The sequence below is a fragment of the Mesoplodon densirostris genome, chromosome 2 (genome assembly GCF_025265405.1).
Source record: "Mesoplodon densirostris isolate mMesDen1 chromosome 2, mMesDen1 primary haplotype, whole genome shotgun sequence".
NCBI lineage: Eukaryota > Metazoa > Chordata > Mammalia > Artiodactyla > Ziphiidae > Mesoplodon > Mesoplodon densirostris.
Genome location: NC_082662.1, coordinates 139,569,774 through 139,641,862, shown reverse-complemented (window position 1 = coordinate 139,641,862; position 72,089 = coordinate 139,569,774).

Below are 72,089 nucleotides of genomic sequence, written 5' to 3'. Positions count from 1 at the left end.
CCATTAGCAACAGAGGGAAGGTGCTTCATGCCGCCTGCTTAAAGCCAGAATTTGTGTCAGATTAAACCTATTTTTACAAGGTTGAACCTGCAGGGGAGGATAAGTAAGTCACAGTTATCAGGGTTAGAGAGAGAAGCTTTGGGAAATCCAGCAGGCCAGCACAGTACTCCTTAGTTTACCAGGCAGACTCAGTGAAAAGAACACTGATTTTAGTATTGTAGGCTTAGTGTGAATATCAGCTCTATCTCAGACCAGTATGTATACAAGTTAGGAGTGTAGGATCTGAAACCCCATTGTGTGGACTTGAAGCCTGTTCTGTTGCACTGGATAAGTTCCTTAACCATTCTTTGCTTCAGTTTTCTCATCTATAAAATGGACAGTAATTATAATGTTTTTCTCAACAGTTGCTGGGAGGATTAAATGAGTGCATACATGTAGACACTTAGATCTGTGTCTGAACCTACTAAGTACACAATCAACATTAATCATTATTATTACAAGGCATTGAGCAAGGTATTCAATACTTAAGCTCTTTTTATTTCTCATCTGAAAATAGGCACAATAGCACTCATTTCATAGAGTAATTATAAATATTTAAATAAGATAAAGTATAGACACGACATCATATTTGGCACAGAATAGGTGTGTTAATTTTGAATGCTTTTGTGTCTCAGCAACAGAAAACCCTATTAACAATGACTTAAATCTAAAGAGAGTTTATTTTTTCACAAAGAAAATAGTCCAGAGTTTGGATGTTTTACACATTTAGTCAGAGACTTCAGGATGTCTGAGCTCTGAGTCAGCATCTCTGCAATTACTTTGACTGGTTTAGTCCTTGTTTAAGACAAGAAGAAAGGAGCGGGGACACTGTGAACCCCGCACAAAGTGAAAATATATGCCTGGATAACGTTGCCAGGTAAAATACAGGATCCCCAGTTAAAGTTGAGTTTCAGATAAACAATGAATACATTTTTAGGATAAATATTTCCTAAACAATATTTGAGACATACTTATACTAAATATCGGTGGTTTGTCTGAAATTCAAATTTAACTGGGCATCCTGTATTTATCTGCTAAATCTGACATTCCTATGCCAGGAACTCAGCAGATTGTCACTGCAGCCTCATTGGCCAGTCTCTGTGACTCTGTAATCAGTACTGCAAAGGAGGCCGGGAAAGTATTTGATGCTTTCATTCTTCATAGTTGGCAAAGGACAAAGGGAGTAGGACATAATACTAGGTTGGTCAAATAATGTCACTTATCTCAGTAGGTGTTCAATAAATGTTCATTTCCTCCTGTTACCCTCTTCTCAAGGGCCTGATTGTCCCTTTACACAGAAGAAAGTACATAATCAACTTTACTGCCTTAAAGTCATCATGAATATCAACATATGAAATCAGCAATCCATAGTTAAAAAGACAGATCTGAAACTTAATTGGCAAGTCCAGGGGTTGACTACATGAAACATATACAAGCTGAGTTTTAGCCATTCAATTATATCTGTGCTAGCAGGCCTCCCTGACCCATAGGGAAGTTCTTTTCCATATTTGAAAGCAGGGTTGGGACGAAGGTGAAGTAAATGAAGCACTTGAGACCATATTTTTGGGAAACACTCACTCACTTTTGTACAATCTCCTTAAATTATGCACCCTCAGTGCCCCACTTTCCCTAGCCTAGTCCCAGGCCTGTGTGAAGTAGAGCTAGTTTGTGTGTGCTTGTGTGTGTGTGTTGTTTTGTTTTGTTTTGTTTGTTTGTTGTTTTTTGCTTAAGCCAAAGGATAAACCACTAATGATAGACATTGGTCCTTGATTCCCAATTGTAGTCACAGATTAGAAGTCATCAACTATGTTATTTATTTCTGTAAAGAATGCTTTGGGTGACTTACATTACCAAGTTTAGCTTAGTGAAGCTAGCTTCTCCATGCATGCCAAGGTTATTCTTTACCTCTTCTCTCTTCCCAGTGCACAGAAATATACATGGCTTTAACTCCTCAGAAGAAACTCTATGTCAGGATATATGAGGACCCATCAGCACTCTGACTTGGTTGCAGTATCTCTTCAGTTATAGACAGATTCCTGTTTTCTACCAGACAAGAGCACAGGCTCAAGGTTTTGATGTGATTTGACTCTATTTTCTTAATCTTCCTTAAAGATTAAGAAAAATTATTACTGTAAAATTATTACTTCTTTTTAAAAATTTCTGTTTTCTTTCTTTCTTCCCATCTTCCACTTCCCTCTTTTATAATCATTACCAACAAGAAGGTGACATGATTAACTGAGAACATATCCTCCACTCTTACCCTAAATCAAGGGAGAAATTTGGAGATCAGAGAACAATTATTTGGAATGGTATATCCATCACAGGTGGCTTTGATAATAGAGGTATTCTTAGCTAACCGAGGGACCATATGAAATGGAAATAAGTGTAATAAGGAGGCAGTACAGTACTTTAGCAAAATACTGATGGGGTTTATAATTTTACAGAAAGCAAAAACATTTCAATAGAAGAAACATGTACATCTTATGCGAGATTAGCCCTAGAGGAAATTTTAGAAGAATATTTACACTCCTAGTGCTAAGAGGGTCTGCAACTAAGTTATTCTGGAGACATGTAACCATAGCTACTTCTGCTGGTGGACCAAACTTGGGTTGAAAGGGACACTATCTCCTTCACATATCCCATCAGAGCAAAGCCCACTCAATTCTTTTTTTGACATCAGGGAGAGACCTGGAAGAAAGCTATCCCAACTCCTACCATTAATATCCAGATGAAGCCTTCAGCCATCGAATATTAGTAAAGCCTTCCAGAAGGGTCTATTAGAAGAAGTCAAGTAGGACTGGGTGACGTTGGCAGTTACAAAAGAAAGCCTTATGCAACTGGGACAGCTCCCAAAGACCTGCACTAGGATGTGGCCAAGTGGCTCCTTGCCTGGCAGGAGGAAATTGGTTAGCTGAATCAAGCTGCGAATGACATTCCTCTAACTTAACTTCCTTAAACCTTTCATGAATAGGTCAACTTAAATCCTAATTGGAGTCCAGCATGTTTTTAATTTTTGAACGATGTATCAGGTGATCTCATAAAGGAGCAGGTTCTGCTCCCAGGTCATCATACCCACCCTTCTGAAACAATGACAGACAGATGACTTCCCAATGTGATAGATTATGGTTGGTTTCCCTGGCCTTCCAACCTAGCTTACACCTTTCCCAAAGAAAAACAAAATTCATTCTTGGGTAAGAAAGAAAGGAGGAGCTTGACTACATGCATTATTCTGCTGAGACACAGAGAGAAGGAGGGGGACTTTACAGTAGTAGTGGCATGGGGAAAATACCCTGAAGGCCATCAAGCAGAAAACAGAATCTAATGGTAGTTATGAGGTCAACTTTGATTAAGAGGCAGCAAACCAAGGAATGAGAAAAAGCAAACGTACATTGTCATTTCAGATCAAATATTTTTGCCTTTCCTCTTTCAATATCTTCTCTTTCTGTCTCCTCAGCAAATAAAATATTGTTTGGAGTAGAAACAGATTTACAAATAAACCATCTTTCTATTTGGATACATTGTCACACAAAGGAAAGGTTTTGTTCTTACACACACACAAAAAAAAATCCTGCACAGAAGATGCATACAAATGATTGGAGCTGTCACTATCACAACTTAGAGAAAATGAAGATGGTATAAAATAATATTCACAAAGAGCTAATAGAATTTGGATAGCTTCAAGAAAGAAGAGAAAATGAAAGCATTGAATCTACTTGGGATGTGAAGAGAATGAGATGGTCCCAGGAAGAGTCTAGGGCAAAGAAACCCTTGATTTCCCCCCTGTTTAGAAGTGGCACTCCCTGGTGCATTGATTTATGTGAGGATTAGGCAGCAATCATACTCTCTAGACTAGCCTGGAAGGCATGTGCATAAAGTATGATATTTGCAATATGCAAATGTCATGTATGATGAATGGAATGCTCAGTATGTCTCGAGGATACCCAGATGCTAACCAGCCACTGCTTCTATGCTGCAAATTGGAAAGAAACTTGGAAAGAAGGTATCTTTCTATAGCTAATTGATTTTTTTAATAACATGGTCTTTGACTCTAAATACCTGTCACTAAAACATAAGTCATTTTACCTATGTTAGCTTTGGGGGAATATAGATATTTCTTTTTTTTTTCTTTATAACAAATTTAATCAGTTATACATATACATATGTTCCCATATCCCCTCCCTTTTGCGTCTCCCTCCCACCCTCCCTATCCCACCCCTCCAGGCGGTCACAAAGCACCGAGCTGATCTCCCTGTGCTATGCGGCTGCTTCCCACTAGTTATCTACCTTACGTTTGGTAGTGTATATATGTCCATGCCGCTCTTTCACTTTGTCACAGCTTACCCTTCCCCCTCCCCATATCCTCAAGTCCATTCTCTAGTAGGTCTGTGTCTTTATTCCTGTCTTACCCCTATGTTCTTCATGACATTTTTTTTTCTTAAATTCCATATATATGTGTCAGCATACAGTATTTGTCTTTCTCTTTCTGACTTACTTCACTCTGTATGACAGACTCTAGGTCCATCCACCTCATTACAAATAACTCAGTTTCGTTTCTTTTTATGGCTGAGTAATATTCCATTGTACATATGTGCCACATCTTCTTTACCCATTCATCCGATGATGGACACTTAGGTTGTTTCCATCTCCGGGCTATTGTAAATAGGGTTGCTATGAACATTTTGGTACATGTCTCTTTTTGAATTATGGTTTTCTCAGGGTATATGCCCAGTAGTGGGATTGCTGGGTCATATGGTAGTTCTATTTGTAGTTTTTTTTTTTTTTTTTTTTTTGCGGTACGCGGGCCTCTCACTGTTGTGGCCTCTCCCGTTGGGGAGTACAGGCTCCGGATGCGCAGGCTCAGCAGCTATGGCTCACAGGCTCAGCCTCTCCGCAGCATGCAGGATCTTCCCGGACCGGGTCACGAACCCGTGTCCCCTGCATCGGCAGGCGGACTCTCAACCACTGCGCCACCAGGGAAGCCCCTATTTGTAGTTTTTTAAGGAACCTCCATACTGTTCTCCATAGTGGCTGTACCAATTCACATTCCCACCAGCAGTGCAAGAGTGTTCCCTTTTTTCCACACCCTCTCCAGCATTTATTGTTTCTAGATTTTTTGATGATGGCCACTCTGACTGGTGTGAGATGATATCTCATTGTAGTTTTGATTTGCATTTCTCTAATGAGTAAAGATGTTGAGCATCCTTTCATGTGTTTGTTGGCAGTCTGTATATCTTCTGTGGAAAAATGTCTATTTAGGTCTTCTGCCCATTTTTGGATTGGGTTGTTTGTTTTTTTGCTATTGAGCTGCATGAGCTGCTTATAAATTTTGGAGATTAATCCTTTGTCAGTTGCTTCATTTGCAAATATTTTCTCCCATTCTGAGGGTTGTCTTTTGGTCTTGTTTATGGTTTCCTTTGCTGTGCAAAAGCTTTGAAGTTTCATTAGGTCCCATGTGTTTATTTTTGTCTTTATTTCCATTTCTCTAGGAGGTGGGTCAAAAAGGATCTTGCTGTGATTTATGTCATAGAGTGTTCTGTCTATGTTTTCCTCTAAGAGTTTGATAGTGTCTGGCCTTACATTTAGGTCTTTAATCCATTTTGAGCTTATTTTTGTGTATGGTGTTAGGGAGTGATCTAATCTCATACTTTTACATGTCCCTATCCAGTTTTCCCAGCACCACTTATTGAAGAGACTGTCCTTTCTCCACTGTACATTCCTGCCTCCTTTATCAAAGATAAGGTGACCATATGTGCGTGGGTTTATCTCTGGCCTTTCTATCCTGTTCCATTGATCTATCTTTCTGTTTTTGTGCCACTACCATACTGTCTTGATTACTGTAGCTTTGTAGTATAGTCTGAAGTCAGGGAGCTTGATTCCTCCAGCTCCATTTTTCATTCTCAAGATTGCTTTGGCTATTCGGGGTCTTTTGTGATTCCATACAAATTGTGAAATTTTTTGCTCTAGTTCTGTGAAAAATGCCAGTGGTAGTTTGATAGGGATTGCATTGAATCTGTAGATTGCTTTGGGTAGTAGAGTCATTTTCACAATATTGATTCTTCCAATCCAAGAACATGGTACATCTCTCCATCTATTTGTATCATCTGTAATTTCTTTCATCAGTGTCTTATAATTTTCTGCATACAGGTCTTTTGTCTCCTTAGGTAGGTTTATTCCTAGATATTTTATTCTTTTTGTTGCAATGGTAAATGGGAGTGTTTCCTTGATTTCACTTTCAGATTTTTCATCATTAGTATATAGGAATGCCAGAGATTTCTGTGCATTAATTTTGTATCCTGCAACTTTACCAAATTCATTGATTAGCTCTAGTAGTTTTCTGGTAGTATCTTTAGGATTCTCTATGTATAGTATCATGTCATCTGCAAACAGTGACAGCTTTACTTCTTCTTTTCCGATTTGGATTCCTTTTATTTCCTTTTCTTCTCTGATTGCTGTGGCTAAAACTTCCAAAACTATGTTGAATAAGAGTGGTGAGAGTGGGCAACCTTGTCTTGTTCCTCATCTTAGTGGAAATGGTTTCAGTTTTTCACCATGGAGGACGATGCTGGCTGTGGGTTTGTCATCTATGGCCTTTATTATGTTGAGGAAAGTTCCCTCTATGCCTACTTTCTGCAGGGTTTTTATCATAAATGGGTGTTGAATTTTGTCGAAAGCTTTCTCTGCATCTATTGAGATGATCATATGGTTTTTCTCCTTCAACTTGTTAATATGGTGTATCACGTTGATTGATTTGCATATATTGAAGAATCCTTGCATTCCTGGAATAAACCCCACTTGTTCATGGTGTATGATCCTTTTAATGTGCTGTTGGATTCTGTTTGCTAGTATTTTGTTGAGGATTTTTGCATCTATGTTCATCAGTGATATTGGCCTGTAGTTTTCTTTCTTTGTGACATCCTTGTCTGGTTTTGGTATCAAGGTGATGGTGGCCTCATAGAATGAGTTTGGGAGTATTCCTCCCTCTGCTATATTTTGGAAGAGTTTGAGAAGGATAGGTGTTAGCTCTTCTCTAAATGCTTGATAGAATTCACCTGTGAAGCCATCTGGTCCTGGGCTTTTGTTTGTTGGAAGATTTTTTATCACAGTTTCAATTTCAGTGCTTGTGATTGGTCTGTTCATATTTTCTATTTCTTCCTGATTCAGTCTTGGCAGGTTGTGCATTTCTAAGAATTTGTCCATTTCTTCCAGGTTGTCCTTTTTATTGGCATAGAGTTGCTTGTAGTAATCTCTCATGATCTTTTGTATTTCTGCAGTGTCAGTTGTTACTTCTCCTTTTTCATTTCTAATTCTATTGATTTGAGTCTTCTCCCTTTTTTTCTTGATGAGTCTGGCTAATGGTTTATCAATTTTGTTTATCTTCTCTAAGAACCAGCTTTTAGTTTTATTGATCTTTGCTATCACTTCCTTCATTTCTTTTTCATTTATTTCTGATCTGATTTTTATGATTTCTTTCCTTCTGCTAACTTTGGGATGTTTTTGTTCTTCTTTCTCTAATTGCTTTAGGTGCAAGGTTAGGTTGTTTATTCGAGATGTTTCCTCTTTCTTAAGGTGGGATTGTATTGCTATAAATTTCCCTCTTAGAACTGCTTTTGCTGCAACCCATAGGTTTTGGGTCGTCGTGTCTCCATTGTCATTTGTTTCTAGGTATTTTTAAATTTCCTCTTTGATTTCTTCAGTGCTCACTTTGTTATTAAGTAGTGTATTGTTTAGCCTCCATGTGTTTGTATTTTTTACAGCTCTTTTCCTGTAATTTATATCTAGTCTCATAGCTTTGTGGTCGGAAAGATACTTGATACAATTTCAACTTTCTTAAATTTACCAAGGCTTGATTTGTGACCCAAGATATGATCTATCCTGGAGAATGTTCCATGAGCACTTGAGAAAAATGTGTATTCTGTTGTTTTTGGGTGGAATGTCCTATAAATATCAACTAAGTCCATCTTGTTTAATGTATCACTTAAAGCTTGTGTTTCCTTATTTATTTTCATTTTGGATGATCTGTCCATTGGTGAAAGTGGGGTGTTAAAGTCCCCTACTATGATTGTGTTACTGTCGATTTCTCCTTTTATGGCTGTTGTGTTTGCCTTATGTATTGAGGTGCTCCTATGTTGGGTGCATAAATATTTACAATTGTTATATCTTCTTCTTGGATCGATCCCTTGATCATTATGTAGTGTCCTTCTTTCTCTCTTCTAGTAGTCTTTATTTTAAAGTCTATTTTGTCTGATATGAGAATTGCTACTCCAGCTTTCTTTTGGTTTCCATTTGCATGGAATATCTTTTTCCATCCCCTTACTTTCAGTCTGTATGTGTCTCTAGGTCTGAAGTGGGTCTCTTGTAGACAGCATATACATGGGTCTTGTTTTTGTATCCATTCAGCCAATGTGTGTCTTTTGGTGGGAGCATTTAGTCCATTTACATTTAAGGTAATTATTGATATGTATGTTCCTATTCCCATTTTCTTAATTGTTTTGGGTTTGTTATTGTAGGTCTTTTACTTCTGTTGTGTTTCTTGCCTAGAGAAGTTCCTTTAGCATTTGTTGTAAAGCTGGTTTGGTGGTGCTGAACTCTCTCAGCTTTTGCTTGTCTGTAAAGGTTTTAATTTCTCCATCAAATCTGAATGAGATCCTTGCTGGGTAGAGTAATCTTGGTTGCAGGTTTTTCTCCTTCATCACTTTAATTATGTCCTGCCACTCCCTTCTGGCTTGTAGAGTTTCTGCTGAGAGATCAGCTGTTATCCTGATGGGGATTCCCTTGTGTGTTATTTGTTGTTTTTCCCTTGCTGCTTTTAATATGATTTCTTTGTGTTTAATTTTTGACAGTTTGATTAATATGTGTCTTGGCGTATTTCTCCTTGGATTTATTCTGTATGGGACTCTCTGTGCCTCTTGGACTTGATTAACTATTTCCTTTCCCATATTAGGGAAGTTTTCAACTATAATCTCTTCAAATATTTTCTCAGTCCCTTTCTTTTTCTCTTCTTCTTCTGGAACCCCTATAATTCGAATGTTGGTGCGTTTAATGTTGTCCCAGAGGTCTCTGAGACTGTCCTCTGTTCTTTTCATTCTTTTTTCTTTATTTTGCTCTGCAGCAGTTATTTCCACTATTTTATCTTCCACCTCACTTATCTGTTCTTCTGCCTCAGTTATTCTGCTATTGATCCCATCTAGAGTATTTTTTATTTCATTTATTGTGTTTTTAATCGATGCTTGATTCATCTTTAGTTCTTCTAGGTCCTTGTTAACTGTTTCTTGCATTTTGTCTATTCTATTTCCAAGATTTTGGATCTGGGAAATAGAATCTTGGATCATCTTTACCATCATTATTCTGAATTCTTTTTCAGGTAGACTGCCTATTACCTCTTCATTTGTTAGGTCTGGTGGGTTTTTATCTTGCTCCTTCTCCTGCTGTGTGTTTTTCTGTCTTCTCATTTTGCTTATGTTACTGTGTTTGGGGTCTCCTTTTTGCAGGCTGCAGGTTCGTAGTTCCCATTGTTTTTGGTGTCTGTCCCCAGTGGCTAAGGTTGGTTTAGTGGGTTGTGTAGGCTTCCTGGTGGAGGGGACTAGTGCTTGTGTTCTGGTGGATGAGGCTGGATCTTGTCTTTCTGGTGGGCAGGTCCACGTCTGGTGGTGTGTTTTGGGGTGTCTGCGGACTTTTTATGATTTTAGGCCACCTCTCTGCTAATGGGTGGCATTGTGTTCCTGTCTTGCTAGTTGTTTGGCATAGGATGTCCAGCACTGTAGCTTGCTGGTCGTTGAGTGAAGCTGGGTGCTGGTGTTGAGATGGAGATCTCTGGAAGATTTTCGCCGTTTGATATTATGTGGAGCTGGGAGGTCTCTGGTGGACCAGTGTCCTGAAGTTGGCTCTCCCAACTCAGAGGCACAGCACTGACTCCTGGCTCCTCAATTTGGGATGATTTGTTGTCTATTCATGTATTCCACAGATGCAGGGTACATCAAGTTGATTGTGGAGCTTTAATCCGCTGCTTCTGAGGCTGCTGGGAGAGGTTTCCCTTTCTCTTCTTTGTTCTCACAGCTCCTGGATCTCAGCTTTGGATTTGGCCCCGCCTCTGCGTGTAGGTCGCCAGAGGGCGTCTGTTCTTCACTCAGACAGGACAGGGTTAAAGGAGCAGCCTCTTTGGGGACTCTGGCTCACTCAGGCCGGGCGGGAGGGAGGGGCACAGAGTGCGGGGCGAGCCTGCAGCAGCAGAGTTCGGCGTGTCATTGCACCAGCCCAAGGCGCGCTGTGCGTTCTCCCAGGGAAGCCGCCCCTGGATCCCGGGACCCCGGCAGTGGCGGGCTGCACAGGCTCCCGGAAGGGCGGTGTGGACAGTGACCTGCGCTCGCACACAGGCCTCTTGGCGGTGGCAGCAGCAGCCCCAGAGTCCCGTGCCCGTCACTGGACTCCGCGCTTTCAGTCGTGACTCGCGCCCGTCTGTGGAGCCCCTTTAAGCAGCGCTCTTAATCCCCTCTCCTCGCGCACCAGGAAACCAAGAGGGAAGAAAAAGTCTCTTGCCTCTTCGGCAGCTCCAGAGTTTTCCCGGACTCACTGCCGGCTAGCTGTGGCACATTAGCCCCCTTCAGGCTGAGTTCTCGCCGCCAGCCTCAGTCCTCTCCCTGCGCTCTGACCGAGGCCCGAGCCTCAGCTTCCAGCGCCGCCCGCCCTGGTGGGCGAGCAGACAAGCCTCTCGGGCTGGTGAGTGCCGCTCGGCACCGATCCTCTGTGTGGGAATCTCTCCGCTTTGCCCTACCCAGGTATGTGGGGGAGTTTCTTGCCTTTTGGGAGGTCTGGGGTCTTCTGCCAGCGTTCAGTAGGTGTTCTGTAGGAGTTGTTCCACGTGTAGCTGTATTTCTGGTGTATCCATGGGGAGGAAGGTGATCTCCGCGTCTTACTCTTCCGCCATCTTACCCGGAAGTCTCTAGATATTTCTTAATAACAATAACTGTCAAGACTAGGGATTAAACCATGGAAAGCTAGGTCAATCTATGTATATACAGCACAGATAAGGCAAAGATGCAAGATCAAATGAAGATTGGATTAAGGAATGGATAACAGGAGTTAAGTGCAGTAGTTGAAGTAAAACTTGAAAACTATTCTGCAGGGCAGAGGATGAATGGATCACAAGTATCCTCAGCCAGTCTACAGTGACTCAGAATGGTTCTTAAGGAGAAACAAGGTTAGTAAAAAGATCTGCATCTAAATAGTTTGGTAGCAAGTACCAAAAGAAGACAGGTTCAAGAGCAACAACCCAGGCAGATATGATATCACTGTGGAAAGACATGGAATCTAGTCAATGCAGACCTAGGAATTCAAGGTAAGACCAGGAGTGAAATTGACTCAGGTTTGAACTGAAGGCAGCCTATTGATCTTGGGATCTTTTCTCTTCCTGTGTTAGAATGAATCCTAGGTTCTTTAGAATCTAAGAATGGGCTTGTTCCAACTACACAAAATAAAGAGACACAGTGCACAGATTCTGGCTGATTGTCCACATAGCAGCCATGCCTAACACCTTATAGAGGCTCAAAGTGGTATCCTGAATCACAATCTGTATCTCCTGTGTGAGCGAGTATCTTTCTTCTTACCAGTTGCTGCCTTTATCTTTTCTGTCACTATTTTGACTAGAACTAAATGTTTCATTCTAGAGGATTGCCTGAAGTTGAATGCAAGAGTCATGATGAGTGGGGAAGTTTCTGAAGCTAGAAGATAACTGAGGGACCTTCAGTAGAGCAACAGTGAAATCCCTAAAGGGCTCTTGGGTCTGGGGAGCCAATAAGCACGATAACGGTGAGGGCTCTAGAACTTCACTGTCCAATCCAACGGTCACTAGCATCATGTCATTGAGCACTTGCAATGTGTCTAGTCCCGATGGAGATGTGCTGTAAGTATGCAATATACACCAGATTTCAAAGGCTTAACACAAAAAAAGAATATAACAATTATTTTATATTGATTGCATTTTAGAATGATAATATTTTGGAGACGTTGGGTTAAATAAAATACAGTATTAAGATTAATCTCACCTGTTTCTTTTCTTTTCTTTTTTTTTTTTGTGGTACGCGGGCCTCCCTCTCACTGTTGTGGCCTCTCCCGTTGCGGAGCACAGGCTCCCAACGCGCAGGCTCAGCAGCCATGGCTCACGGGCCCAGCCGCTCCGTGGCATGTGGGATCCTCCCGGACCGGGGCATGAACCTGTGTCCCCTGCATCGGCAGGCGGACTCTCAACCACTGCGCCACCAGGGAAGCCCTCACCTGTTTCTTTTTATGTTTATTAATGCAGCTACTAGAAAAATTTAAATTACTCTGTGACTTGGATTCTATTTCTGTTGGATCCCCTTCTCCACAGGTAAAATCAGAATTTGGTGATCTATGTTGGGGTCCTCTTCAAGTGCTGTCTATGGCATCAATACATATGCTGTTCCTAGTCAGTGAGGAGATAGGTGCAGAACTTGAGAGGAAGGCTCTAGAAACTTTTACATCAATTAGGTATAGCAATGACATCCAAGTGTGTGATGTTTAATGATTATAACAAATTGGGACAAAAACAGTTTTTTGTTTCACCAGAGATAGTTGAAGGAACATTGAGGATTTATCATAAGACTGAGCTTCAATGGGTCAGAGAAAGCTGTCACAGGCTTTAGAAACTTGGGATGGTGGAGGCAGCTGTCAGAGGCTGGCTAAGTGTGCTCCAGGGCAGACATGCTTCAGAAGCCACACAAAGGAGGAAAAAAGGAACATTTTCCCATCATTTTCAGAAATTGCCAATTCTGAGTCTCTATATGGAGTGCTAAAATGATTGCAAGACTAGGGAGGCTGAGAAGGCATGGTTAGTGATGTTGAATGCTGCCAAACTTGGAGCATATAGGACCCAGATGGCCCTAAAGAAGTGAGCATCTGCTTTTCAAGGCAGAATCTCAAAATTTCATCCTTCACAGGCCTAGTGTGGATATATTTACTCATTTGGTCATCTGTTCAATAAACATTTATTGAGTAGTTACTATGTTCCAGGAACTCTACTAGAGGCTGGAACTATAAGAATAAGTAAGAAATTGTGACTACCCATAAAGATTGTACAATGTGAGAGGGGAGAGAAAGATACAGCTTCTATGATAACACATGGTGTTTGGGCCTGGGGGAACACCAGGTAGAATATGGCTACCAATAGTCAAAGGACTAAAGGAACTCTGCTGACTCTCCAGAGAGAAACAGCTAACACTGCCTGCAAGGGCCGCTCCTAGTGGAAAGACAGCAAGGAATTCAAGAAAAAGACCAGTGGTTTCAGATTCATGTAGAACTAGGTTTGAATGCCGTTTCATTTCTCTGCTTACAGGCATGTGGCCTTAAACCTCAGTTCCCGTTCCTCTAAAATGGAACAGATGCACCCACTGAAGAGATGTTGCACATATTAAATGAAACAGTAGGAGTTAAGAGCATTTTAAGTGCTCAGTAATGGTAAGTGAATGCATAAACTTTACGTGCAACATTTCCCATTCCCCAGGGACAAGAGTTTTCTCAGAGTTTCTCATAAGGCTGAAACTAAAGGTGTTGTTATATGGACCCTGCTCTGAAGATGGGAGAATCACAAGGTCAGAAAGCCAGACAAACCGTTGAAGAAACAGTAGGCTGACATTGCCTTCAGGCTAGACTGAACAGAAATTTATTTCAGCTGGATATCAGGTAGATAAAAGGAAACATTTTCAGTCACTGAAGATCTTGAGTTTGGGTCTATGAGAAGTTATGAGTAATCCAAGGCCAGGTCACTAGCTTGTCAGAGAATTATATGTGAATCGCAAAGACTAATGTTCATTTCAAGATGCCATAATAGATTAAATGAGATAATGGATGTGCAAATGCTCTGGGAAGTAGAAAAGACTAATCAAGTAGTGTGTTATTATTATTAATAAGTGCTATCTATCTAAAAATGCTCGGTCTGGGAGAAATGGGCAACACGCAAGTTCAAAGATCTTGTCTTACAAATAGCTAAACAAATGGGTGGTCCCTCCTTGAAGAAGCTGACATCTCATTAGCTGTGGAACCCTGTGCCCCAGCTCTGGGATCCAATCCAGGTCCAGAGAATGGACAGCTGTCAGCCCCGGCAGAGGAGCCAGCTGACTCTATGTAATAACAGCCATTTAGTGGCACAGACTGAGGGCGGGGGAAAGGAGTTTCCTTTACATCAGTAGTTCCTGCTTAGACAAAAACAAAATGAAGTGTCCTGGCATTTTTCTTGCGGTGCTGTGCAGTTAACTGGGGGAGGGGAGAGCACCTGTTCAATCCCATTGATAACGTCTTTTAAAAAAGCACTCATGTGGATCACCACACCCTTATGCAAATGTGGTGGTAATCTCCAGAGCTCTAATTGATGTGTATTCTGTGCGTGTGTGTTCGTGTGTGTACAATCAACTGTGCCTGAGGTAGCATTGTAACCATGAGGGTTTTTGTTTTTGATACAATTACCATTATTAACTGGATTCATGGAAATTAAGATGAGAAAACTATATGACTGTGCCCTGTCACCAGAGAGCTAAAATAAGAAGAATGCCTCTTTGCACCTGCACACTGACATCCTCAGCATTAACTGAGTCAACTCTCTTGACTAACAGTGATACACACTGAACAAAGGTTTTTTTTTTCTTAATCCTCCCAAATGCTTCACTCAATCAACCGCAAATGTGATTAACACTGAATTTTTTTTTACTAAATTAACTAAATTTATATAACAGTAAAGGAATCATGTCTATATGTGTAGACTCACCCCTGATGTGAGGTAGAAGTGTGCATATATGTATGAGAAATGGACAGGAACAAGTGTGGATTCTGGAGACATTGGGCTTTATTATTTGGATATAGAAAAGCACATCTAAGAGAGAAAAGTGCAGCGTTTAAAGATTTTTTTATGAAAAAGAATTAGGTATATGCATAACTGCAAAATATTTTCTGGGAAAATTACATAGAAAGCAGTGTTCTTTTGGAATAAGCTTGAGGTGGCCAAAATGAATACAATGCAGACCACGTAGGAAAGCTTGCTAGACAACTCCACACCACCTAGACAGATCTGAGAAAGCTAGATTAGTTTAGGGTAGGACTAGATTTTTACATTTTATTATATTTGGTTTTAATTCCTTACTTATTTCAGGAGGTTAAAAGTGTATCCCAGGCATTCACATTTTTTACAAGCTCCCTAGATATGCACACCAAAGGTAGAAAAACACACACCTACACACACATGCACACATCCATCATTATAAATATTACATAATTGCATTAGAAAAAAATTAGAATAATTATAAAAGACAATGATTACCCATAATTTTACTCTCCTAACCCAACTACCTGTAGCATTTTGGTTTATTGACTTCCAAATTTTTCCCCGATGTACATGGAATGTTGCTGTTTGTAAGCAGACTTAAAACCCGGCGACTACTACCTACTGGATTTTAAATGAAACTTAAAGTGGAAGTCTCAGTGACTTCTTTTGTAAGGCTCTCCCCTACTTATTACCTCTGCCAATCAGGAGCATTTATCTCCTCCCTTGACACTGCCACCAAATCACCCTCCTCTGGGATTAAGCTCAGGGCACCTGACTACCTTTGTATTAATTCAGTTGTTCTCTTGGTGAGTGCCATACCTTTGTCAGAAAGGCTTGAACTTAAGTAGCAACATGGGGGAGCAGGCCGAGATCTTAACCTGGATTTATCCATATTTTCCACTGTGCTTTCTACGTTTATGTATACTAGCGGAGATCGAAGCACTGCTTGGAATCCCTCACCTCCCATGAGTTCATGAATCTCTCCCTTTCACTTACACTGCAGGGATATTAAACACATTATTCTGTTTTGATTGAACGCCAGTAAAATGAAATTCCATCTTCCCATCTGCGACACCAAGAAGGGATCACTGCCTCATGGAAAAGGGGAGTGTGGCAATAGAGGAGAGACCCCTTCAGGACACTCATGAGCATGCCATTTTTTGCTAGACAAGATGAATTTCTCCTTTCCATGACACAAATCTCAACATCTGCTCTGTCTACCTCCCAGACACCCTGACAGGTGTAGCCATCTTTGAAGCATTGCTATGAAGCAACATATGGACTGTCAGCAGTGAATAAAGTATAAAACCATGCAGCGGGGGAGGGAGAGGCTCTGCTTCTGATCTTTCAGCCTTATTATTATTTTTAATTTGGTTTGAATTTCTCCAGGCTTTCACTGTGTCCATCTTTCACATGTCTTCTTGACATGCTTGACACAGAATTCTGAGTTCCATCCTTGCATTTTCCAGCTGTTTCTCGCCATTTAGCCCCCTCCCAGTCTCCTTGCACCCTCCTCACCTCCAAAGGGAGGGGAAAGTTAAAGGATGTTAATCTGCCAAATATTTCTGATCATTAGGAAGCCATAAAAATTAACATAACCATCAGAGGAAACTAACTGCCAAAAAGACAAGGTCAGAGCAGGGTAGTGAGGCAAGGGGGAAAGGGGTGAAGGCAGAAGGGCGCTTTGTTCCTCCTTTGTGGTTTTGAGAGGGGTCGCAGCTGCAGGAGGCCTAGGAGGCTACGTGCAGGTCTGCTTCCCTTACACTTAATTATAAGAACAGCCCCAGAATATCAAGTGGTGCTAGTGGTGAAAGACTAGGAAGGGATACCCTTGATTCCTTCCTTTTTTTCCTCCTGCTCCTCAGAGGGAGATTTTTGGTTATTTTTAAATTCCATTTGAAAATACAGGTTGGGGGGAGGGAAGCCTATGCTGGCCTCCTGCAGGAAATACCATTAATAATTAATACCCAATAATAATCAAATCCATGGGAGACTCGTTACAAGTAACATCTTGACAGACCCACCGATGGATGCCCGTAGCTTTACTTCTTCATCAGCTTGCAGGATTGGCTCAGTGGGGATTTGAGTGCACATAAGCAGTGACCAAAAAAAAGCATAAATAGCAGGTTTGTTCACCCCTATAGGATCTTTTTCAGTTTAGGTTTACGGCTTGGTGGGGAATTTCCCTTTAATTGGGATTGTAATGTAAGGATGGAACCTGTCGACCTTTACAAGAGAGATGGGAGGGTAATTCTTCCTAACTTGTTTGTTGTTATTATTACAACTGTGGCTCCTTTAGGAAGCTCAGTGCAAAGGAAGCAGACAATCAAGATGATCAGAGATAAAGTAAGCTAGTGAGAGGAGAGGAAGGAGACACACTGCCAGTCACAGGACCTATCCACTGCTAGCAACCGCTGGACTCTCAGACTGGAGAGTGTTTAGTGAAGTGTTTATACTACCTGACTCCGAGCACGTTTCACATTCATTGTTCATTTCACCTTCACAACAGCCCTGTGAGGTAAGTGCTAATAAGCCCATTGTCCAGAGGAGAACAGAGAGGTTAGGTGATTTCCCCAAGACCTCACAGCTAATGAGCTGAAGAGTTGGATTCCATCCCTGGGAGGCTGGCTGAAATGTCGGCTCTGACTTGCTTCTCTCTTCTGGCTTCGTATAGACGTAAAGAAGGACTCTCTCCACAGTCAGGAAGCAGGGTAGGAGGAGAGGCCTGGCCTTCCTTGGCAGGAAGTTCCAGTCATTCTACTCTGTGTTCTATAAATATATTAAAATATAGGGCTTCATTGCCCATCATCTTCACAGAGAAACAGGTGGGGTCACAGCGGGAAAACAAAAGTGCCCTCGGCTGGTTCATCCAAAGACAATTTAAAGCAGGGACTGTATACAGAGGTGAGGGCAAGCTGAAGAACCAAGTGCAGATGTAAGGAATTCAGAAACAAGCAGGAGCAGCGAGACCACTAATACTTAATTCTAGGGCAAAACTCCAACCCTCAGCTCCCTAAAAACCATAAAACACTTCCTTAACCTCTAAGCAGATTCCCACCCAAAGCAGGCTGTGTGGGTATTTGAAGGACCTCTTCAATTTGGAATTTTGTTATTTTACATAAGAAAATATTTGGAATGAACAAAGGAAACAAAATAATATAAGAAACCCAATAAGTTCAACATCTAAATTTATCAAATGTTAACACATTAACGTATTTGCTCCACATTTTCAAATTTTTCCAATATGTTTAAGGTTAAAACATCACGAAAGGCTGACCTTCATGCATCTCAGACACCTTCCTTCTCATTGTGGGCAATCACTATTCTGGAGTTGATGGTGTATCATTAGTATGGTTTTCACAATTTTATTACATGTTAATGTACCTACAATCATATGTATTATTGCTTTGTGTAATTTTAAATACATATAAATTGTATTTATAAGTACAGTTTGTATATAAACTATATGTATTTGTAAGCAACTTGCCTTTTTTCATTTAATGTATTTTTAAATTAATTCTTCTCAGTATAGATACACTGATTTTATTTTATTATCTGAATGACATTTCATTTTATGAATACACTACAGTTTATCCCTAATTTGTTGATGATATTTAAGTTGTTTTCAATTTCTCTCTGTTGAAAAACAATGCTACATTTCCTCTAAGATCAGGAACAAGACAAGGATGTCCACTCTCATCACTATTATTCAACATAGTATCGGAAGTCCTAGCCACAGCAATCAGAGAAGAAAAAGAAATAAAAGGAATACAAATTGGAAAAGAAGTAAAACTGTCACTGTTTACCAATGACATGATACTATACCTAGAAAATCCTAAAGCTGCCACCAGAAAACTACTAGAACTAATCAATGAATTTGGTAAGGTTGCAAGATACAAAATTAATGCACAGAAATCTCTTGCATTGCTATACACTAACAACAAAAGATCATAAAGAGAAATTAAGGAAACAATCCCATTTACCATTGCAACAAAAAGAATAAAATACCTAGGAATAAACCTACCTAAGGAGGCAAAAGACGTGTATACAGAAAACTGTAAAACACTGATGAAAGAAGTCAAAGGTAACATCAACAGATGGAGAGGTATGTCATGCTCCTGGATTGGAAGAATCAATATTGTGAAAATGACTACATTACCCAAAGCAATCTACAGGTTCAATGCAATCCCTATCAAATGACCAATGGCATTTTTCATAGAACTAGAACAAGAAATTTTACAATTTGTATGGAAACACAAAAGACCCCAAATAGCCAAAGCAATCTTGAGAAAGAAAAATGGAGCTGGAGGAATCAGGTTTCTTGACTTCAGACTATACTACAAAGCTACAGTAATCAAGACAGTATGGTACTGGCACAAAAACAGAAATATAGATCAATGGAACAAGATAGAAAGCCCAGAGATAAACCCACACACGTATGGTCACTTTATCTTTGATAAAGGAGGCAAGAATATACAATATAGAAAAGGCAGCCTCTTCAATAAGTGGTGCTGGGAAAACTGGACAGCTACAGGTAAAAGAATGAAATTGGAACACACCCTAACACCATACACAAAAATAAATTCAAAATGTATCAAAGACCTACATGCAAGACCAGACACCATAAAACTCTTAGAGGAAAACATAGGCAGAACACTCTATGACATAAATCACAGTAAGATCCTTTTTGACCCACCTCCCAGAGAAATGGAAATAAAGACAAAAATAAACACATGGGACCTAATGAAACTTAAAAGCTTTTGCACAGCAAACGAAACCGTAAACAAGACAAAAAGACAACCCTCAGAATGGGAGAAAATATTTGCAAATGAAGCAACTGACAAAGGATTCATGTCTAGAATATACAAGCAGCTCATGCAGCTCAATATCAAAAAAACAAACAACCCAGTCCAAAAATAGGTGGAAGACCTAAATAGACATTTCTCCAAAGAAGACATACAGATGGCCAACAAATGCATGAAAAGATGCTCAACATCACTAATCATTAGAGAAATGCAAACCAAAACCACAGTGGGGTATCACCTCACACCAGTCAGAATGGCCATCATCAAAAAATCTACAAACAATAAATGCTGGAGAGGGTGTGGAGAAAAGGGATCCCTCCTGCACTGTTGGTGGGAATGTAAATTGATACAGCCACTATGGAGAACAGTATGGAGGTTCCTTAAAAAACTAGAAATAGAACTACCATAAGACCCAGCAATCCCACTACTGGGCACATACACTGAGAAAACCATAATTCAAAAAGATACATGTACCACAATGTTCATTGCAGCACTATTTACAATAGTCAGGACATGGAAGCAACATAAATGTCCATCAATAGATGATTGGATAAAGAAGATGTGGCACATATATACAATGGAATATTACTCATTCATATAAAGGACAAAATTGATTTATTTGTAATGAGGTGAATGGACCTAGAATCTGTCATACAGAGTCAAGTAAGTCAGAAAGAGAAAAACAAATACCGTATGCTAATGCATATATATGGAATTTTAAAAAGCAGTATTGATGAACCTAGTGGCAGGGCAAGAATAAAGATACAGACAGAGAGAGCAGACTTGAGGACACGGGATGTTGGGGACGGGAAGCTGGGATGAAGTGAGAGAGTAGCTTTGACGTATATACACTACCAAATGTAAAATGGATGGCTAGTGGGTAGCTGCTGCATAGCACAGGGAGATCAGCTCAATGCTTTGTGATGACTTAGAGGGATGGGATAGGGAGGGTCAGAGGGAGGCTCAAGAGGGAGGGGGATATGGGGATATATGTATGTATATAGCTGATTCACTTTGTTGTACAGCAGAAACTAACACAATATTGTAAAGCATTTATACTCCAATAAAGATGTGAAAAAAAATGCTACAATAAGCATTCTTATATATCTACATGAGCACGTAATGCAAGAAATTCTCTGGGAGTGGAGTCACTGGGTTATAAAGTATTCCTATCTTTGATTATATTAGATTATGTCAAATTGTCTTCCAAAGTGCCAATTTTTATACTAGAAGCACTGAATAATAGTTAACATTTCCTCACATTGTGGTTTTAATTTACACCTTCTGGTTCTAATTTATATTTCCTTTATTACAAATGAGGTTGAACTTTTCATATGCTTACTGAGCATTCATATTTCTGCTTTATGAGTGTTTCTGTCCAAATTTTCTTTCCATTTTTTATTGGATAATCTTTATTTTACTCTTTAAAAAGTGCTTACTGGGCTTCCCTGGTGGCGCAGTGGTTGAGAGTCCGCCTGCCGATGCAGGGGACACGGGTTCGTGCCCCGATCCCGGAAGATCCCACATGCCGCGGAGCGGCTGGGCCCGCGAGCCATGGCCGCGGAGCCTGTGTGTCCGGAGCCTGTGCTCCGCAACGGGAGAGGCCACAGCAGTGAGAGGCCCGCGTACAGCAAAAAAAAAAAAAAAAAAAAAAAAAAAAAAAAAAAGTGCTTACTATTCCGGTTACTAATTGCTATATGTGTTACAAATATTTACTTTTTCATTTCCTTTATGATATATTTAGTTGTGCAGAAGATTTTAATTTTAACATGGTCAAGGTTGTCAGTTTTTTTCTTTACAGTTTATTGTGTGTGTATGTGTGTGTCTTGTTTAGGAAATTCCTCTTTTACTGCAAGTTTGTAAAGATATTTTTTATGTTCTCTGCTAAAAATAAAATTTTGCTTTTTACATTTAGGTTTCAAATATATATGGAATTGATTTTTTGTGAATGGTGTGGAACAGAGATATCATGTTATTATTTGTGTGTATATGTATATACATATACACATACATTATATATTTTTATAGATTATAATATGTCTTCATTAAACTATGCCTGCTCTACCTAATTTAAAATATCATTCTGTAGTATGCTTTATTTATACAGGCAAGAGTTTTTTTCTAAGTGTATTTTAAATATATTCTATGGGTCTTTTTGACTATTTTTACACCAGTGCCTCTCTATCTTAATTCATACATTTTTTGATAAGCACTCATAAACCTGTACAGTGAGTCCTCATATTTTTTTTTTTTTTTTTTTTTTTTTTTTTTTTTTTGCGGTATGTGGGCTTCTCACTGTTGTGGCCTCTCCCATTGTGGAGCACAGGCTCCAGACGCGCAGGCTCAACGGCCATGGCTCACGGGCCCAGCCGCTCCACGGCATGTGGGATCTTCCCAGACCGGGGCATGAACCCGTGTCCCCTGCATCGGCAGGCGGACTCTCAACCACTGCGCCACCAGGGAAGCCCGAGTCCTCATATTTTAATCTCCTTAGATGTTCTTGGCCTTTGCTCTGCCCATCAGTTTTAGCATTAATCAACTTTTATGAAAACCTCTGTTATAATATTTATAGAATTGCCTTGAAATATTTTTTTAATTTGGAGAATTTTCATCTTCATATAACTATTTCCATTCACAAGTATAGCATATCTCCACATTTATTTCTATTTTTATGTTATTCAAATATTATTTTTCCCCATTACATATCTTGCTATATTGCATATATTTTGAAAGATTTATTGTTATATTACTTATTCTTTGGCTGTTATGGTAAAGAGTATCTTTTACCATTTTCACCTTCTATTTGTATTTTGATGGTATTTAAGAATACAATTTTAAAATGTTTTCTAATTAACTGAGATATAATTCAATTTCAAATGTGTAGTTCAATGAGTTTTGACCAATGTATATTCCCAAGTAACACTGCTGACATTCAACATATAAAAATTTTCATTTTCCTAGTCAATCTCCCCTATTCCAGCTCCAGTAAATCTGTCATTCTGTCACCATTAGAGTTTATCTTTTCTAGAGTTTCATATAAAGTAAATCACATATGTATGTAGTTCAATAATAAGCAAATTGTTTTTTTAAAATTCCAATCAGTATGCCATTTATTAATGTTTTCTTCTCTTATTACTCCATGTCAAAGATAAAAAAGGAAGTGGTGAGAGCAAACATTCTTACCTTGTTCCTAATCTTAGGGAGGGAAGCATGCAATTATTTCACCATTAAGTATGAAGTTAGCTGTAAGTTTTTTGTAATGACTTTTATTAGTTTATGGACTTTCTTAGCTTATGGACTAGTTATTTTATTAGTTCCCATCTATTCTTAGTTTAGTGAAAGTTTTTATGATGAATGCATATGAGATGGTGACAAATACCTGTTGCAAATGTATTGAGATAATCGTATGATTTTTCTCCTTTATTCTGTTAATAAGACTGATTATATTTATTGCTTTTTGAATTTTAAAAATCCTAGCATCCTTGGGATTAAATTAATTGGTACAAGGCATTATCCTTTGTATGTGTTGCTAGACTCAATTTGATAAATGTCTTTAAGATTTTTTGTATCTATATCTATGAGAGATGTCTGTCTAGTTTCTTTGATGCAATATTTTGTTTATTTAATGAAGTAATGTGGGCCTCATAAAATGACTTGAAAAGTGTTTCTTTGTTAACTTTGTAAAGAGCAGGTTTATTACTGGTCATTACTCCTTTAAATATTTCATATAGTTCACAAGTAATTCCATCTAGGATAGTAGTTTCCTTTGTGGAATTTTTTAAATTGAAATGTCAATTACAAATATATATATACCTAAAATCTGATTTTCTATTTCCTCTTGAATCAATCTTAGCAGTTTCTGTCTTCAAGAATTTTATACTTTTGGACTTCCCTAGTGGCACAATAGTTAAGAATCTGCCTGCCAATGCAGAGGACACAGGTTTGATCCCTGGTCTGGGAAGATCCCACATGCCGTGGAGCAATGAAGCCTGTACAGCACAACTACTGAGCCTGTGCTCTAGAGCCCGTGTGCCATAACTACTGAAACCTGCATGCCTTAGGGCCTGTGTGCTGCAACTACTGGTTCCATGTGCTGCAACTACTGAAGCCCATGAACCTAGAGCCCATGTTCTGCAACAAGAGAAGCCGCCACAATGAGAAGCCCGTGCACCGCAACGAAGAGTAGCCCCCACCTGCCACAATTAGAGAGAGCCCGTGCACAGCAATTAAGACCCAACACAGCCAAAATAATAATAATAATAATGATTTAAAAATTTTTTTTTAATTTGAAAAAAGAATTTTATACTTCTGATATATTTTGTTTAATTTATTGGCATAAAGTTGTTCATAATATTTTTCTTAATTCTGTAGGATCTGTAGTGATGTCTCCTCTTCAGTTCCTGATATTGGTAATTTGTATCATCTCTTTTTTTTTTAATCAATCTATTAGCAGTTTATTAATTTTATTATTTTCTAAAATACTGCATTTGGTTTCATAGATTCTATGTGATTCTCATTTTATAATTTGTTTCTGCTCTGATCTTTATTATTATTTTATTCTATTTACTTTAGGTTTAATTCACTCTTCTTTTTCTGGCATTTTAAGGTGGAAATAAGTCATTGGTTTTATTTTTTTCTTCTAGTTTTACTGAGATAAAATTTGCATACAGCACTTATATATTTAAAATGTACAGCACAATGATTTGGCTTACACACATGATGAAATAACTACTACAATTAAGGTCAGTAAACATCCATTATCTCACATAGATACCAAATTAAAGAAATAGAAAAACATTTTCCTTTAGATGAGAACTCAAGATTTACTCTCTTAGTAACTTTCGTATATAACATACTGTGATGTTAATTATATTTATCATGTTGGACATTACATCTCTAGCACTTATTTAACTTATAACTGGAAAGTTGTACTTTTGACTGTCTTCATCCAATTCTGCCTCCCCCCACCCCCTGTCTCTTGTAACCACAGATCTGATCTCTTTTTTATGAGTTTCTTTGTTTGTTTATTTTTTTGAAGTATAATTGACCTAGAACACTATGTTAGGTCCTATTACACAACATAGTGATTTGATATTTCTACGTATTTCAAAATCATCACCATGAAAATTCTTAGTTACTATCTGTCACCATTCAAAGATATGACATAAATATTGACTATATTCCTCACACTCTTAATTTCATACCCATGACTCATTTATTTTGCAACTGTAAGTTTGTACCTCTTAATCTCCTTCATCTATTTCTATCCTCCCCCCACCCCATCCCACACCCCTCTGGCAGCCACCTGTTTGTTCTCTGTGTCTATGACTCTGTTTCTGGGTTATGCTTATTCATTTTTGTTTTTTGATTCCACACATAAGTGAAATAATTCAGCATTTGTCTTTCTGTGTCTGACTTATTTCACTTAGCATAAAACCCTCTAGGTCTATCCATATTATCACAAATGAAAAGATTTCATTTTTTATGGCTGAGTAATATTCCACTGTGTGTGTGTGTGTGTGTGTGTGTGTGTTTATCACATTTTCTTTATCTTTTCATCCATTGATGGGCATGTAGGTTGTTTCCAAATCTTGGCTACTGCAAATAATGTTTCAATGAACATAGGACTACATATATATATTTTTAATTTTTTAATTGAAGTATCATTGATTTACAGTGTTGTGTTAGTTTCAGTTGTACATGCATATATGTTTTCTAATTAATGTTTTTGTTTTCTTTGGATAACTAACCAGGAGTGAAATTATTGGGTCATATGGTAGTTCTATTTTTAATTTTTTAAAGAATCTCTCTACTGTTTTCCATAGTGGTCACACCAATTTACATTGCCACCAACAGTGCATGAGGGTTCCCTTTCTCCACATCCTTGCCAACACTTGTTATTTGGTGTCTTTTTGACAATATCCTTTCTGACAGGTGTGAGGAAATATCTCACTGTGGTTTTGATTTGCATTTCCCTAATGCTACTAATGTTGAGCATTTTTTTCATGTGCCTGTTGATGTATTTCTTTGGAAAAGTGTCTATTCAGATCCTCTGTCCATTTTTAAATTGAGTTGTTTGTTTTCCTTGATGTTGAGTTGTATGAGCTCTTGTATATTTTGGAACTCCTTATTGGGAAAATCTTTGCAAATATCTTCTCCCATTCAATAGGTGAACTTTTTTTGTTGATCATTCCTTCACTGTACAAAAGCTTTTTAGTTTGATGTAATTTTTTTTTTTTTCGGTACACGGGCCTCTCACTGTTGTGGCCTCTCCTGTTGCAGAGCACAGGTTCCAGATGCGCAGGCTCAGTGGCCATGGCTCACGGGCCCAGCCGCTCCACGGCACATGGGATCCTCCCAGACCGGGGCATGAACCCACGTCCCCTGCATCGGCAGGCGGACTCTCAACCACTGCGCTACCAGGGAAGCCCCTGATGTAGTCTTATTTGTTTATTTTTGCTCTTGTTTCTCTTGCCTGAGGAGGCATATCCAAAAAATATTACTAAGACTGATGTTAAAGAGATTACCACCTATGTTTTCTTCTAGAAGTTTTGTGGTTTCAGGTCTTACATTTAAGTGTTTAATCCATTTTCAGTTTATTTTTGTGCATGGTGAGAAAGAGTAGTCCAGTTTTATTCTTTTACATATAGCTGTCCAGTTTTCACAACACCATTTATTAAAGAGGCTGTCTTTTTCTGGTTGTATATTCTTGCCTCCTTTGTCATAGATTAATTGTCCATATAAATGTGGGTTCATTATTGTGTTCTCTATTCTGTCCCATTGACCTATGTGTTTGTTTTTGTGCTATACCATAATGTTCTGACTACTGTAACTTGTAGTATAATTTTAAATCCAAGTGCATGATACCTCCAGCTTTGTTCTTCCTTCTCAAGATTGTTTTGCCTATTCAGGGTCTTTTGTGTCTCCCTACAAATTTTATACTTATTTGTTCTAGTTCTGTGAAAAATTCCATTGGTCTTTTGATAGGGATTTCAGTGAGTCTGTGATTGACTTTGGTAGTATTTTAACAACATTAATTCTTCTAATCCACAAACGCAGTATATCCTTCCATCTGTTTATGTTGTCTTCAGTTTCTTTCATGAGTGTCTTATAGTTTTCCAAGTACAGGTCTTTTGCCTTCTGAGTTAGACTTAATCCTAGGTATTTTATTCTTTTTTGATGTGATTGTAAATGAGATTGCCTTCTTAATTTTTCTTTCTGCTAGTTCATTTTTAGTGTATAGAAATGCAACAGATTTCTGTGTAATAATTTTGTATCCTGAAATTTTACTGAATTCATTTATGAGCTCTAGTAGTTTTCTGGTGGTGTGTTTAGAATTTTGTATGTATAGTATTATGTCATTTGCATACAGTGACAGTTTCACTTCTTCCTTTCCAGTATGGATTCCTTTTATTTCTTTTTCTTATCTGATTCCTGTGCCCAGGTCTTAAGAATTTATGAATAAAACTAGTATAAAACATTTATGTACAAGTGCTTATAGGAATATATATCTTCATTTCTCTGGAACAATGCCCAGGAGTGCAATTGCTGGACATATGTAAGTTTCATGTTTAGTTTTTAAACAAACTGCCAAATTGTTTTCCAGAGTGGCTATACCATTCTTCAGTTCCACCAGCAATATATGAGTGATCCAGTTTCTTTGCATCCTCACCATCACTTGGTGTTGTCATTATTTTTTAGTGTTTCCATTTTGATAGGTATGTTGTGATATCTCATTGGGGCTGTAATATGCATTTCCCTAATGTCTAATGACAGTGAACACCTTTTTATGTGCTTATTTGTCATCCATGTATTATTTTTATGAAATGTCTTTTCATATACTTTGCCCATTTTCTATTGGGCTTTTTTTTTTTTTCTCCTGAGTTTCCAGAGTTATTTGTTTTTTGTTTTCCCATATTCTGAACACTAGTTCTCTGATGGGTAGATAGTTTGGAAATATTTTCTCCCAGTATATAGCTTGTCTTTTCATCCTCCTGACAAGGCCTTTTGTAGAGCAAAAGTTTATAATTTTGGAGAAGGACAATTTGTCATTTTTAAAAATTTTATGGATCAGGCTTTTGTTAAGTCTAAGAATTTACCCAGTTCTAATTCCAAATATTTTCTCTTATATGTGTTCCTAAAAGTTTTATAATTTTATGTTTGACTTTTACATCTGTAATATATTTTGACCTAATTTTTGTTTAAGATGTGATGTTTAGGTCAAGATTCCATTTATTTATTTATTTATTTGCTTCCTATGTCCAGTTTCTCCAGCACAATTTGTTGAAAGTGCTATCTTTCTTCTATTGAATTGCTTTTGTACTTTGTCAAAAATCGTTTGGCCATATTTGTCTATTTTTGGAGTTTTATATTCTGTTCCATTGATCTATGTGTCTATCCCTCCAATACAACCTCTTGATGACCGTAACCTGACATCAGGTGGACTGCTTCCTTCCACTTTGTTCTCCATTTTCAAAATTGCTTTAGTTAGCACAGTTTGGGTTTTCTGTCTTTTATTTTTGTTTTACTTTTCATATAAATTTTAAAATAATCTTGTCTATATGTACAAAACACTCTGTTGAAATTTTGATAGGAATTGTGTTAAACCTGTATGTCAGTTTGGGAAGAATTGACATCTTTAATGTATCCTACAAACCTTGTGTCCTACAACCTTGTTGAACCCATTATTAGTTCTAGGATAAAATGTCTAGGATAAAATTAGTTCTGGTAAAATGTCAACACAAATGAACTGTGATTTTGGAAATTTGAAATATGGGAATCATTGGTATGTTCCATATTTCTTCAAATCTGAGTCACCATTGATTATAAGCTCTACCCCTGAGGAAAAATAAACCTACAAATTAAACTATGACATAATGCCTTAATAGTCCCGTATGATGCATGAATTGGCCACAGTTATAAGTTGCTTTATTTTTTCCAAAGTATTTGACAAATTTTCCTCTCTCCACTTACTTTAATAAGTGTGTGATAAGTAATCCTTTTGCAGATATCTCAGTAAAAAAATATAAAAGAGATTTTCTTGAAGGTATCTTACACTCCAAAGATTTATAAAGCTCTTGGTTGTTACTTTGAAAAAAGAAATTAAAGTTTTGTCAGGACATATTCTTTCAAATTGCTCTATTTCCATGGTTTTCTGCATACATAATAATAATTTTCTTTTAATGCTAAATCACAGTATTAATTTTTAAGTTCATTTTAAATAGCATTAAATCTGACATGTCTAGTACCATTAATCCACAAATTTTTATTGAATTAAGATAGTGTTAACAGCAATGACCAAGTTCTCACAGTGCAGGCAAGGAAGACTAAGTCAAGACTGCTGCCTGGATGATGACAACCATTTGCAGATGCATCTTTTTTCAGATATGTAAAAGGTGAAACAATTTGTGTTTTAGATTTGATAAAATGTGGCAAGTATTTCCACCATGGGAAAAATTGAGATCACATAGTAAGAGTTTCAAAACAGTAGAGGTGAGGTCTGAGGTCTGAGTCTGGCAGAGAAGACTAAAATGGAGCAGCCAATGAGGTAGGAGGAAAATAAGTAGAATGTGGTTTCTGGCAAGTCAAGGAAGAGAAGGTTGCAAGAAGGAGGGAGTGATCTGCAATGTCAAATCCTGCAGAGAAAATGCAGAAGAGGACTGAGAATTGCTCACTGGCATTGGGGACATGAATGAACATGAATCTTTGGCAACATGAATGAATACCATTTCTTAGGCATGGTAGAGAGAATAAACTGATTGAAATGGGATTAAGAGGGAATAGGGGAATTCTCTGGAGGTCTAGTGGTTAGCACTCTGCACTTCCACTGCAGGGGATACAGGTTTGATCCCTAGCTGGGGAACTAGGAACCCACAAGCCACGTGATGGGAAGTGAGATAGTAAATAAAACTCCTCCATGCCTGGTGTGTTGCTTTTTACTTGTTTGTTTGATTTTGTTTTGTTGTTGTTTTATTTTAAGGAGGAAAATAAGGGCCGTGGCTAGAAAGCGAGAGGAGATTAAAATTATTTTTATATTGAGAGATTTTATAGTATATTTATATGCTAATGAGAATAATAGTAGAGAAAGGAAACTTAATCATGCAGAAGACCAAAGGAACAATGCCCTTGCTTACACATAAAGGAATAGGATCCAGTGTCATCCAAGCCTCTGTACTATTCCCATGGTGTATAATTATTTATATGTCTAAATTTCCCAGGCTAGGACTTCCTTTATGCCTGGGATCATGCTCCATTTACCTTTTCCTACCCAGGGCAAGCAGAATAGCACAGTGTTCATTAACATGGGCTTTGGACTCGGCCTGGATTTGGAACCTGAGTCAGTTGCTTGTTAGCTGTGTTCTTGAGAAGCTATACATGAAATTTTCTATGCCTCAGTTTCCTCATCTATAAAATGTGGATAATAATATTACTCACCTGTTGTAACAATCAAAGTCTGAATGCATGTAAAGTGCTTAGAATGGTGTCTGACATTTAACAAACACACAATAAAAGTTACACAATAAATTTAAATTACAGAACAGCACACTGTATGCATTCTGTGAATGAATGAATGCATATTATTTTAAAATATCCTTATAGTTGACTTGTTTTCTACATAGCCCTCTCTTGATCCCAGTTTTGAACTCTGTTCTTCCTATAGCTAAGGTTATTTAACTGTCACTTGCAGACTCAGCTCATGCTGGTCTCCTGAGATCAATTCTGACCTTAGAGAAGAAGGATTCTAGAGACATTTGCCTGGATGTTTAGTCCTGACCCTGTGCACCATTTATGCAAACTAAGTGGGCATCTGCCTTTTTTTGTTTTCTGGCACTCAAAACTCCCTTTTTCTTAGAAATTCTTGCCTCTCTGATTGTTTCTATGTCTGTTTCTCATTTCCTTTTTTGACTCCATATAATCTGGGCTTGCCTTGTGTGCTTCTAAGATTGCAAACTGCCTAATTCCAGGCATGACTTTGGAATGGGCATTAAGCTCCCAGGGCTACCCTATAATTAATGTTCATAATTAGTGTAAATACGCTGCAGAGATTTGCAGCACAATATGCCACACGTGGACCTAATTGGGACCAAAGGACTAGTAGCCCCAGTTCTGAGGCCTTTAGGATAAGGGAATTAGAGGCATCTAAAGGGTTCAAAGAAGGCTAATAAGGCACAGAGGATTAGGTAATTAATGGATCTAATGCTGTCCTGGAAAATGTTGTAAAAAGACTTCTCACCAGCCCTGCTCCTCTGAAGGCAAATTTCTTGATGTGGGATAATTCTTCATTCCTTTCAAGTGTGTGGGGCTTTCTCTCCTGGGAAGCATCTAGGGGGAATACAGCTTTGGTTTGCATTTCCTTATGCCTGTAGCCTTAAAAGATTTAAAGCTTTATCAGCAGAATGCCATGAAGTGGAGTATTGAAGCAATTATCTGGATAATCCACACTGAGGAAGAAGGAAATCTTCATTTGGGGGTTTAGATTATTTTGCATGGCTCTATTTTCATGAATCAGTAAGGCAACCATGCAGAGGGCATAAGGCACAAAATAGGAATTCATTAAATATTTGCTGGATGGATGAATCTTTTATTCAAAATATCAATTAATATTAATAGTCCTTAATAATTCTGGTTTCCACCTGAATACTGTATGTGTTCTCATCTCTTGGCTTGGTGAGTTAATGAACAGAGATATGAAGGCTAGCTTCTAGTCCCCAAATAGGCCTTAGTTTATTTACTCAGCTGTGGAAGAGAACTGTCTTTTACTGGTTGGTTTCATGTAAAATATATTTTTTTAACAATTTAGCAGATAACGTTGCACCTTTGCTCCCTTCTTAATCTGAGCAGTTTAGATATCATGACGGCCTTTGAATCTGGGGGAAAAAATCAGTTAAGCCGCTAGTTTGCCTTTCTGCAGATGAATTAGTGAGTCGATTGATTGGCTTGTCACACAACGTCTGTGAAGGACTGTGTCCAAAGGCTTTATACTTTGGGGCAGGAAATTGGCTTCCATGTTCTATACCTTCCATATATCCTGACATTGGTGACCCAGAAGAGTTTTTATTAGCACAAGACCCTCAATCCTTGACCAATAACTTCCATAGCTTGGAAGTTAGAGATTTCCAAACTAAGAGTAAGATATAGGGAAGAAGGAAAAAGGACCAAGATTATGGACACAGAAGGGTCTGGATTTTGAGTTTATCTTTTTCTATATTTTCTATTGTTCGTAGAAAAAATGAGAAAAGATTCGGGAATCAGAAGTTTGGGTTAATTCACTTTGATTTTACATCATTCCCTTAACTACCCCGTGCCTTATTTTGCACACCTGAAGAAAGGGAACGATTATAGCAACTCACAGGATGTTAGTAAGAATCATGTGAAATGCATGTGAAATATTTTAAAATTTACTAATCTGCCTACAAATATAAGGTGCAATATCAGAAATATCTGCAACATGAAGAAATTTTGATTTTCATGTAGTGGGGATAGCCCACAACCAGAAACTTAGAAAACTAATTCTGTCAGAGAACTTGCTATGGCAATATCCATGTCCTAAATCATAGATGAAGCAATAAGAAAGAAGCTAGTATCCTGCCTTGAATGAATTCTGCACCAATCAGGCCCCTAAGACCTAGTTCTAGATTAGTCTGCAGTGTAGATAGCAACAAAGTAACACAAAATGCATTTTACAAAATCAACAGACTATATTTCATAACAGGTAAAGGATAACCTCCTCTCTCTTTTTTCCCCAATACCAACTGCTGGAGCACTCCATGAGTTAGCAGAGCCTAGGCCCATGAACTCCCTTCACACTTATATGAGTGCTCATGTTTCCTCCTCACAGGGCGTAGATAAGGATTGATGAATTTGTGATGACTCTCTGTTTAGGACCATTCCCTCAATATACAGCTTAAATCTCCAACCCATCCAGTTTTTGCAAGGTCCCCTTCAGTAGCAGAGAGAGCTTATGTACTTAAAGAGAAAAAGACTGGTTATACCAGATTTGCTTCTTACTAGCTGTGTGATGTTGAACAAATCACTTAACCTTCCTAAATCTTAATTCCCTACATTTTTGTATAATTTTCTCTAAGTGTGGAAAATAAAATATACCTCATGTGTTTGCTGGGGGAGACCTAGATCATTGTGGGGGGTTAATAAATGTCAGTTTCCTCCACAGTTCTCTCCCCTATTTGTTGGCTAAGGAGAGCCAAGTGAGTTAACCCTTTGCACAACTACCCAGTGTCTTCCCACTTCCCTCACTTTCCCCTCTGGATGACAAAATTAGACATCCGAAGCATCCCAGTTATCTCATCACTTCAGCCCTCCTGAGTTTGTTCTCACTGAATATTAGACAGAACAATCACATTCTCAAGTACTCTCTTGAGAGCTCAGTGACAGTTCAATGACACCCTGTTCCAAGCCAAAAAAACCTTCAAAGAAGAGACAGAGACAGAGACGGACAGAGACAGAGATCACAAACAGGCATGTCTTTCATTTGTCTAGAAGGAGTTGGGAACAGAGATAAGCTGGGAAGGAAGGCTGCATTACAGAGAGGGTGGTGGGAGAGGCAGGCAAAAAGTAATTGATCTCAGTCTCTGTTCTAGCTAAGCCAGCCTGTATTAGGAAGTCAGCAAACTCTCAGTGGGTGCTAGGTACTAGAGTACAGAGATGAATGACAGTTTAATCCAATTCTGTCCAATGGCATATTCTATAATGGACTTGTACTAGTTTGCCTCTGTCCAATATGGTAACTATTAGCCATTGTGGCTACTGAACACCTGAAATGTGGTTAATGTGGCAGAAGAACTAAATTCTTAATATTTAATGTGAATTCATTTTAAATGTAAATAGCTCTATGAGCTAGTAGTGGTCACATTGGGAATCTGTTGTTATTAATATTTTTTAATTTTTTAAATTAAGATAGAGTTGATTTACAATGTTGTGTTAGTTTCAGGTGTACAGCAAAGTGATTCAGTTATGTATACATATATATCTAATTTTTTAGATTATTTTCCATTATAGGTTATTATAAAATACTGAGTATAGTTCCCTGTACTATACATTAGGTCCTTGTTGGTTATCTATTTTATATATAGCAGTGTGTATATGTTAATCCCAAACTCCTAATTTATTCCTCCCCGACCCTTCCCCTTTTGTAATCATGAGTTTGTTTTCTCTGTCTGTGGGTCTACTAATAGTAATCTGTTGTTATTAGAGACATGGATTTCTGAGTGTCAAAATAGGTAACAGAAGATGATTTTAATCTACCTACTCTCTCTTCTGGAATTAGTGGAGTTACTTAAGCCACTGCTGTTATGTAACTGGATTGTGGAGAGTGGAGGAACGGTGGAGACATATTTGACGTATCCATTTAGCCAAATGGATAATACGCCAGACCTCCATTTATAACTGCTTATCAAGGGCACTGGCTAGGTTCCATTCAGACATGGTATATCAACCTCTGTCTTAAGTCTGGCTGTCCAGGTAGTGCCTGCCAGTTGTCACTTGAGAAGCAGGCGTAGAGGAAATTCCTGTTGAAGTGGTGGTTAAAACAACCATAAACCGGCTGCTGATCCTTAACCTTCTGCTCTTTGTAAGAGGATTCCTTGCACAGGTCCAATCCTTCAACACCCTTTTTTGAATGTTCTCTTGAGACACATCAACAACCATTTAACTCTGAGCCTGTCATTTCCAGAGCCCAAGAAAAAATAGTTCAGAATTAAAGTAAGGTTGTAAAGACAACAAAGAGATTTAACTGAATATGCACTTTATTCTCACAGTGATGTTCACTGTAGTGTGGTACGTACTGAAATAAGTTAAGGTTATATTCTATGTTAAAGGACTAAACACCTACATTTAGGAAAATAAAGAAAATAAACCCAGAGACCATGCAAAGCAACTTTTGCAAATGCCATCCAGTACTGCCTTCTTTAGTTCTGAGTCTAGATTTTTCGCCCTTGGTTTCTGTCACCATAGATTCTGACCATACCATCATTTACAAAAGCAGAGACCTCCTTAGGAAATTCTATCCGAGGTTGGGTCTAGGATGAGTCTTATTGCCATAGACCCTGTATCCGGGGTTCCTGGTATCTGCTCTGGAAACAGCTCTCCATGCTGGTGTTTGCCCAACCCCAGTTGTATTGGCTTCTTCCATAAAAATGAATTTCAGTACTCTAGTTTCTTATAAGAATCCCAAATTCTTTGACCAGCCATCTTACATCTGACTGCTTAGTTCTTGTTCACCTTTGTTTCATTTCCTTCCAGCTGAAAGCTGGGATTTTTCTCCAAACCAAGCCACCGTGTTACCATACATTGACTTAATGTTCCCCCATGTCCTGGCCATTATCACTGGGAGGTTCCCAAGAATGTAGATTTTGGCAGCATCTAAAATAAAGCCTGACTTTGCCAGTCTCCTGCCTGATTTCCATTCTCCATCATTGCCCATGAACTGAATACCAAACTCTAGCTTAGAATTGGTTCCTTCTCCAGAAGGGCTTCCTCTTCCTCCCAACAGCACTTACCATCTCAATCCTAACCTCCCTCTGCAGCAAACCTGTTTGACACATGACTAACCCCAGTGCTAAGTATTTCAGGGATTCTGAGAGCTTACTTCAAGTCATGCTAATGCTTGACATTTGGTAGTTTGGTACACTTTGCAGTTGGCTACAAAATTCCCAGTGCCTTATCCTAGGGACTGTCCAATGCTAAATACTTCAGCACTTGGAGTGTCTGTGACATTGAATCAGTAAAGGTCACCAGCAGAGACAAAATGAATCATCCCTCATGGCTTTAAGACACACTTTCCAGCTCATTCATGATAAGACGCCTATTAAATTTTTTGTCCCCTTCTATAGAGATTAAGCCTCCTGTGTGTTATCTGCACTAATGAACCACTTGCTCTTATATCTTTTTTTCTAGGTGGTTTGTCACCAGGGCTGTCCTGTCCTGTAAAGCCCCAGTGACAGTGAGCTGTTGACAGAGTACTAGAAAGAGCTCAGATCTTTAAAACCAGGGATGTGACAGAGAATTTTTTTTTCATTATCCCAATCTCTGCAGTCTCTGTGCTCTAACACTATTCCATTAAATCATAAAGATTAGAGCTTCTCAGGCCCTTAGCATCTTTCCTTTGATTTGCAAAATGAGTGGGGGATTTGTTATTAATTCTTGTTGCTGCAGCTACAGAGCAGGCACCATTATCTATAGCTAAGCCATTAAACTGATTGGTATTAATCAGAAGTGTCCCATGAGTCATATTGGTTGAAGAGGTCTGGATGTTTTTCAGTGAAGGGGCTTTGTGGAATCAAATGAGAATTGATTGATGATCCCAAAGTACATGTATGCAAGTAAAGAATCAGCTACATTCTGGGCATCTCACTTTAATGAAAGCACTGTCCTCTCTGCATGCAAAGAAGGCAAACTGGTTTAACTGACCCATGGCAAAGACATTCTGGAGTTGCTTCTCCACAATAGGATTGGAGAGAGAGAGAGAGAGAGATGAACTGGCTGAACTGGCCCACAGAAGGTAAATATGTGATAACTGGCATCCTGTACACTCCAAACAGGTACTCTTTGGAAGATTTTGGCCCAGAGATGCTACTGAGCACCAGCCCTTACAGAGTATCTCCAATGGTTCCCATAGACTGAAGGGCACACATGTTTAAGGCAGCCTTCTAGGTGCAGAGTCTCCAGCGAAAGCACAGAAACAAAGTCAAAGAGTCCACTAAGGGATTAAGCCCATGACCTTGGTATCATCAGCACCATGCTCTAATTAACTGAGCTAACTAGAAGCAGATGCTCTGTACCACTGAGGTAATTCTCTATAGAAAATGCCAAAACAGAAAAGCATTCCTCACAATTTTCAAATTCTATTATTTCCTAGGCCAACTTCTTAAACATTTTTGCTGAATGGTTGTCCTCAAAAACTTTTTTATCTATGACATGTAAAGAACCTAGATATTTGGACAACTACCCAGATTATTAAGTACTATTTACATTGAATAGCATAAGGAATATTTTTCAGTTGGAAAAAAATAGAATTACATAAACAAAGGGTTTTCCAGTAACTTAATCCCAATTAATTTGTCATTTCCCATGCTGCCCAAATACAGACAACAAAGATCCAAAGGGGACCAAGGCAAAATGTGGTATAAGGTTTTCTCTGGCCTTGCCTTCCTACAGTGAATCATCTCTCTTATGAACTCCACAAGACAGAGTGTAGTTTTTTCTGGTTGGTTATATCCTGTTTTAAAAAAGGACTTGGGGAAACTTATGGAAATATGTTATATAATATATGAAAATATACACACCAGTACTACAGTGTAAAAACATAAATAACTATGGAAATTCAGTGAAGTAGCAAACAAAAATAAAATAAAATAAAATCAGAAATAGAGGTAGCATGCATAATACAAACAAGGAGGTTCTGTGGAATTGCCAAATGTGTTTTAAAAGTTTGACTGTTCAGTTGAATTAAGAATCACAATATTCATAAAATACAAACACTAAGAAGCTGCATAGTGGTTCCTGATACCAACACCTGAAATAAAGGTATGCTGAGGTTTCTACTAAAGGGACCTCACACCTGGTGATAGAGCAGGTAAGGTCTTTACCCTTGACATCCCAAGGGGAAGTGTAATAATGAATGCCTTATGGCTGTTGCTTTTAGTGTTGATGATACAGGTCTTAAAACACCTATTGTTTATTTCATTCACTGACCCTTAGCATGCACTACTTAGATTGTGGATTAAGTTTTCCTGTGCCCAGGTCTTGACCTTCTATCTAAACTCTAGCTCTCCTTAGTGCAAAGGTTAAATCATATTGTTTCACATTACCTGAAACATATAGCACAGACCACTGAGTAGAGGAGGTTTCTCAAAAAAGTTTGATTAATCAAGATATTGACCAATAAACAAAAATGTGAGACTTCTATCATTTTATCTACTCACCCCATATATACCTCCCCATTTTTTATTCAACACCTTCTAATTCAATACCATCTTTCCCTATTTACATGGTTACAACAGATAGGGCAGCCATGTTCAAACACTAAAACCCCAAACCCTTGACCAAATCCAAAGATGATTTGGAGGAAGGTACTAATCTAAGCTGTGCAAACCAGAATCTTTACCTTCAGGAATTTGGAATTGAGACTAAGCTGCTTTAGTTAATGACTTAACTCCTCAATGATGGTTGTAACATCAGGTACTCTTGATATTTTTGAGAACATTGTTATGCTCTGAAGATATGTAAAGTGGTCAGTTCTGTGGAAACTAGAGAAGAAAGACTCACAAATGCTGGGAAAACGGAAGAAATGAGAGCCAGAGAGAGAAACTTCACAGCTTCTACTCAGTGCTTCATTCTCTGAATAAAGTCTCTTGGTTCCGTTAGACATCTGTGTATCCACATGATAAATGTAATTTTTTTGTTTAAGCTAGTTTAGTGGGTTTCTGCTATTCTCAACCAGAAGTGTTAACTAGTACAGTGAACCATAGTAATCTAATTTGCCAGTGATATTTACTTTCTCATCTGATAAATATTTATTGAGTAGATATTATGTGCCAGCTACTATTTCAGTTTGAGATGCATCATGGAACAAAACAGATGAAAATTTCTGCCCTGTTCTATATCATATTACCCGTCCCTATACTTTGCCAAAGAAATGGGTGATGTTTATCAAGAACACAGTATTCAGGTGTATTAGAATAGTTGTTTTCACACACTTGAAAGCTAAACAAACTTACAAAAAAAAAAAAAAAAGGTACTTGACCTAAAGGGAGGGAGAAGCTACCAAAGCTATTACAGTTTGATAGAAAAACAAAACAAAAAAAACATTCAAAGTTGTCTAAAGCAGTGCTTCTCAAACTTTAGTATCCACTACAATCACCTGTAGAGCTTGTTAAAATACAGGCTGACCCACTCCCTGAGATTATCATTCAATAGATCTGGGGTGGAGCTTAATAGTTCGTATTTATAACAATCTCTTAGATGATGGCAGGTGCTTCTGACCCATTCCTCAAACCTTAATGTTCTAAAGAGTAGATGAGCCTTTCTTCATGATGAATTCTACCAGATGTTTATAGAGTTAATACAAATCCTCCACACATGCTTCCAAAAAATAGAAAAGGAAAGAACATCCAGAAGGAGATCAATTGATGAATGGATAAACAAAAGGTGGAATATCCTTATGATGGAATATTATTCAATCTTAAAAAGGAATGAAGTATTGATACACAGTACAACATAGAAGAACCTTGAAAATATTATGCTAAGTGAAATGAGTCAGTCACAAGAGGACACATATTGTATGAAATATCCAAAATAGGCAAATCCAGAGAGACAGAAAACAGAGTAGTGGTTGTCAGGGTCTGGGGAGAGTGAGGATTAGAGAGAGACAGCTAATGGGCTTATTTTGAAGTGGTAAAAATGTCCTGAAATTTGATAGTCGTGATGGTTGCGTAACTGTGGATAAATGAAAAACCACTGAATTGTATACTTTAAGAGTATATATCAATAAAGCTGTTGTTAATTTTTTTTAAAAAATAGAATGCATGAACCACCTTGCGATTGTTAATGGACTGGCATTTCCAGTAAACTTGCAGTTATTGGAATAGCCTAAACCTAATTGGGCAGTCCTTGGAATGGATATTAAAGAGAATATAATCTAGAATCTTACCTTCTAAAGTCCCTTCTAATCCTGAGTAAATAAATCAATAAAAAGATTGAGATTTTAAGATTATACTCATGCTAAAATACCATAGACTAGCACATACTATGTGTTTATCTCAGGAATTCTTCAAGTGATGGGAATCAGCATTGTTGTACTCTTCACATTACTTTATGCAATTATGACCTCCCTCATATGTACAGGATAGAACTCTAAATAATGCTTTTATCTGGATGCTGGTGAATGGAACTTCTAATGTGAATGGAACTTCTAATGTAACATGTTAACTTCAGTGCCTCATGTATAGATGAATACCTAGAAAGGAATCATAGAAACAGCACATTTAGACTCTTGTAGATCTAAGAAGCAAATTTGGTATCACAGAAAAGTGCTGATGTGAAGAAAATAGCACAGCTCACTGGATAAAATTAAGGATTCTGGAGCCAGACTCCCTGTGTATTAAACCTGGCTCTGCCACTTACTTACTGTGTTATCTTTTCAACTTTCTTAACCTATTAGCTCCTCAGATCTCCCATCTGCCAAATGGAAATAATAATAATACCTACCTACCTACAGTTGAGGCTTGTTATGATTATTAAATGACTTAATATTTGTAAAGCACTATATGAACAGATGCCTGACACACAGTAAGCACCATATAAGGATTTGTTAAGTTAATCCCTGGAGTCCAATTTGGATAATTTTTTCATAAGAATGTCTATTTGGGAAGTAGATACTTATGAAAATGGGGTGACTCTTCCAAATTGTCCCCTTTTCTTGGATGATTCCTTTTTTTAACCACATAGATGAATTCTTAATTGCTAGTCTCCATTTAAGACTTATCAGAAAAGTGGAACCCCAAAATTGATTTTGATGCATAGGAATATAATCAATGGTACTTTAGTTTCAGTATAAAATATATTGAGCTCTGTGTTCTTTCTCTTAAAGAACCAATAAGGGGTATGAAAGATTTGTCTTTTCTCTGATGTTACTTCAAAATTTTTTCTCACCATAAAATTATGCCTTAAGATTTATGTGTACTAGACTCTAACTCATTTAATACTCAAATATGCACTATAATCTCCATTTTACAGATGAGGAAGCCTCGTCTCAACGGATTTAAGTGACTTCTGCCAGGTGACACAGCTAGCAAAGAAGAATAGAGACAGGGGTTAAACCCAGGGCAGTATAACTTTAATACAAATGTTCTTTTCACTCTCTTACATTTCGTACTGCACCTATAGTTATCTATAATACATACATTTTTGCCTTTTAAATTTATATTTTCATGCTGTAAAAATTCTTGGCTGTGAGTTCCCTAAAATGTAAAACATTTTGTAGGTTTGCCACCTTCAAGCAACAGAAAGAGAAGAAAGCCATAGGAGAGAGGCTGAAAAGTCATGCCCTACTATTAGCCACCCCCATGTCCCAGGAAAGGAGAGAAGGTAATTAGTAATTCCCAGGGTTGTCTTCCAAAGCTTCTGCAAACCAACTGGCAAGAGGTCCTGCTAAATGTTCACTTCTCTTGACTGCTGTTGAGGACCAGCTGGATCTTTGTCAAGCCCGGATGATTGACCCCAGGTCATTCATTTGCCTCTCTTCAAGGATGCAAGGCCCCTCTTGCCTTATCTAGAGACATTAAACAAGGCTGCTTGACGTTGGACATCAAATTGATTTCATGCCAAGATTTCACTCAACCACGGGTGACAGCCATTGATGTGTCAAAGCCTTACAAGAAAAATAAACACGTCTGATGCAAAGAGTCCTTTGTTTTTGATGCCAGGTTGAATTATTCACCTTCTCTTAGATCTGACACTGGCTGTGACTGTTTGCTAGGAGGCTGAGTGGAGGCATGTAGGGTCTCAAACTGGAATGTCAGAGAAGGGCACACAACAGCTGATTCAAAGTTGGCTGCAAAGTTAGAGCTGGAGGAGAACCTTCCTTCTTTCTATGTCCCTCATCTTCCTTCAGTCCTGTGGAATGGAACCCTACGGAACCCAACTCAGCATTCTCTGGCTCCCGCTTTTGAATACTCGAAGTCATTTACTTGTTTGTCCTCCCCAGACATCAAGCTTGCTTCTTAGAAATGGCTTAAAACCGTAGGAATACTCCTCTCTTCAGTCATGCCTGCTCAAGGTGATATATGTCTTAGGACAAGCATTCCTAGCAGGTATCCCAGCTGCTTTGGCTTGGCTAAAAGTGGGGACTGCCCACAGTTCAAGCCTTTGTCTGTGGCTATTTCTTCCCCTCCCACCTAGCCTGAGGGATGCATAATCACACCTCTGATGAGTTTCCTAGCTTCTGGTTTCCCTGAAATCTTTTCATCCAGCTGTGCTTACTCTTCTTATTTTTTTTTATTTTTTGTATTCTGTCTGAAGAAGACTAAGAATTTGCATAATTAAGAATGACCTGGGCAATCTCTGCTAATGCCTCCACTAAAACCTCTGACTATCCCTGTTAACTAATTACATCTATCATTGTGTCAGACAGGTAAAAGACTCCTTCAGTCTGCTGAGACAACATTATTCACCTGGGATTATCAAAGGTTTCAATTCTGGCCATTAGCTGAAATTGCCTGGGTCATTCATTATGACAAATTTTGCATCCTTTCCAGACAGAGCAAAGTAAACGCAGAATCAGGAATAGATTAGATAGCCATGCATCAAGAACCTAATTCAGAGCCTCAGCCCCTTCTTTTCCTTAGAGCTAAAGGATGAAAAATGAACAGAAAAACCTTGTGTTTTCCTCTTCTTACAGGAGTGAATATGTGAGTTCTTACTTCAAAGAGTTGGAGATGGGCTTCCCTGGTGGCGCAGTGGTTGAGAGTCCGCCTGCCGATGCAGGGGACACGGGTTCGTGCCCCAGTCCGGGAAGATCCCACATGCCACAGAGCGGCTGGGCCCGTGAGCCATGGCCGCTGAGCCTGCGCATCCGGAGCCTGTGCTCTGCAACAGGAGAGGCCACAACAGTGAGAGGCCCACGTACCGCAAAAAAAAAAAAAAAAAAAAAATTGGGGATGACTCTCATTTCCCTAGTTTTAGTTGACCTTGTAAATATATGGTTTAACAAAACAATAAAGAAAAAAAACAAGACCTTAGATTTGAAATTAAATCCCAAGGTGGGCTGACATCCTAACTCCCTATTTTCAGGTTCTCAGCTTCCCCCTTTAACCATAAATTGTAGATAGGGCTTTGAATCACTATTAGGGCAGGGATGGGTAGGATGTCGGTAGTCTTTCAGTTAAAGTGACTTTATCTGAACTGAAACAGAACAAGGGGAGACAGATTAAAGATTATACTTAGACATAAGCAAGGAGTGGGAGGTGATGAAAGCATCTCTGTAGGACTTGAAATATAGGCATAATTGTTACTGGGTTGAGTAGTTATAGCAAAACCAGGTGGCATACTAAGTTCCTTCTGTATATGTCTTTCATTTATCGGATACATGGTTTCATCTGTCCTGTCCTTACACAGAATTCAGCGTCCTTGTCACAAGTCAATGAATATATTTTCTCTGTTGATTCAGAGTCTATTATGTACAAAAACTATGATGTGCTTGGTAAAAAATTGTTAAGTAATACATTACATTAAAATATAAGTAGTTTATGTTCACTATAGGAAGACAAGCCATATAAAAATAAAGGTAACTAGAAATTAAAGTTCACTAACAGTATTTTTCATTAATTATATGATAGTATGACTTCTTGAAGAAAACTCACTATCCAATCATAATGTCTAGTTTATCGTTTTTAGACACATCTTCACTTAATGCACATGGGTACCACACTCATTAAATGTGTGCTTGCTTTGCACAAAGAGTAAGCTGAGAGACCATAGATCAAATCATTAGAGAACCCAAAACATTGGTTAGTAAAAATCATCTATATAAGTGATTAAAATCTATTATTTCCTTCAGCTTTTGGAAATCTGAGACAAGGTCTATATTTTTCCTATTTCTCAGAGAAATTTCTAGCCAAAAGGAGGTTGGGAGAAGATGGAAATTTGAAGTAAGCAAGATGCTTCATACAGTAATTCATTAACAAATATTTACTTGTTATGAGTTACTATTCATAATAGCAATTTGAATTCTGATTATGGTGGTGTACAGCATGTTAGGGATATATCAGTGAACAAAACAGACAGCAATCCCCACCCTTATAGAAGTTATTTTTTATTGTGGAGAGACAGACATCAAACCCCGAACATAATAAATTAAGGAAACAATATATTGTACTAGAAAGTGATGGACTGGAGGGAGACCTTCAAAATGATGGAGGAGTAAGACATGGAGACCACCTTCCTCCCCACAAATACATCAGAAATACATCTACACATGGAATAACTCCTACAGAACACCTACTGAATGCTGGCAGAAGACCTCAGACTTCCCAAAAGGCAACAAACTCCCCACGTACCTGGGTAGGGCAAAGGAAAAAAGAAAAAACAGAGACAAAGAATAGGGACGGGACCTGCACCTCTCAGAGGGAGCTGTGAAGGAGGAAAAGTTTCCACACACTAGGAAGCCCCTTCATGGGCAGAGACTGCAGGTGGCAGGGAGGAAACTTTGGAGCCACGGAGGAAAGCGCAGCAACAGGGGTGCATAGGGCAAAGTGGAGAGACTCCCACACAGAGGATCAGTGCCATCCAGCATTCACCAGCTTCAGAGGCTTGTCTGGTCACCTCCCGGGGCGGGTGGGGGCTGGGAGCTGAGGCTCGGGCTTCGGAGGTCAGACCCCAGGGGGACGACTGGGGTTGGCTGCCTGCACACAGCCTGAAGGGGGCTAGTGCACCAAAGCTAGCCAGGAGGGAGTCCGGGAAAAAGTCTGGAACTGCCTAAGAGACAAGAGACCATTGTTTCAGGGTGCATAAGGAGAGGGGATTCAGAGCACTGCTTAAATGAGCTCCAGAGATGGCACGAGCCGCGGCTATCAGCGCGGACCCCAGAGACGGCCATGAGACGCTAAGGCTGTTGCTGCCACCACCAAGAAGCCTGTGTGCAAACACAGGTCACTATCCACACCTCCCCTCTGGGGAGCCTGTGCAGCCCGCCACTGCCACAGTCCCGTGATCCAGGGACAACTTCCCCAGGAGAACACACTGCGTGCCTCAGGCTGTTGCAAGGTCATGATGGCCTCTGCCACCTCAGGCTCTCCCCGCTCTCCGTAACCCTCCCTCCCCACAGCCTGAGTGAGCCAGAGCCCCCTAATAAGCTGCTACTTTAACCCCGTCCTGTCTGAGCGAAGAACAGGCGCCCTTAGGCGACCTACACGCGGAGGAGGGGCTAAATCCAAAACTGAACCCCGGGAGCTGCGCGAACTAAGAAGAGAAAGGGAAATCTCTCCCAGCAGCCTCAGGAGCAGCCGATTAAATGTTCACAATCAACTTGATGTACCCTGCAACTCTGGAGTACCTGAATAGACAACGAATCATCCCAAAATTGAGGCGGTGGACTTTGGGAACAACTGTAGACTTGGGGTTTGCTTTCTGCAACTAATTTGTTTCTGGTTTTACATATATCTTAGTTTAGTATTTAGAGTTTATTATCATTGGTAGATTTGTTTATTGATTTGGTTGCTCTTTTCCTTTTTTTATATACATATATATATTTTTTTCCTTTTTCTCTTTTTGTGAGTGTGTATGTGTATGCTTCTTTGTGTGATTTTGTCTGTATAGCTTTGCTCTTATCATTTGTCCTAGGGTCTGTCTGTCCATTGTTGTTGTGGTTATTGTTTTGGGGTTTTTTTAGTATAGATTGTAGCACTTGTTATCATTGGTGGATTTGTTTTTTGGTTTAGTTGCTCTCTTCTTTCTTTCTTTTTAAATTAATTTTTAATAATTTTTTTATTTTCATAACTTTATTTTATTTCATTTTTTCTTTCTTTCTTTCTTTCCTTTTTCTCCCTTTTCTTCTGAACTGTGGGGCTAACAAGATCTTGTTGCTCTAGCCAGGTGTCAGGCCTGTGCCTCTGAGGTGGGAGAGCCAAGTTCAGGACATTGGTCCACCAGAGACCTCCCGGCTCCACATAATATCAAACGGGAAAAGCTCTCCCAGAGATCTCCATCTCAATGCTAAGATCCAGCTCCACTCAATGACTAGCAAGCTACAATGTTGGGCATCCTATGTGAAACAACTAGCAAGACAGGAACATGACACCACCCATTAGCAGAGAGGCTGCCTAAAATCATAGTAAGCTCACAGACAACCCAAAGCACACCACTGAACTTGGTCCTGCCCAACAGAAATACAAGATCCAGCCTCATCCACCAGAACACAGGCACTAGTCCCCTCCACCAGGAAGCCTACACAACCCACTGAACCAACCTTAGCCAGTGGGGGCAGATACCAAAAAAAAATGGAACTACGAACCTGCAGCCTGTGAAAAGGAGACTCCAAACACAGTAAGTTAAGCAAGATAAGAAGACAGAGAAATACACAGCAGATGAAGAAGCAAGGTAAAAACCCACCAAACCAAACAAATAAAGAGGAAATAGGCAGTCCACCTAAAAAAGAATTCAGAGTAATGATAATAAAGATGATCCAAAATCTTGGAAATTGTTACAAGAAACATTTAACAGGAACTTGAAGAACTAAAGAGCAAACAATGATGAACAACACAATAAATGAAATGAAAAATTCTCTAAAAGGAATCAATAGCAGAATAACTGAGGCAGAAGAACGGATAAGTGACCTGGAAGACAAAATACTGGAAATAAGAGCCACAGAGCAGAATAAAGAAAAAAGAATGCAAAGAATTGAAGACAGTCTCAGAGACCTCTGGGACAACATTAAATGCACCAACTTTCAAATTATAGGGGTCCCAGAAGAAGAGGAGAAAAAGAAACAGACTGAGAAAATATTTGAAGAGATAATAGTTGAAAACTTCCCTAATATGGGAAAGGAAATAGTCAATCAAGTCCAGGAAGCACAGAGAGTCCCATACAGGATAAATCCAAGGAGAAACACAGCAAGACACATATTAATCAAACTCATAAAAATTAAAAACAAAGAAAATATATTAAAAGCAGCAAGGGAAAAACAACAAATAACGTACGAGGGAATCCCCATAAGGTTAACAGCTGATCTTCAGCAGAAACTCTGCAAGCCAGAAAGGAGAGGCAGGACATATTTAAGGTGATGAAAGGGAAGAACCTACAACAAAGATTATTATACCCAGCAAGGATCTCATTCAGATTCAATGAAGAAATTAAAACCTTTACAGACAAGCAAAAGCTAAGAGAATACAGCACCACCAAACCAGCTTTACAACAAATGCTAAAGGAACTTCTGTAGGCAGCAAACACAAGAGAAAGAAAAGACCTACAATAACAAACCCAAATCAATTAAGAAAATGGTAATAAGAACATAAATATTGATAACTACCTTGAATGTAAATGGATTAAATGCTCCAACCAAAAGACATAGACTGGCTGAATGGATATAAAAACAAGACCCATATATATGCTGTCTACAAGAGACCCACTTCAGATGTAGGGACACATACAGAATGAAAGTGAGGGAATAGAAAAAGATATTCTATGCAAATGGAAATCAAAAGAAAGTGGGAGTGGCAATTCTCATATCAGACAAAATAGACTTAAAAATAAAGACTATTTCAAGGGACAAAGAAGGACACCACATAATGATCAAGGGATCAATCCAAGAAGAAGATATAACAATTGTAAATATTTATGCACCCAACATAGGAGCACCTCAATACATAAGGCAAATGCTATGAGCCATAAAAGGGGAAATTGACAAAAACACAATCATAGTAGGGGACTTTAACACCCCACTTTCACGAATACACAGACCATCCAAAATGAAAATAAATAAGGAAACACAAGCTTTAACTGATACATTAAACAAGATGAACTTAATTGATATTTATAGGATATTCTATCCAAAAACAACAGGATACACATTTTTCTCAATTGCTTGTGGAACATTCTCTAGGATAGATCATATCTTGGGTCACAAATCAAGCCTTGGTAAATTTAAGAATATTGAAATCTTATCAAGTATCTTTTCTGATCCCACTGCTATGAGACTAAATATCAATTACAGGAAAAAAATCTGTAAAAAATACAGACATATGAAGCTAAACAATACACTACTAAATAACCAAGAGATCACTGAAGAAATCAAAGAGGAAATTAAAAAAATACCCAGAAACAAATGACAATGAAAACACGATGACTCAAAACCTATGGGATGCAGTAAAAGCAGTTCTAAGAAGGAAGTTTATAGCAATACAATCCTACCTCAAGAAACAAAAAACATCTCAAACACTTACACTTAAAGCAATAAGAAAGAGAACAAAAAAACCCTCAAAGTTAGCTGAAGGAAAGAAATCATAAAGATCAGATCAGAAATAAATGAAAAAGAAATGAAGGAAATGATAGCAAAGATCAATAGAAGTAAAAGCTGGTTCTTTGAGAAGATAAACATAATTGATAAAACATTAGCCAGACTCATCAAGAAAAAAAGGGACAAGACTCAAATCAACAGAATTAGAAACGAAAAAGGAGAAGTAACAACTGACACTGCAGAAATACAAAGCATCATGAATGATTACTACAAGCAACTATATTGCAATAAAATGGACAACCTGGAAGAAATGGACAAATTCTTAGAAAAGCACAATTTTCTGAGACTAAACAAGGAAGCAATAGAAAATATAAAGAGACCAATCACAAGCACTGAAATTGAGATTGTGATTAAAAATCTTCCAACAAACAAAAGTCCAGGACCAGATGTCTTCACAGGAGAATTCTGTCAAACATTTAGAGAAGAGCTTACACCTATCCTTCACAAACTTTTCCAAAATACAGCAGAGGGAAGAACACCCCCAAACTCATTCTACGAGGCCACCATCACCCTGATACCAAAACCAGACAAAGATGTCACAAAGAAAGAAAACTACAGGCCAATATCACTGATGAACATAGATGCAAAAATCCTCAACAAAATACTAGCAAACAGAATCCAACCTCACATTACAAGGATCATACACCATGATCAAGTGGGGTTTATCTCAGGAATCCAAGGATTCTTCAATATGTGCAAATCAATCAATGTAATAAACCATATTAACAAATTGAATGAGAAAAAAACATATGATCATCTCAATAGATGCAGAAAAAGCTTTTGACAAAATTCAACACCCATTTATGATAAAAACCCTGCAGAAAGTAAGCATAGAGGGAACCTAACTCAACATAATAAAGGCCATATACGACAAACCCACAGCCAACATCATCCTCAATGATGAAAAACTGAAAACATTTCCTCTACAGTCAGGAACAAGACAAAGTTGTCCACCCTCACCACTATAATTCATCATAGTTTTGGAAGTTTTATCCACATCAATCAGAGAAGAAAAAGAAATAAAAGGAATCCAAATCAGAAAAGAAGAAGTAAAGTTGTCACTGTTTGCAGATGACATGGTACTATACATAGAGAATCCTAAAGACTCTACCAGGAAATGACTAGAGCTAATTAATGAATTTGGTAAAGTAGCAGGATAAAAAATTAATGCACAGAAATCTCTTGCATCCCTATACACTAATGATGAAATATCTGAAAGAGAAATTAAGGAAACACTCCTATTTACCACTGCAATAAAAAGAATAAAATATCTAGGAATAAACCTACCTAAGGAGGCAAAAGACCTTTATACAGAAAACTATAAGACACTGATGAAAGAAATTAAAGATGATACAAACAGATGGAGAGATATACTATGTGCTTGGATTGGAAGAATCAACATTGTGAAAATGACTATACTACCAAAAGCAACCTACAGATTCAATGCAATCCCTATCAAACTACAGCTGGCATTTTTCACAGAACTAGAAAAAAAATTTCACAATTTGTATGGAAACACAAAAGACCCCGAATAGTCAAATCAATCTTGAGAACAAAAAATGGAGCTGGAGGAATCCGTCTCCCTGACTTCATACTACACTACAAAGCTACAGTAATCAAGACAGTATGGTACTGGCACAAAAACAGAAATATCAATCAATGGATCAGGATAGAAATCCCAGAGATAAAGCCACATACATATGGTCACCTTATCTTTGATAAAGGAAGCAGGAATATACAATAGAGAAAAGACAGCCTCTTCAATAAGTGGTGCCGGGAAAACTGGACAGCTACATGTAAAAGAATGAAATTAGAACACTCCCTAACACCATACACAAAAATAAACTCAAAATGGATTAAAGACCTAAATGTAAGGACAGACACTATAAAATCCTTAGAGGAAAATATAGGCATAGCACTCTATGGCATAAATCACAGCAAGATGCTTTTTGACCCACGTCCTAGAGAAATGGAAATAAAAAAAAAATAAACAAATGGGACCTAATGAAACTGAAAAGCTTTTGCATGGCAAAGGAAACCTTAAACAAGATGAAAAGACAACCCTCAGAATGGGAGAAAATATTTGCAAATGAAGCAACTGACAGAGGATCAATCTCCAAAATTTAGAAATAGCTTATGCAGCTCACTCAATATTAAAAAACAAACAACCAAATCTAAAACTGGGCAGAAGACCTAAATAGACATTTCTCCAAAGGAGATATACAGATTGCCAACAAACACATGAAAGGATACTCAACATCACTAATCATTAGAGAAATGCAAATCAAAACTACAATGAGATATCACCTAACAAGGGTCAGAATGGCCATCATCAAAAAGTCTACGAACAATACATGATGGAGAGGGTGTGGAGAAAAGGGAACCCTCTTGCACTGTTGGTGGGAATGTAAATTGATACAGCCACTATGGAGAAAAGTATGGAGGTTCCTTAAAAAACTAAAAATAGAATTACCTTATGACACAGCAATCCCACTACTGGGCATATACCCTGAGAAAAACATAATTCAAAAGGAGTCATGTACCACAATGTTCATTGCAGCTCTATTTACAATAGCCAGGACATGGAAGCAACCTAAGTGTCTATTGACAGATGAATGGATAAAGAAGATGTGGCACATATATACAATGGAATATTACTCAGCCATAAAAAGAAACAAAATTGAGTTATTTGTAGTGAGGTGGAGGGACCTAGAGTCTGTCATACAGAATGTAGTAAGTCAGAAAGAGAAAAACAAATGTGGTATGCTAACACATATATATGGAATCTAAAAAAAAAAAAAAAAGCTTCTGAAGAACCTAGGGGCAAGATAGGAAAAAAGACGCAGATGTAGAGAATGGACTTGAGGACACAGGGAAGGGGAAGGGGAAGTTTGGATGAAGTGAGAGAGTGGCATGGACATATATACACTACCAAATGTAAAATAGATAGCTAGTGGGAAGCAGCTGCATGACACAGGGAGATCATCTTGGTGCTTTGTGACCACCTAGAGGGGTGGGATAGGGAGGATGGGAGGGAAACGCAAGAGGGAGGAGATATGGGAATATATGTATATGTATAGCTGATTCACTTTGTTGTACAGTAGAAGCTAACATACCATTGTAAAGCAATTATACTCCAATAAACATGTTAAAAAAAAAGTGATAGAATCTATAGAAGCAATAGATGAGGGCTGCAGAATTTGGGAAAACTGGGAAGTACAAATAAATACAGTTGTGTGGAAAGGCCTCATTGAGATGATGACATTTGGTCAAAGGCTTGAAAGAATGTAAGGAAGTGGGCCATGTGGACAACTAGAGGAGGAATATTTCTGGCAGAGCGAACAACCAGGAACAAAAGTCCTGAGATAGGAATGTGTCTGGCCTATTCAACAACTGGCAAGGAGGCCTGTACAGTCAAAGATAAAGGAGGGAGGAGAAGAGCTGTCATAGGGCATAAAGTCAAGAGCAAACTAGGAGAGTCAGGTCATGTGGGTCCTTTTACGCCATTGTAGAACTTTGGCTTTTACTCTGAGCAAAATGTGAAGGCATTGATAAGTTCTGAGCAAAGAAATAAAATGCACTTATTTTTATTGTTAAAGACAGTCTGGCTCTCTCCTAAGAGTGGCCTTTGTGGGGATTATAGAGAAGCAACAAAAGTGAAGAGCCCACCATGAAGAGTACTGCAGTATTGAGGTGAGACATGCCTGTGGTCTGGATCCAGGCATTAGCAGAACAGAAGCGGGGAGTAGTCAGATCATGGATACTTTCTGAAGGTGGGGTCAATAAGATGTGCTTAGAGATTGAATGAGGAATAAGAGAAAAATAGAGAAGCCAATGACTCCAAGATTTTGTCTTGAGCAACATGGAGATATTAACAGAGGCAGCAAAAGCCATGAGTGGAACCGATTTAGGAGGAAAATCAGATGTTTGGTTTGGGATCTGTTAAACTTGAGATTCAATTAGATACCCAACTGAAGATAGGAAGTAGGCATTTGGATATTCTAGTCTAAAGTTCTAGGCAGAAGAAGATATGTAAATTTGGGAACTGTCAGTGTAGAGATGTTACTTAAAGTCATCATACTGGATGGGATCATGAAAGGAAGTGAGTGTCAACAGAAAAGAGAAGCCGAGGTTTGAGGTTTGGGTATTGCAGCTTTAAGAGGTAATGGAGAAGAAAAGAAGTCAGAAAAGGAAACTAAGAAATCTAATGAGCAGAGAGTTACAATAGCCCAAGGAAGAAAGTGCTGCAAGCAGGAGGGAGTGAGAAACTGTGCAGAGCTATGCAGGTAAGATGAGGCTGAGACTTGGCCATGAGTTTAGCAACTGGAGGCAACTGATAACTTACAGGAGAAGTTCCAATGAAGCGGGGGGATCAAAAGCTTGAATTTAGTATAATAGAGAATGAGCATAGTGGAATTAGAAATAGAAAGAACAGAAACCTTTTATTATAAAATAAAAGATGGATAAAGAAACCTCACAAAAACAAATATATGGCTTAATGAGTTGTTAAAAGGTGAACACACTTTTAATCACACCCGAGAGCAAGAAATAGAATTTGCCAGCTACTCCAGAAGCCTCTTCACGTGTTGCATCCCTATTCCAATCCCAATCCAACACTCAGCATCTTGATTTTTATAGTTATCAAATCCTATGTTTCTTTATGATTTTACAAAGTCTGGGAGATAATAGAAAATACATACATTGGTCTCTGTACCCAGTTCCCAGCACAGAAGTCCTAAAAGCCTTGTAAATTCCTAAGTGATAAGAGCACTTAGGAACATCTTTTGTTCTAGTGAGGCAATTCTGGGCAAGCTCCTAGATAACTCCTGGATGGGGGCTGGTCACCAGAAAGGCCAATCTCTGATTAGGATCTTGTCATTTTCATTCCCCCCAGTCTGCCAGTTCTCCGGAGAGGGCAGAGGGGCTGAAAATGGAGTTAATAATTGGTCATGCCTACATGAAGAAGCCTCCATAAAATCCTAATAGCCATGGATAGCCATGGGTACTCTATAACCTTTATTGACAGCAAGATTCCTTCAGCCTAAATTCTCTGTGTTTCTCAAAGTCAGGTCTTCACTGAGTACCACCTCTTACTGGTCCTCTTAGCACGTTGGAACTCACCACAGGATCGGGTCATCTTATTTAATGTGTATTACTTAGGACTGGCTGTGGAGGCTTTGTACTGGGTCAAATTAGCCATCCTGGAAAAACATTTCCCAGAATTCTCTTCCCTGTATGGTTTTTGGTTAGTGTTAGCTATAGAGAATCATGAGATTTAGAAGGTAGAAATGGAGGAGTGATCATTGTTTTTCTGAGTGTAAATGTAGTGTGTCAGGCATTGTGGCAGCTCTTGTATATTGTTGCTGATCAGCTGGCCACTTTTCTGGATATGGGGCTGCTCCTGGACCTGCAGCTCCTCCAGAAACTTTCCAGAACTGAAGGATTTCCTTCTTTAGTTTCTCTAAGTCTTGAGCCAAGTGTGTACACATCTCCATGTTGAAGAGCACAGGCATCTCCTCTTTGTCAGCTTGGACTTCAAGGCTGGAGCTTGTAAGAAACAGAAAGAGTACAGTTCCAACTTGGGGGAAGTTGGGCGTTCCAACTTGTCTTTGTGGGTTTCAGTGTGTCCCTCCTCATATCCATGTCAAGCTTTCCTTCCTGACTCCTAGTCTAGCTGACCTATAGCAACTTCAGGCCCAACAACAGATTCAGGGCAGCAGACCTCTCTGCCGGCTCCTATGATAGCATAAAGTCTCATCCCTATAATAGTCCCCTTCTTCTATATCACTTGGCAGTTTTGCTCTTCTCCTTAAACCCTGACTGATACATTGGCAGTTGTCTATGCTTTCAAGTCAGTTCCCTTTGCAGTGGACCAACACTGCTAGCCTCCAATAAGGTTTATCCTGGTCCAAATATTGAGGGTTCTTTATTGCAGCCAGTAAAATGTAAGAGACAGCCGGTCTCCCCAGTCTTCTCATTCTGTGACAGTATGAGGCCAGGGCCTTTGTCCCTGCAGATGTTTCTTTTCTCCGGTGAATCAAACTTGCAATTCCTAATATCAGAACAATGTGGTTGCCACGCTGGAGCCTGAGATGAAATGATTTTCATAAGAGCTAATCAGATTCTACATTAATGAGAGAAATATGAAGCTAATCAACCCCACAGAAGGTCTCTAGGCTCAGGCCTATTAAACTTCATAAAAAATTAATGACTGAAAGAGCAGACTCTTTTGTAAGGGGTCTCTTGTGGCTGGATAAGGGCCTGAAGTCCCATTCACCCCTCATTACATTGAATTAGCCTCACTTTCCAACCCAAAATATAATCCATCAAGTGGCATTTTCCACTGCGTGTTAGACGGGCAGTGTTTGAAAACACTTCTAAAATATTTATTACTTTTCCTCCTTGCCTTTCTTCCCTTCATCCCCCTCCTCCTTCTGCTCTCAGCCAAGCTCCTCTCATCTCCCTCGCTCTGGCTTTTCCCATTTTAATTAAAGAGATTTGTACTCCGAAAGCCTTCTGGGAAATGTCTTCAATGACTGTGGTTTGTAGATGCCTCTGGAACTGCTTGGCAGAAACCCCCTAGCCCTTTGCTCAAGGCATGTTCAACATCTACCTGCAGAAGCCAAGAAGGGTGAGGAGGGGATCTAGATCAACTGGGCTGAAAAATAATCCTAGCTCACCCCTTCCTGAACTCAAGTGCACTATTTTTTGTGGATGAGTATGGGCTGTAATCATTGAATAGATTCAGAATAAAAGACAGTTATCTACAAAGCTGGTGGCCTCCACTCCAATTAAATCCAAATTCCTACCTCTCTCTCTTGTTATCTTTTCCCCAAACTATAATTCACCTTACTCTGGTTGTTGCTGGAGGTAAGAAAGCCAACTGCATTATTCACCCAGCAGGACACGAGAGGCAGCACTTGGAGCTGGGAGTGAGGATGCAGGTAATTATAAATAGTGGGTTGAAGGGGGGCTTCTGTGTAGGCTCTAACCAGAAAGTGGGCCGTTAGAGCCATCCCTTTAAATACTGAAATGTTTTCCACCTTGAAGGGGCTCCTATAAAAATGGCACTGCCATTGGGAGGCATCCCACCTTAAGGGGCTGTTAGGTAGTGCCACACAGTGCTGGCCCTGAAATGCTGAGGACAGAGTCTTAAAGAAATGGGCAGGAAAAAAAAAAAAGAAATGGGTGATATGCTGGGAGCCCTGGGGAGAAGTGTGTTGGCCAGGGACCCTGGAATGAGTAGAAGAGACATGAAGTGATAAATGGAAGCAAATCAAAGAAAATCTCTTGAATTTGGGTGGAAAGCCAATCCTGGTACCAGAGCTTCCTCAAGTCCACCTCCCTCCTAACTCACCAGCCTCCAGGCCATATCAATGCACAAGGGCTACCCAGCACTCCCTAAATGTTTTTTCATCAGATTTCTTCTTCGGAAGATTCTAAACTTGGATACAGCTCTAGGGATTTTTGTAACACAAGCTTTAACAGATCCCTGCAAGCATGTGCAAATAAAGGTGCAAAAAGGGGGGGTCAGGTTACACTGGCAGAAGCTATGTCAAGATGTGTGTTTCCCTCATTGTAGTGCTGGCTCATTTCTGTTTCTCTGCTGTCATGTGCAGGGGGTCAGAAGCAAGGATAGTTCAACATGTAGGTTCATACCTGTGATTCAGGAAATACTGGCTTACAATAAAGTTCAGTATGTCTCTCAAAGTGGCTCTGGGAATCCACTGACTGTATTAATGTGTGAAATAGACAACCTGATATAACAGTCCTTAACACTCTGCTTAACTGTTCTGATACTCTATACATTGTTTTACAATCAAAGCTTATTCATGAAGTACAAAAATGCCCTATTAACCCAATGGTCAGCCTTCTATGAATCAGAATTATCCAGAATATAGCTGTTAAGCTGGACATAACAGAAAGCACACAGGAAACTTTCATAAAGACCATACACTTTACTTTATAGAAGAGACATTGGGCCACCTTCAGAGGATGAACTTAAAAATAATGTTACAAGTTTTTACCATTTAATTTCTTCCAATAATATTTAATTCCTTTTAAGCTATTGTCTACAGCAGAGGTAAAGTAGTTAGGTATGGAGAGTAGAAAACTCCTAGAAACCAATACATTATGAAATGACATCTGAAAAGAACAAGAGGAAAACATAATTCAAAAAGAGACATGTACCACGATGTTCATTGCAGCACTATATACAATAGCCAGAACATGGAACCAACCTAAATGTCCTTTAACAGATGAATGGATAAAGAAGATGTGACACATATATACAATGGAATATTACTCAGCCATAAAAAGAAATGAAATTGAGTTATTTGTAGTGAGGTGGATGGACCTAGAGTCTGTCATACAGAGTGAAGTAAGTCAGAAAGAGAAAATCAAATACCGTATGCTAAAGTATATATATGGAATTTTAAAAAGTGGTATTGATGAACCTAGTTGCAGGGCAGAAATAAACACGTAGACATAGAGAATGGACTTGAAGACATGGGGTGGGAGAGGGAAGCTGGGGCGAAGTGAGAGTAGCATCGACATATATACACTATGGAATATAAAATAGATAACTAGTGGGAAGCAGCTGCATAGCACAGGGAGATCAGCTCAGTGCTTTGAGATGACCTAGAGGGGTGGGATAGGGAGGATGGGGGGGAGGTTCAAGAGGGGGGGGATATGTGGACATATGTATGCATATGGCTGATTCACTTTGGTTTACAACAGAAACTAACACAGTATTGTGAAGCAATTATACTCCAATAAAGATATATTAAAAAAAAAAAGGACAAGGGAGGCTCTGGAAGAATCACCAAGGTTTGGATGTACAGGTGAATGTGGGGGTAATTAAAGGAGAAGATAAACTACACCCTCTATCACTAAAACAATTCGAAGAGATCTCTATACTAAGATATAGTACATTAACTGGAGTGTGTGTGTTTATGACCCTCTCTCATCAAGAAAAGTTTAAATTGCTTTCTGCCTACTCTGTTCAGTAAAACTAGGGATTTTGGTAGAATTGCCCATAATTATACATATGCACACCCACAGTCACACACACACACACAGTGTTGCTTGGAAATCATAGTCATGTGCATAAATACTATGGAACCTCTGATCCACTCTTCATAAAGTGTTTAATTCCTGTTTAATTAACCCTTTTCATTGCCCAGTATTTTCTGGTGCTATGTTCAACCTGACTTTACCCCTTTGATATATGCTCATAATGATTGCAGCCATGGGCAAGTGGCATGTACCAGCTTTATCACTTTTTGAGTATAAGGTTAGGTTACATTTCAGTTACTAAACAAATTGTTATAACTTAACCAAATTTTTGCTAACTTTGCCCAAGGATGCATGTTCTCCTTACAGGTTGCCCAAGTTCTTGAATGCATCCACCTGGCAAAGATCTTCCTTCTTCCCCTGCTAATAGGATTGCCCTGTCCTAAGATGATAGCCTGCCTTATCTTTAGGAGAATTCCAATCATCATCCTCAGAAATATTGATAGAACACTGTGTGCTTGCTCAAGAACACAGTGATCCCAAAACAGTGAATTTCTCAAAATCTAAGTCATTTACCTTCTATTTTATATCAACTGTCCATGCAAGGTTGAATTTTGTGAACATAGAAATCCAGGTCATTCCTAAAATCCTTCTGTCTCAGCATATGTCCTGTAAACAATACTTTTAAGCTGTCATTTGTAAACCATATACAAAACGCACATCATTGGACAGAGTATTTAACACACATTATCTCATGTAATCCTCACAATAACCATATGAGCTCTATAGTTTACATCATGGTTTTTTTTTTTTTTTTAGTTGGGATAATAACACTTCCAGGGATTAAGTGACTTATCCAAGGTCACACTTTTAAAAATAGTAAAATTATAAGACAAGCTCAGCTCTTATTACTTTTCAAGATTGGGCAATTACCCTTAAAAACAGATTGAAGTTTATAGGCCAGTGTAGCATCAAATCCACATAGAAAAATAGAGACTTTTTTCCCTCTCACTCTTTTGTTTTTCCTTTTTCTTCCTTTTAAAATATTGAGATATTACTGACATATAACATTATATTATTTTCAAGTGTATAACATAATGATTTAGTATTTGTATATATTACAAGGTGATCACTGCAATAAGTCTAGTTAACATCTAGCACCACACTGAGTTACATTTTTTACTTGTGAAAAGAACTTTTAAGATCTACTTTTTTGGCAACCATTAAATGTACAATACAGTATTATTAACTTAGTCACCAGGCTGTACATTACAGCCCCTCTCATTATTTTTAAAGTAGCAATAGACAAATCTCTGAGTATGGTATGAAAGATGTTTTATGTCACTGTGGTAGTTTTTCTCAAAAGATGCCCCAATGAACCATACCCGTGTTATTCAAGCTGTTGTGTAGTCCCCTCCCCACTGAATGAAGGCTAGCCCTTTGCTTCACAGTAGCCAGTAGAATGCAGAGCTAAGTGTCATGGAACCACTTCCATAGAGCAGGACTGGACTCTAATCAAGGAACTAGCATGGGTGTCCAGTTGTGGATCAGGAACTACAAAGTGCTTCCCGCCTCTCCCCACTTTTTGATAGGGAGTGTCTCTTGTGGTTATCTAATCCTTGTCTCACCATTGGATGTGGGGTGTAGGTAGAGGGCAGGTAACTGGTCTCTTTAGTCTATAGTCATCAGATTGAGAGAAATTTACTGAAGGAGGCTGAACCTCATCAACACCTGGGACTAATTTAGAGGGTAAGATTCTGAACCTCAAGCCCAAGGCTGATGCCTTTGAGAGTATTAGAAAGGTAGATGAGTGGATTTGTATGTGGGAAGAACGTAAGTATTGGGAGGCAGGGATCATTTTTTTTTTTTTTTCCGGTATGCAGGCCTCTCACTGTTGTGGCCTCTCCCATTGTGGGGCACAGGCTCTGGACGTGCAGGCTCAGTGGCCATGGCTCATGGGCCCAGCCGCTCCACGGCATGTGGGATCTTCCCGGATGTGGGCACGAACCCGTGTCCCCTGCATCGGCAGGCGGACTCTCAACCACTGTACCACCAGGGAAGCCCGGGAGGCAGGGATCTTTAAAGATGACTCTCAATGAACTATCAGGACTTCTTCTCTTGGGGGTGCTGGACTCTAATCTTTGTCTCCTCTGCCCTGCTTGTCAGGGGGTTTCAGTGTAGCTTTTTTAGCATAAAGCCTTGCCTGACTTCAAAATTTGGAAATGTCTGAGCAGGATGCTGGCTATATGTCTTAGGCCTCTCAAATCTCCAATTTAGTCACTCCCATCTCTGTACAACTATCAAAGTATCTGCTGGTTTTTCTGAGGCCCAGCAGTGGCTTTATGCCTTGGATAATATCAGTTACTTGTCTATGCTAGATTTAGCAAAGCAGATGCAGAGCATCAGCTCACTTTCTACAGTTTTCACCTCTCTAGAAATTTAGCCTGTCTGGTCTGAAGGATTCTACTATTTCCGTGATGCAATTACACAGATGATTTTTGTCTTTTGTCTGGTTAGGTTTTTGTTTGTTTGTTTTTCTCAGCTGGAACATTGGTCTATTGCAAAGTACTCCATCCTACCAGAAGAAGTAGTTTTCTTGACCATTCAGTTTAAGGTAGCTGACTCTACCATGACTCTCTTTGAACTATTGTCTTCTTGAAACCTATGACTAACTTAAATGATCTTGCCTGATATTTTTCTCATTTTCTCATTTTTGTCTCTCTTCCCACCACAGTGTAGCTCTCTTTTTATTTTGTAAAAAATACATCTTGTCCTTTTTGTTAACTGCTGAATATTCAGATAAAAAGAGAACCTGGCACATAATAGGTTCTCAATAAATAGATGTTGAGTGAATGAATGTTGAAGAAGTGAAACACAGCCTCTCAAATCAAGAGCTCTGCTTTTCCATTGGTTTGGATTCTATCTATGGCCTAAAATAAAGTTCTGCACCTAAAGCGCTACAAAATTCATTTCAAATAATTTGTTCCTGAAGGAATTATAAATGAGCATAATTATAAATGAGGGTATCCAACAAGGATAAATTCTTCATTCAATACCCAACTTATCTAATAATTTGTCCCAGAGTCATTGTCTTTCATATCTTCTTTTTTAGATTTTCCTTGTGTTGTTGTTGTTGTGTATGATCTCATTTCCACTAAGGAAAATAAACATAAGAAAAAAGCCTTGGACTTCCCTGGTGGCACAGTGATTAAGAATCCACCTGCCAATGCAGGGGACATGGGTTCGATCCCTGGTCCGGGAAGATCCCGCATGCCACAGAGCAACTAAGCCCATGCGCCATAACTACTGAAGCCCGCGCGCCTAGAGTCCATGATCTGCCACAAGAGAAGCCACCTCAATGAGAAGCCCGCGCACCACAACAAAGAGTAGCTCCTACTCGCTGCAACTAGAGAAAGCCCATGTGCAGCAATGAAGACCCAACGCAGCCATAAATAAATAAATTTATTGAAAAAAAAAATTAAAAAACCTTGTCTGTGTCCAGCTCTGACTAGTTCTAGCTCAGTTCTATTTTCATCTGAAAAGTATGGAAATATAATGATTTTGCCTTGATTTATTAATTTTTAAATAAAAACTGTATATTTTAAGTGTACAGCATGATGATTTGAAAGGCACATACATAGTGAAGTGATTATTACAGTCAAGCTAACTAACATAACTTCTCCTTATATAGTTACCTTTTCTTTTCTTTTCTTTCTTTTTTTTTTTTGGTGATAAGTGTACCTGAAATCTATACCCTATTAGCAAATTTCCAGTTCCAATCCCATTTTATTAACTGTTGTCAGCATACTGTACATTACACCTCTAGATTTATTCATCCTACAAAACTGCATCCTGATGGTTTTGGAACACTTCTACCTACCTAGCTTCTCATTTCTGTATTACCTGTGCTCACAGAATGCTCTGCTAGCCCTCTTCAGTTTCATCTGTCATAAGTAATATCCCCAACTGATCATCAGTAATATTATAAAGAGAAACCAGAATTACCAGTATGATGGATGAAACAATCAGTAATATTATAAAGAGAAACCAGAATCACCAGTATGATGGATGAAAAAATCTCTGCAAACTGAAGTCACTATTAGTCAGCCCTCTATCATTTTCCTGGTAACCAAAGAAGCTTCAAGGGCTAGAGGATGGTTCACAGGACTTAGAGAGTCCTGATAGCCATGACTTTCTTCCTTCATTTAAAGATCAATAATTGACTTGTAATGAATTCTGTCTTTCAATCCCAATTTCACACGACATTCAAGTGCAAGAATTATCATTTGCTATGTTGAAAATAAGAGGGCTTGTTGCAGACTGCTGGCCACGTTTCTTGGCTCTAATACAAAAACAATAAAAAACTCAAGACATGATACTGCACCATTCTACTGAGAAGTGCTTAATCTTTGCATCATCTACTCTGGCTTCTCTAAGAACAGTCTATTGGGGAAAGTCCATAGACCTAAGTCTGGCTCATCTAATATCCTAGTGAGCCAGGACATTGAAGAGTGACTGCAGTATTTCATTTGTAACTCTTCTTAAAAAATTAATTTCATTAGTTGCTGAACAATGCAGGTCAATAAACAGTTTTGTCTCCAACCAGGCCCGTATCATTTGAATTGAAAAACAGTTTCTTCTTTCTGTGATTCTCCATAATCATCAATAAGAGCCATCCCCAGTGTTCAATATTCAAGACAAGGAACAGGGAAGAGTTGAGAAGATATCACTTGGAGGTGTGAACTGATGGTCTCAACCCAGACTCTGAAATAGGCTCTGCTTTCAAAAAATGTCTTCAACTTTCTCTCTTACACGATTCAGTCCTGAGACCAGGAGCACTTGGGAAACAATTCTATCATATTGCAAAAAGCTGCCCTTAACAGAAGTGACAGGATGGGTTTTGGCAAGAGGAATATGTGGTTAGGTCATTTCTAAAAGGAAAAACGTTGGACTTTGCTGACCAAATGTCAGGATTTTTTTTAAGTCACTACATATTTCACTGGTATATGTCTCACATTTCATGAAAGTTGGAATTTTACCAATTAGATTGAAAGGGCCTGTTGATCATCTACCACATTTCTCTAACAGAGTACCAATGCCTTGAGGAGAAGAATGATGATCCATCTTTAGTTGCGGTACCAGTGGCCTAAAACAGGAGCCTGCATCCAAAGATAGAAATATTTACATTTAACTCCTGATGTTCTTGAGGTTTCTAGTAGAAGATCGTTGTGAGTCCACAATCTAGCCAATATGCCAATGTCAGGAGCTGGTAGTGACAGTGAGAGGAGTGATGGGCAGGAGAGTCAACTGGGCTTGGTCATTAGCTGTAGTAACTCCATCTCACTCACTAGTCTATAATATGATACACATCGGTGACTTAGAAAAATTAAAAATCACTACATGAAATGGAACTTGAAGATCATTTGCCAACAATACAACCTGAAATTTTAAAATGTAGAAAGCTGACGGTCTACTTCAACTTTGAGTTGAATATGCTAGGGAAAGCTAAGTTGTTAATTGGCATTATATAAAAAAGGGAGGGATTAAGATAAGTTTGGAAAATTCTGTATTAAACAAGTCCAAAGGCTTCTTTAAGGTATCTTGTATCTTTAATCTTTTGAAATATCTTATGAACTTTCAACCTTGTACAGAAAGTAAATAAAAATAAATATATGCATTATTGATATAAGATATATTTTATATATGTATATGTATACACATAAACTATATATATATGCAAATCTTAGTGAATTATGACTATGGCATTAGTTATAGAAGAGTAGATGTAACATTTCACAACAGTTTGGAATCACATATAAGAACTTCTAGAAAGCATCTTTGTAATTTTCCAATTTCTTGTTTTTATATATAAAATACCCTGAAGTTAAATGATTCAAACAAGACTTTCAGCTACTCAGTAGCAGAGCTGGGCTGCAGGTTTTCCTATATATTGATTTTTAAATTGCATTCAAAATTTGATTTAGTTTAGCATTTATTAAATAGCTAATATATGCCTAATAGGATAAAAAGAAGTCTGTGTCATGTCATTATATTTAAGATATTTACAGTCTCATTTTAAAGAGAAGACCGGCTTGCACAAGCAATGAGGCTTGCAGAGTTTAAGCAACTTGACTATATATTTTCAAAGTCCAGTCAATTTAGGCCCCAGAGCCCACACTCATTTCATTACTCTGCACTGAGATACAAGTGGTCAGGATTCTACCTCATTTATTCATGTATTTGGAACAACTAGAACAGTAACAAGCACCTCATTAAAGCTCAGTTAGTATCTTAATGAATAAATGCAATGAATCTCAGGCCTTTGATAATGGCTAGAATGTGAGTAGAGGAAGAAGTGGGGAGACTCTTCCACCTTTGGAATCTTGATTACTAAGTAGAATGGGGATCAGTGGGGCAGGAAAAAAAGGACAAGAAGTAAAAAGGTTAACTCCAGATGAACTCCCCAGTTCTGTGCTTTTTCTAGGGCTTCTGAGTCCCTGCATTCTCAGTGTCTTCCCTCCCAGACCAGCATTTCACCATATTCTTGTGGATAAAGAAAGACGATAGGGCAGTGCTCTTGTCTTCACCTCTGGACACTTCCAAGTCGTCCCCTGGAGTAGGCAATCTGACAGGGAGTTGGGCAGGGATGCACTGAGCAAGGGTTGGTGAGAGCAGACAGGGATTGGTGATGATGAGCACAGAGGGGTTAAGGCAATTTTAGCAGTTTCACTTATTTCCCCAAATGCATTATTTGCTCTGTGTTCTCACAGAGCATGTTTCTGTGGCAAAATGCACCATAATTTTCTTTCAAGAAATGAAAGATGCTGCAAAGAGATGAAACACGTTGCCTGATCTAGAAATTACCTAATTGCTGAGAATGTTTAGGTTTATGCGGGCAAAGCGCGCACACACACACACACACACACACACACACACTCATATGCTCAGACAGATGAACAACTCAATAGGGCCATGAAAATAACACTGACCCTGAGTCTGAAAAGAATCAAGTTTCAAGTCTAAAAGAAATTGAGTAGTTCCTAACATTTCCTTTCTCTTGGATTTGTGTTTGGTTTCCACAGGAAGCTACAACTGGGTGCTGGAGGGAACTGATGTTCTCTTTTTACTTGATCCAGTTTAGCTTAATTGGCTGAAAAAGTTTATACAGTAAGTCCCCTACATACAAACCTTCAAGTTGCGAACTTTCAAACATGCGAACATGTGTTCACATGTCCAATCACGTAAGCTAGTTCATGTGTCTGGTGCACATTGTCATGTGCGTGTATCCTCTACAAGTGGTTGTGCTTTGTGTACTTTACTGTGCAGTGCTGTATAGAGTACAGTAGTACAGTATCTTTATTTTAAACCCAGGATGTCTGGAAGCAAGCATAAAGTCAGCGGTGATGTAGCTGGTACTGCTGAGAAGCGCCAAGCGGTAACGATGGAAACAAAAGTGAAAATAATTGAGAGAGTGGAGCAAGGCAAAAAGATGGTAGATGTTGCTCGTTCTAATAACATTCAACTCCTTGCTGTGCAACATGAGGAGCTTACTAATAATGAAAACCTGATGGAATTGGAGGCCCAGAGAAAGGACGAAGAGAGACAAGAGGAAGAAGAAGTAACTGCAGAACCGAAGAGATTCACAACGCAGGAAATGGCAAGGGGATTTTCTTTATTCGAGGAGTCACTGTTAGTTTTGGAGGCACAGGACCCGAATGTAGAACAGTATATGAAGGTTGCAGCAGCCGTTCAGAATGTAATCCAGTGCCACCGTGTCATCTATGATGAGAAAAAAAGAGCTACTACCCAGATATCACCGGATCGTTTTTTCAAGAAAGTAAGTAGAATTGAATCCAGCAAGGATCCAGAACCTGTGCCATCAACGTCAGGCATGAGTGAAATGGCAGCTTGCCCTCCGTCTCCTATTGCTGACGTTCCTTCGGCTCTACCATCTCGCACCTCCTCTCCCTCCTCCAGTCAGTAACTCTTCTTGCCTGTTCACTCAATGCCAGCACTTGTATGCCAGCTGTTGTACTGTACTACTGTACTTTTCAAGGTATTATACTGTAAGATTAAACATGTTTTCTTTGCTTTTTGTGTTTGTTTGCTTTTTATGTATTCTTTGTGTGAAGAGTATTATACCTATTACAGTACATTACTAAATAGTCATTTGTGTTCGTTGGGTACCTAGGCTAAATTTGTTGGACTTACGAACAAATTGGACTTATGAACGCCCTCTTGGAATGGAACTCGTTCGGATGTAGGGGACTTACTGTATTCCATATTATACAAAAGGAAGTCACTGCTCCTTGTCCAAGAAGTAGCTGCAACGTCTACATGACTGTTTCCAGTAAAACTGGATATTTAGAGAATTCCATACAACAGTGATTAATATGTATACAAATCATCTGAAAATCTTGTTGAAATTCAGGTACTGATTCAAGAGGCCTGGGGTGGGGTCAGAGATTCTGCATTTCTAATAAGCTCCCTGGTGATGCTGAGGCTGCTAATTTGTGGACCAGGTTTTGAATAAAAAGAGTACTCAGGAGGTCCCTTGTAGACAAACATGTGTTATGAGATCTGAAGAGAGAGAGAGAGTAGAATCATAGCTGCGAAATGGTTTCCAGCATCTCCTAAAATGATAGTTGAATAGGAATTGGTTGACTGGCTCAGGAGTGGACCTCTCTCATTTGCTATCTAGGGAGCTCATTCCTTCTCAAGGTCTATAAAAACCATCCTCCCAAAGGCATCCTGGGAGGATTTCTCCACCCCTTTTCGTCTTCCTCAGGTGGCGTGGGTGTATCTAATAGCAGTTTGTGCTTCATTGCCCATTACTGACAGGCTTCTAGCTTGTCCCTGCCCAGAGTGACACTGATTGGTCCCTCCATTCAACCCTGCTATGTGCAACCAGATTAAATTTATACACTCCTTCACCCCGTGGAGAGGTGTCCTGACATCCAGGGAAAATTGAGGTTAAGGAGGTCACTGCCGCTTTATGTGAGACACAAACTCTTTTCCTGATGCTGTTTGACATTATCCCAGATACAGTTTTAAATCTGTAGCAAGAGTGAAGAGTTGTAATTGGTTTAAGGTACCCAGAGAATTCTGGGCAGTCAGGATCTACATTGCTGCCTCTGTAAATTACCAACAGCTGAAGTGTGGAGTATAGAAAATGAAGCTCTCTACACTGGTTTTAAGGGAGACTCGGGCTCCCAAGACCAGGGCCCCCCTCATACTTTCCTTGTCCTCTGTGCAGACCAAGCCTGACAACACCCAACGGAGCCCATCTCCTCTTCTTTTAATCCTCCTCAGTGCTCCCTGCCCTGCTGAAGGGAATAATCTGCAAAATCACCCTCTCGATCTTTCTCTTATAGTAAAAGGAGTTTCTCCTCTGCAGCACAAATATTCTGGAGCCCAAGCTAGGCTAAGTTCAGCAGATTTCAAGTTCACTCTGCATGTAAACCTTAGCTCCTTCCCAGCCCAGTTGCCCTTCATCCTGAAAAGTCTCTTTTCTTAGTGCTGTCAGTCACCCATAAACTTGCCGCACTCTCTTTCCTCAGAGTTTTTCTCACAATATTTTTCTTATGGAAAATAAGACCTAGGGGCTTCCCTAGTGGCGCAGTGGTTGAGAGTGTGCCTGCCGATGAGGGGACACGGGTTCGTGCCCCGGTCCGGGAAGATCCCACATGCCGCAGAGCGGCTGGGCCCGTGAGCCATGGCCGCTGAGCCTGCGCGTCCGGAGCCTGTGCTCTGCAACGGGAGAAGCCACAACAATGAGAGGCCCGCGTACCGAAGAAAAAAGAAAAAAATAAGACCTTTTCTGGGCTGCTTCTCTGGTACCAGGCAACAATGCATCCAAAACCTTCCAGAGGATTATTCTTCCTTACTCCAGACCCTGACATCTCTAGAACCTCTTCTGTAAAGGCTGCATTACATTGGCAGACTGTCTTTCTCCAGATCTTGACTTTTCCTTAAAATACGAATTCCTTTTAGTTCTTAAGTATTTTTCCTCTAGGTTTCTTCCTATCTTTCTCTCTCTCTCTATGTCTCTCCACCCCCCCAACCCCCCCCCCCCCCACACACACACTCCTCATCTTTCCTTACTCTCTGCTGTGGAAGAGAAAGATCCTATATAGATACCAAAGGATGATTTGAACTTGCCCTTAGGAGAATGGCCAGGTGCTATCTTGAACCCAGGAAGTATATGAGTTGTATAATCACTAAAATGCATTAGATGAATTGTTTTTGGTTTCCTTCCTTCTATGAAGAAGCCTGAATTCTGCAGCAGCATGAACCCAAATTTTGGTCTTTCAGTGAAGAGTTGGGAGTAGGCAGGAAAGAGCCTTAGTTTTTTTGTTTTTTGTTTTTTTTTTTGAGGTACGCAGGCCTCTCACTGTTGTGACCTCTCCTGTTGCGGAGCACAGGCTCCGGACGCGCAGGCTCAGTGGCCATGGCTCACGGGCCCAGCCGCTCCGCGGCATGTGGGATCTTTCGTACCGGGGCACGAACCTGTGTCCCCTGCATCGGCAGGCAGACTCTCAACCTCTGAGCCATGAGGGAAGCCCGAGCATTAGTTTTTAAGTGGTTGTAATCTCTCTCGGCCACTTCCACTGGCTGCTCCTTTTCCTCTTTGCTCTAGTTTCTCTCCATATATCCATGACCCATAACAAATTAATTCTTCAAAGTATCTATAGTCACCAGTAATACACAGATGAGAATTCTTCTGGAATAAGAAAGAACAGAGTCTATGTCAGGGCTATTCTCAGGTCTCATAAGTGGATCATTTGAATGTGGACCTTTTGTCATCCTATTACGATATATGATCTTAGGTCAGAGCCACTTGCTTCAACCCTCCTGAAGCCGCATTCCATCCCGTTTGCCATACTTCTGATTTCCGACATCATGTGTGTAATTCTCAGAACTGACATCCAGTTCCAAACTGCTAGATATTACCTTGCTTCTTACCTTGATTATAATTTACATTTTTCCTCCAAATACCTGGCCTACCTAGCCATACATAGATAACCATCAGAATTGTTTAGGCTGGTCCTCACAGAAGTCAATACTCATCCAGTATGCATTAATGGGAACCAGACACACAGCATTTACATAATTTGTGTGCTGTTAAATACATATTTTGATTTTAACAAATATAACCAAATTTATATACAGTCTAGTTTGGTTTTTAAATGATTGCTTGCTTACCCATGGTGATGCATTATCCAAATCAGGTATCTTGCTCAGTTTAGTTCTATGGTCTGGATATTTTTACTACCTCTTACCAAAGCTGGCCTTCCAAGATCCGTAGGGAAGGCCCAAGGGACATTTCTTCAAGGTTACTGCTATGAAAGATGATACAAATAAGAGAGAGAGAGAAAGAGAGAAAAAAAAGCAAAATCCCCCACGAGGAGACAGCGGGGGCTACTCTTCAGTGTGGTGCGCAGGCTTCTCATTGTGGTGGCTTCTCTTGTTGTGGAGCACGGGCTCTAGGTGCGGCGGCTTCAGTAGTTGTGGCTGGCGGACTCTAGAGCACAGGCTTAGTAGTTGTGGCGCACGGGCTTAGTTGCTCCGGGGCATGTGGAATCTTCCCGGACAAGGGCTCAAACCTGTGTCCCCTGCATTGAAAGGCGGATTCTTAACCACTGCGCCACCAGGGAAGCCCGGAGCCAATGCTTTTTAGCTGATGGCTTCATAGTCATATTTCCATTTACTTTTGAATTTCCGTAAAGATGCTGTAAGTGATTTGGACTTGCCTTTGAGAGAACGGACACGTGGTACCTTGAACCCATGGAGTAAATGTGCGGTACTATCAATAAAACACATTAAATGAATTGCTCCTACTTCCTCCACCTCAATGAGAAAGTCTTGATTCTTTTTGCTGCACACTGCATAGTCCCAGCTGTTGGTATTAAAGGAAGGGAAATAGGGAGAGAAAATAATGGAATCTGTTACTGAAAAATTAACACCGACTAGACCTCTATTCAGCAAGTTCTATAAATGAGGGCTGTTTCTCCCCTCTTTGAGCAGCACAAGATGCTTTAAATGTGTGTGGATTATGGACCTCATGCTTGTTGAGTGCACATCAAAAATAATGATTAAATCCCCTCTGTGGTTAAGCATCTTCTCTCCTACAAAGGGTAGTTATAAGCTGTCCAGTTGCACAGGTCAGGAGTTAGAGCTTCCCTGGGTGAGTGGGAAGTGTTGGAAGGAGGCTTCCTCCAACAGAAAAACGCTTTACTGAATAATCATCCAAGAACAGTGAGATCTCATAGGAGTCATGATAAAGAGCCCAGAGGGACAAGGACTCAAGGGAGTGGGTAGAGATGAGCTGCTGCCAAACTAAGAAAGACAGCTGGTTTCACCAGCAGAATAGGCATGCTGCAAGGGTTGGTTAGCCAAAAATAATGTAAACATCATCATCTGAGTATTCAAAGCTATCCTGTGTTAAACCCTACACTAATTAATTTCATTAATCTTGTGAGGCTGGTACTTTTATTTACTAGTCCCATTTTACGAATAAGAAAACAGGCACAGAAAGTAGATTTCCCTCTGTCACATGGCTGACTCACAGGCAAATAAAGATTCAGACCAAGGCAGTTGTCCTCAGAGTCCAAGTCCTTTAACCCTACATGGTACTAGAACTAACAGGAAAGGGTACCTTCCTTGTTTTCCTTCTTGAACTTTGATCTTTTTTAGCATATGCTTACAAGCTTGCCTGGGACAATACAGCCAGTATAGGGTTTCAGATACTAGAGGAGCATCAGAAGCTGAAGGCACACCCTATCCCCACCCCACAAAGGGAAATAGGAGAGTTCTAAGTAAAGAGACCCCTTTCACTCCCTTTGACATTGATGGAAAGATGCCAGTTAGTCTGGGACTGACATGTTGTTCTAAACAGAAGGCTCTGAAATTGCCCTTAAGGCAGGCAGGCAGGGGGTAGGGAGCAGGCAGAGGAGGTTGATTGCTGGAATTCCATAATTAATTGTTTGACATCTGGAGTAGTGTGACATGAAGTTTCCTTTCAGCCCTCACTGTCTAGGGAGTTACCATTGCTTAGAATTCATAGAATGCAAGAGTTAAAGCACTATAAAGATCATCTAGCTCACACCCCACAATTAACAGGTAAAGAAATGGAGACCCCAAGAAGGGACCTGACAAGCCCAAGGCCACAGAGCTAGTTAGTTGCAGAGCCAGGCTAGACCTCAGAATATCTGACTTCTAGTCTGGGGCCCTTTCAACTCCACCTCTAAGTTGCAACAGCACAAAAGAGAACACCCCAGGATCCCGGTCACCAAGTAGCAGTGCAGAGTTTCATTAAAGCAGTGGAGAGCAGAGAGGTCAAAAGAATAAAAATAACATCCCACTCATTTATTTTAATGAGGAAGAACTTCTAAACAACAGGAGGGTGAGGAACATATCTGCTAAACTAATATTAGAAGAATAGCCATTAATTGGTTTGCCAACATTGGTATTTCACAGACTATTAATATTTTAAGACCATTGTCAGTTAGAAGTTGTATTTGGACATCACTGAACCCAACCCTCTCGTGTATAGATGATGACCCTGAGTCCCAGGGAGGGAGTAGTTATCCAGATTAACTCAGCTTGTCAATGGTAGAGCTGGGCAAAGGAACTCAAGCCTCAGGATCCCACTCAAGTGTCCTCTTACCTATAATACATCATAGTTTTCCTTCATGAGCTGAGTGTGCTGAGGGAAGGCAGGGGTTGGGAGGTCAATGAGAAATCATCCAGCCCAGCCCCTATCTTTTCTTTAAAGAATGACTTGAAATTATCGTTTCTCCAAGTAGCTTTCGAAGGATAAAGTCCAAGGTGAAAATTCCACACTTGAACTTCTGTGAAGGAAAGAACTTTCCAGATGTGGCCTAAGAGCTAAGGCAGAATGGATTTTATGTGAAATCTCCTTTGTGGGATCACCCTTTCAAGTGGCAACCTCGAAATATTCCTAAGAGGAATGGAGAGGGAGTCAATTTTGTTGAGTGCCTGTGAACAGGTATTGTGTTAAGCCTGTGGATATAAGAAGCCTAAAGAGCATCTCTGAAACAGCTCTCATTCCATTTGGCCATAAAGAACCAGATCTTTGGGGACAGAGTAATGGACTCAACATGGGAGGCCCAGGGAAGAAGGCATGAGAAGGGGATATTGTTTGAACAGGACTTTGTTTAACAGATTTGGGAAAAGGGGCATTCCAGACAAGAGCAACATATAGGAACACTGAAAGGGTACTAAACTCATGTCATGTTCAGAATTTTCTTCAATAAATCTCTCTAGGAGGTAAAAAGACACAAATCAACACCACTTATTTGAACTGGAAAGAAAAAATAAAACAGTATTTCACCAGGCCCATGAAACTGGTCTCTGTGATTGGCTTGGTGAGCCAAATCCATAACTTGCTTGCCTGGTGGCAGACCTATTTCTGAAGACCCTCCTCAATTCCTCAGCAACCCAGGTTGCTGTTTGCATCAGAGGAGGCTGTGGCTTAGTATTGGAAATCTGTCAAATCCAGGGGGATATCTGAATCTCAAAGAGCCAATTCTTCAGTGCCAGAATCATGTTTTAGGGTCAGCCTGTTCTACCTGCACAAGGCACTGCCCCCTCCATTCATATCTAATGTAATGTGACTGGGGAGCTGCTGTGTAAAGAAATTAAACAAAAGTTTTGAGTCCAAAATTAGTTTACAATCACCCACCTTACACTAACCCATCCTTGTGCTCCCTAGCCCAGTCATGGTGGTGCTTTGATCTCTCTAGGGTCCTTGGCCTGCTCTGAGTCTGCTTAAAATGAAGAATATGGGTTGTTAGAGGAGTGTTTTCTTTCATTTTTATTGTATGGTCTTATGCTGAAACAACCACCCACAGGAAAAGGATTGGAACAAGGGAGCTACATTTTTCCCAGGAAGAAATAGATACAAAAAAAGGAGAGAAATCTAATGAAGGACACGCCTTATTTCTACCTGCAACTTGCCATCTTTCCACAGTGAATGAATGTGTTTCAAGGAGCATAACTCAAGAAAAATTGTGTGAAGCCATGAAGGAAACTCTACTGAAAGGCCAATGGCCACAGCCATGAGTTAACCTTCAGCCTCTTCCTCCTGCATCTTACCCCCACTTCCCTCTTGTGGCAAATTTATGAAGATTTGCAAAAAGAATGACTACTGTGGCTCCTTAATGATTTCTTAGTATCTGATGATTCTCAGCTGATTGTATCAGAGAGAAAACCAAGGTCTAGAATATGACATCCAAACTGAGGGGCCTGAAGAGGAAATGAAAATCAGAAAGTTACTGTGTGTTCTAGTCCCTAATTTTGAGCCCAGTATGAACCTTCAGGCAAATTCTATTTCCCTCTATTTACCCAGATCAGAATG